Consider the following 72,089-nt stretch of genomic DNA (forward strand, 5'->3'; position numbering starts at 1 on the left):
GAGTATAATTAATTTCAAGTCCTCCATCTGAGACCTTAGGAGTTCATGATATAGTTGGCAAGACACAATATAAAAGGAAAGAGGCAAAAAATGCCAGATTTTTATGTGCATAGGCTTTTTGCCCATGTGATATTTGCCTCAGGCCACATGGAGAGTCAGCATCAATGGCAGGGTCTGAGTCTGGGACCCCCAGGTATGTTGATCTAAACCTTCTGCTTATAGCTGCATCCTACAGGCTCAATTGAAAGGGCTTTTCAAAGCTTGCCACTGTGAACCCAACACAAGTCTGAAAAAGAATCAGTTAGTTACCAGCAGTGACCGCACTCTGACCCTTATTTCAAATGCATGTAGCATTAAACATTAACCAGGCAAAGGACTAAAACCTTGCAAGGGGCCTGTCCAAAGCACGAATCAGCAATAGCATGCAGTGTGGTAGGGACAGACATGCAAACTGCCAAAGATACTCTCGTCTGATCTATTCTCTGGCATTCAGCTTTCACTTAAAACTCTTTAAATAGACATAACCTACTTCTCTGTCTTTCCTTGCCTCAGATTGCTACAGAAGGCAAAAGCAACTACCTAGCAAAATACAAGGAAAACAATAGATTTCAGCAGGACAGTTTTCACTGTGAATATCATTGACAGCATCATTTAAAATGCAAAGGTGAAAGGAATTTATTATTTATTTATTTTTTTTTCTGTCGGAAATCCTGGTAACACACTCTCTTTGTTCCAGTTGAATGAGGCCAGAAAATCCTTGCCTGACTTCTTTATGTACAAACATATAACATCCTTGTTCCTGGCTCATGGGAGGCACCTCATAATGCCAGCTGTCAACTCGTTTGTGACACATAACCGTAGTTGAAAAGTGGTTGAACTGCTGGTGTTGTAATGCACACATTGTTCAAGATCATCTAACAGCATTAGCCTGTGGGAAGAGGATGGCTTCAGGGTTCTAATTAAAAGAAATCATAGGTAATCAAATCAAGTGCTTCCTATTTTTATTTTATTTAATAAAGAAGGAATGACACAGATAGTATTTCCCCCCGTCTTGCCTATTCAGTAATGGTGGAGGGAGCAATGAACCCTTCAAAGCTCTGCAACAGCCGTAAATGAGTCCCAAATTGATTGCCATCCCCAAGCCCCTTCTCTGAAGGCTTAATGGTATTTTCACGTGGGATCCAAAGCAGGCAGTCTTCAAGGAAAGTTACTGCATCTGGTGAAAAAAATAAAGTTGACATTTTTTGACAAGACCCTTAAGTATGCCTCTCCCAGGAGGGCTGTAACATAGAAGAGGCTGAGCAGGTGGTAATAATCAGCATTACATACATTTGAGCATTTTCTATAACATGGATTACCGTGGAATTCCTTCCTCCCCCTCCTCTCCTTGGGGAGACTTGTACAAATTGCAAGCATTTTCAAGGTCCTTTGATAAGCATTTCTATCACCAGTTTCACAGCTGTAGCTGGATTGTTTAAAACATATGAAACAGCCCCACCCGCCCTCTGAGTAGGATAGGATAAGATAGGATAGGATAGGATAGGATAGGATAGGATAGGATAGGATAGGATAGGATAGGATAGGATAGGATAGGATAGGGCTTTCTCTCCCTTTTTTTTCAGATCCAGTTAAGCCTTTTTTCAAATATTATCTAAAAGTATTCTACCAATGGGGTTCTGATGGTGCTTAAGCAGCAAGAAACCATTGTTTATCTGCTTTGGAGTGAAGAGTAGATGCACAGCCACATCTCAGAGAAAGTCAGTAAGGAAATCTAAAGGTAACTAAGCAAAGATTAATGTGTTCCTATGAGGCCAATATCAGCTTTAAAGCCTTTGCCCCAGTTCTCCTATTGCCTTCATGAGAAAGAAGTAAATAATAAAACAGTTTCAAGGCTAAGGAAGAAATCCCATAGAGAAGTAAGATGTGATGATCTTCCTCCCATTTGTGCAGCCTCATACAAGGTCTCCACTACATGCTCTTGGGAGCTCAGCTCCACATGGTGAGAAATGGTCTCTGTTATGAAGACCTTGCAATTTAAGATGAGGTAATGACACAATCATGTGTGTGACATTAGAGTTGACACTAATAAATGTTTTTATAATTAGAGTTGGGTGATATGTTTTCACTGAACAATGAATTGACAAAAATGCAGTTTACGGAGGTTACTGAAGCAATTAAGAAATAGTGAGTAGTTTCTGCCACAAAAAGAGAAAAAAAAAATGGACAGTGGAAATAGGAGACAGAGGAAGGCTCTTGAGGATAATGTCTCATTTCTATTCATAAATTTTAATAATCTTCTTAATTTTACATTTCTGAACTTTATCTTTGTTTTAATATATTGGTTTTATAGTTTCTGAATTTATTCAGAATTTATTTATTTATTGAGAGCAGCCCTGATGAGAAGGACCTGGTGGTGTTGGTTGATAAGAAGCTCAATTTGAGCCAGCAATGTTCTCTTGCAGCCCAGAAAGCCAACCATATCCTGGGCTGCATCAAAAGCAGCGTGGAAGAGGGAGTTGATTCTCCCCTTCTACTCTGCTCTTGTGAGACCCCACCTGAAGTACTGCATTCAGCTCTGGGGCTCCCAGCAGCAGACAGACATGGACATATTAGAAAGAGTCCAGAGGAGGGCCACAAAGACGAATAAGAGGGACGGAGCACCTCTCCTGTGAAGAGAGGCTGAGAGAGTTGCCATTGTTCAGCCTGGAGAAGAGAAGGCTCTAAGAAGACTTTATAGCAGCCTGCCAGGGGGGTTAGAATTAGATGGTCTTTAAGGTCTCTTCCAACCCAAACAATTCTATGATTCCATGAATTTAATTTTATTTTATTTTTTCCAGAGGAAGGGTATAAGTTTGCTAGGAAAAGAAAGCACTGTCCAAAGTGTTTGGATCAAAATTTTTTTCTGAGTCAATCTAAAGCAATTATTTTTGTTTCTACATAAAAATCCACTGCTGTGTCTTCTTGGGATTCTTTATACACTCTCTAAGTCTTGGATTTTTTCTTAAAAAAAAAAAAAAAAGAAAAACAAAAAACAAAACAAAAAAAAAAACACCTTACAATAGGAATATACTAAATGTACACTTCTTCCTCAATTATATAGTGTATCTGCATCTTCACAATTATTTTATGAATTTATGTAGCACTAGTCTTTAACACTTGAGCAGTTTCACTGAAAGGGACTTTCTATTCTATACAAATATTTACATTACTCTGATGAAATCAGACTTAATATGTGTATGTTCGCTAAAGAATATAAGGGATTCTAAGGGATTCTTTGTATTTCTTTTTTTTTTTTCAGAATAGCTCTAATTATTTTTTTAGGTAGTTATGGATACTAAATTTGTTTGTTTTATTATTGTTATTAACAACACAGATATTTTAGATGCTTCATAGGTAAAAATCATAGACCATAATTTTTCTTTCTTCACAAATATGCTTACCCTCTAATGAGTATTTCTGTCAGCTGTCTCCTGGTTTCAGACATGATCATTTTATTTTGTGTTTTTATTAATTCTTTTTTTGCCAGAAAACTGCAACATGTTTTCGTTTTACTTAAATTCTAGAAGGGCTTCAACAGAGGTAAGCCTAAATAAAACCATAGTGTGCTCTCCTGGGGTCTCCTCTGATTGGGTTACCTTCATGTCTCAGCACACTGAGGGCTTTATTTCCAAAGCACACAAGCAACTTCCCCTGAAGCCAGAGAAAATAAATGATAATTTTACTGGTTCACTTTTATCACTTGTGTTGCAATTATGTCTAACAGCACGCTTAAGACCAGTTTATTAGGACAATATATTCTTACATAAAGCAAGTTAATATCTGGTTTTGCTTTAAAAGATCATTTTGCTAATGATATTTGAATTGCTTCATGGAAACATTAGGGATGTGTCCAAAGACTGTGTGTGTAGGAGAAAGAGGCCAGAGATACTGTAATAATCTTGGGATATGTACAGGATTGTCTGCCTGTGTTTCCATATCTCTGTAAATTCTTTGTGAATTTGTGGACTAGCATAAAGAGGAGAAAACTGGGGTATCAATGTGGCCTCAATAAAAAAAAACATTTCCAGTGAACTTAGAAAGATCTTGCCAACAGAAGCCAGAGTAAAATCTCAACCACTGTAGTTGTCAAGTATACCTTTAATATAAAAAATGCCCTGCAATGGTCCTATGTCTCTTAGTCCTCATATTTCCCTTGAGTGAGCTGTATCTACTGTGTGTAAGCTACCAACTGTTACACTTGGGGATACCCTCTTGTGCAATGCCATTTTTCAGGGATCTGAATGAAAAGTGCAGCTCACTCAACCCTACGGGTCCCATGGTTGGGTTTGGGACACCAGAGCTGTTTGACCAGTTCAAAGATGTCATCCCTCAGCTGATCTCAGACAAAGCCTTGAAAGCTAGAGGCTCCACACACAAGTCTAAAATTGGAAGTCATTTGATAAATATGGAGTTAATAAACATATTGATAAATAAGGAGTCTGAACCTTATTTCAGGTGCTTGTGTGTTGACACAGTAATAGAGCAATCCTGAATGAATTTTTTACTCTCACAGAAACGAATTATGACCTTCTCATGTGACAAGGGATGTCAACTTTCTCTTGATAAAGTAAAATAATAAAACCAATGACTTTCATCTGATACCTGCAGTCATATAAATGCACATGGGAGAGCAGACTGTAAAATGAGAGCTGTCATTTGAGGTAGCTGAGGTCTGATTTGCATACAGCCATGTAAAACATACTAAATAAAACATGGGTGCAAAACCAGTATTTGCCCACTAAGGGAAAAAATAAAAGACTGGTTTCTCAGACATGTTTGCTGGGGAGAGAAAAACCTGTTACCAATAACTAAGCCTGTTATATGACTCTGAAACTTGCTGATTCTGAACTCAACATAAGGAACACACTAGTCTGATTTATGGATCAGTGCCCTATTTTGTGAATGTTTTTCAAGTTCCCATTAAGAGAACTAATATTACTATCCCCACACAAGCTGGTCATTGTAACAAAACCTGGATAAGGAACTCCAATAGCATTAGTAGCTGTATACAGCAATCTTAAGGAGTTTCTAGCTTCTAGGGTCAGTAGTGCCTCTGGCTAATGAAGCCATAATTAGTTAAGCCAATTACTTGAAGAGGTCATCAGACTCTCTTCCTTCTACTTCCTTTTACCTTGCTTGGCAAGCTGCCTCCTATTAGGCCTCTTGTTGCTGCCTGGTTTCATCAGAAGCCTCTGCACGGCCACAGCAGGATGCAAGTCTCTGACTTCCATTCACACACACAGTTCCTGTTTCTAACAGAGGGGTTGTGAGATCTTGGACCTCAAAGGGAAAATACAGGGCAATTTCACAACTGAGGAAAGGGCAACTGAAAACATGGTCTGAATTATCATGTCACTCCAAAACGCTGACTTTGGTTGCCATCAGTTCATTAATACAGCAGCACCTAGCAATAAAGAAGGTTCTTCTATGCTTACATGAATACACCCACAATGCATATAGCTTAACACACAGCTGTCATTGTTTCTGACTTCACTGCACACACCACCAGACGTCAGCCAGACTCCAGTGCTTAATTAACTTCCGATCAACAGATCTACCAATTTTATATCGTAACTTTACTCTAGAGGATTGTGATGAAACATGCTCCTGTCCTAAAAGAAATTTCCTAGAGTCTAGCTAAGGTCAGTGCTGGTAATGAATAAGAAATATGTCAAACTCAGTGCTCCACTGCCACCCACATCTAATGGATTGCAAAGATAGGTCTCCATAACGTTTTGAACTGAGATCACACCAAAAAGGTTTGAAATGGTATGAGTTCAACAATATGGCTCTCACAGTCCACATAGGGTAAATGAATCCAGCATGGATTTCATATTTATATGTAGAATCAAACAATAAAATGTATGAGGCATTTAATATGATATTGTTATGGCACCTTTAAAAGGCATTGGTTTTACACTAGTTTCATCTCCACTAGTCCAAATTTGGGCTCTCTAGGTCAAGGTGAATTTCTACAAGAAAAGGGTAGCTCATATAGGAGAGTTTCATTTCCAGGAGTGCCTGCCATAAACTGGCTTTTGGATCTGACTTCTCATTTTACAATTAGGAAACTAGATTTCATATTCTTTTATAATGTTAGCAATTAGTCTTTGCAGTGCGCAAGAGCCTATTCTGGACAAATAACGATCCAAATTCCTTATGAAAAGATGAAAGGAAGATGTGAGTTTGCCATGGAAAATATACCAACTAACCACGTGCTGGTTGCATCCTCCCCATCTTTTATTCTATGGGATACATCACTTGACCAAAGTTGAAAAGATATACTGATATACCATTCATGCAGAGCAAACAGTTTATGCTCCCAGTTTGCCATTGGCACAGACTCTCCTTTTCTTTCTAGCGAAATAGCTGTCACCCACAGAAATGCTGATTTGTAATTGCAAAATGCATGGTCTAAATGCCATTCGTAAGCCTCTGGTGACTCATAAGTTCTAGACACTTTCAGACCATTGCCCTGAGCCAAATGGGAGGCCCAGATTCCTTTAATGTTAAGTGTGATTGAAGAGAGCCTTTACCCTGTTACTGGAGCTGCTAAAACCAATTGCACTAGATGCAATATTAGGCATGTTTAAAACATTTCAGGAAGAGATTAGTTAAATGGTATGCTGGGCCTTTTCCTCCAGCTGGGCTCACAAGCAGTGATAGCAAATCCAGACTTTTCACTGACGTTGGTAATTAGGTCTGCCTCACTCCCAGGAGATTAATTCTCTGCAGAACAGATTATTACAGTCCAGCTCCTGTATCCATGGGCAGACTCAGTCAGCAGGCTGATTTCAATTAGAGAAGTTAAGTGCTATTGACTTCTCCCATGTACAAGAAGAGATAGGTGTAGGAGGTAGAGTGAGAAAACAAACCAGATTATTGAGTTAATCTTACACTTACAAATATGAGAAAGAACCTTAAATTATCTCTTAAAAGAACAGGTGAAGATACATTGCATTATTTCATTGCAATCAGCTAAACGTTTATTAATGATGTTTTTGTAAAGGAGGAAAAAAAAAGTGTATTTGTTCTATTTTTGTTTCATATGAGATGAAAAAACACAAATGTTTTGCATTAGCAATTAAAGTCTTGTCTACCTTAAAAGACTCTGTGGCAATGGAGAACTAATGAAGTTATAACCTCCTAAGAGGCAGAGAGCTGAGGTCATGATTTAATGGTACAGGAGCTCAGGCAGCATTAATGCTTTTCCATGGATCTGTTTCCCTTCTCCTGGAGACACATTCTCACACTGTTAGTACAAAACACTGCACTTCATTTATGAGAGAAAATAGTCCCTGTTTTGAAGCATGTGGCCAAAGAGAGGCTTTGGCCTCCTCAGTGTACCTCAGAGTTAGGTAAAATGTCATTGTATTTGTCAATGTTCAACATTTTTATCAATGATCTGGATGCAGGAGTGAAATGCAGTCTTAGCAATTTTGTCGATGACACCAAACTGGGAGGTGCTGTTGACTCCCTTGAGGAACAATAGGCCTTGCAGAGGGATCTAGACAGACTGGAGCATTGGCTGATCATTAATGGCATGAAGTTCAACAAAGAAAAATGCCGGGTTCTGCACCTGGGACAGAGTGATGCCAGACACAGGTACAGACTGGGAGACGAGTGGCTGGAGAGCAGTCCTACAGAAAGGGATCTGGGGGTGCTGGTCAAAAGCAGGCTCAACATGAGCCAGCAGTGTGCCCTGCAGCCAAGAGGGCAAACTGCATTTTGGGATGCATTAAACACAGCAGAGCCAGCCAATCAAAAGAGGTGATTCTCCCACTAAATTTAGTACAGGTGCGGCTCACCTTGAACATTGTGTGTCATTCTGGTCTCTACAATATTAAGTTACTTGAAAGCATCCAGAGGAGGGCAACAAATCTAGTAAAAGTGCTAGAAGGCTGTGAGGAGAGGCTGAGGATATTTGGGTTGTCTAGTCTGGAGAAGAGAAGGCTGAGAGGTGACCTTGCTGCTCTCTACAACTCCTGAGGAGGGGAAATGCAGAGGGAGGTGCCGGTCTCTTCTTCCTAGAAACCAGTGATGGGATGCATTGCAATGGCACAAAACTCTGCCAGGAGAGGTTCAGATTGGATATTAGGAAAAAATTCTTTACTGTGAAGGTGGTCAAACACTGGAAGAGGCTTTCTGGTGAGGTTGTTGATGCTCTATGTCTGTTAGTGTTCAAAAAGCATTTGGACAATGTCCTTAATAAAATGCATTCATTTTTGGTTAGCCCTGAAGTGGTAAGACAGGTGCACTTGATGATCTTTGAAGGTCCCTTCCAACTGAACTATTCTACCTCTACCTCTACCTCTATCTCTACTTCTAATTCCAATTTACTGTCCATGGGAGTCACACTGAAAGCAGGAATACTCCACGGGGAAACCATGCATGTTTATGACTATGTATCTGTTTCTTTGGTCACTACCTTCTTAATATGTCTTTAGTGATGATTTAAAATGAACACATAATCAATAACTGAGTGAAGCACCTGTGCATGAGCGATCAGCGATCACTTCATAGAGTGCTTGCAGGAGATCTGTTTTCTACTTTGTCTGAATCCTGTTGAAAAAGAATACAGATTCATTTTGCTTTCACAGTGATAAGCAAAATGGTGGTGGTGCTGCCCCCTTTGCACATACTGAGAACACTCACAGATTCCCGTGAGGTGATGAATTCCATTGCACTTCTTACAACACCTATTCAGGAGTTAAAAACGTTCTCAGAGGAGTTCATGCAGTCTATATATCAGAGACAGCAAGGACAGATGTAGAGGAGGGTTTGAGGATATTTAGTGCACACCGTTTCACTTTGCTGCACTGGCAGAAAAGCCAAATGTTTTCTGTTTGGTGACAGCAGGAGCTGCTGAGCAGGTGGAGAAAGATGTGCAGGTGGGAAGATCACACAGGTTTCAAGAGCTATTTCACATCTGTGTGTTCAAGGCCCCTCTTTCATCATGGCATTTATCTCTTCTTTTGAGCACCCTAGCTGCAGGAGGCTTTTTGTAGCTCAAGAGTGGTGCTCAAATAATAATAACCATTTTCTTCTTCAAAGTTACATGCAAGCAACAATTACTTCAGTCTTACTAGAGTCCTGTAAAGTGGGTAAGCTCCTTCTGTACTGTTGTTTGCAAAAGATAAAGGAATAGACACAGAGATGTTCAGTTACCTCAAGACATGCATCCAAATACTAGCAGAGACAGCCATGGTTACAGCTTGGAAAAGCACAGTTAACATCCACATAATGTGCTGCATCACGGCAGTGAGCTCAGAAAGTTAACCAGTGGATGGGTCTGTGAGGTTTCTTGGAGAGGGAAAAGCATAGGGAGGTTGTAAACTCGGTCCTGAGATGTCCTGGTGCTCAGCTCCAAAGACAGGTCTAGAACCCCTCTCTCCTACTTGAAACGTAAAAAAGCTAAGACAAAGGTGGGTGTTCACTGGAAGGCTATACTTTGAAGTCCTAATGCACAGCTTGGCTCACAACTAGACATTACTATAGCACAGCTACAGGAGCTGCAGTGAATTGGAGTGCTTGGAGATGGTTCTTCTGAAGTTAGTGCCTACAACTTGCTTAAATAGTACTTTTGTTACCTAAATGACAATTTTGTCCTCTACAGTTTTACCCAGTCATTTTCGTAGTTCAACATTTGTTTGCATTCAGAATTTCACAATTCACTTATCCTACTGCAGTAATGGCAGGTGGTGCTCAGACATGAACCAAGTGAAGCCAGTTCTTCCCAGGTGATTTGAGGTACCTGGTGAATGAAGGATCTGAAATTCTCCAGAAATTGGTACTGATAGATCCAGTTTGATTTCAGTTTAAAGTGGTGAAAAATCAAATTATTTCTACTTTTTCCAAATTGATTTACCTACTATTGACAAAGCTGCAAACCTCTCAAAAGTTCTTTTCAACATGTGTGCAAATCTCTTGCTGCCACTGGAGATTTCAATGTGTTCAGCTTCTGGACAGAATAATGCTTAAGCCACTGCATAGGTTGGGAGTTTTCAAGTCTTATAATTACCAAAACTTAAAAGTAAAATTATTTTTGATAGTGTACCACTTTCAAAAGACTCCCTTTTTCTTTAGGTAAAATAAAAAATAAAATAAAATAAAATAAAATAAAATAAAATAATAAAATAAAATAAAATAAAATAAAATAAAACAAAACAAAACTAGGAAAGCTGTGTCTGATAGATGAAATAAACTAAGTTATTTAAGTTCAGTAATTGAGCTACTAAAAGTCTCTTGTATATATGTGTACATCAACAAAGCCTGGCTAAACATCCCTCTTATTAGGGAAAATAGCCACTGTTTCCAGGTAAAAATAATACTGTGCCATGATATTTTTATTTCCAATAACAATAACAAGAATTTATTTCTTTCCTAATGTAAGAAGGAAGTAGGTAGGTCTAATGTATTATTAAGTCTTTACAAAGTGATACAAAATTGCTTTCCAATCCCTTGAGATTTCCTCAGAAATCCCTTTGGCCAGTCACCTGAGTACCCTAGGAAAAATTTCCTAAGGCCTGTGTAGGAGGTACCCACCTCATGTAACTGCCTAGCTAGTTCTTCAATATCATAATCAGAATTTAGGAGAAAAGGGCTTAAGTCTTCTTATCTCCATCTGACAGTCATTTTCCCTCTGTACTCAGTACCATACCAGTATTTTCCATGGCCTTCGTCTTACAATAATGAATCATAGAATACTGCCCTACATTCCTTTAGAGTTGGATCTAATTTCTGTATTTGCTTTTCTGATTTATTTTTCTGTCATATTTGTGCTGCTCTTTTTTACTTGGTCTCAGAAATTTGATGCCATCTCCATTTTTCCCTGTTTGGTTCTGGAGGTCCAGGTCTTTGAAGAATGTTTTAACCAAGTTAGAATATCTCTAGATTCTGTACTTTTCCTCCTTATACTAGAAACAGACAACATTTGTACACTGATTTCTGTGTCACAAACCCAAGTCTGATTCCAATCTCACAAATGTAGGTAACATCATCACAAAGTCATACAAGCTTCGCTTTCTGCATGTCTCTTTAAAATGCCTCAAGCTTAACAGGCAATAACGATGATATACTCACTGCTACTGACTTATTGGAGTTACAAGAACTACAGAAGATAATTAAAATTGTCAGGTATAATAACTGCTGAACATTTACCCAATTCATAAATTGTTATTTGCTATTCCAATTATTCCTAGTGATCAGTATGATTGCAGTCACACCCTGTGCTAAGTAAATCTGCTAAAAATATAAATTTCTGTCCCAAGGAGTTTCCCAGTATACTTTGTCAAAAGCAGAAATGTATGTTCTGACAGAAATTCCAAAATTCAATATATATATTTTTTATAAATTAAAGCTGAAATCTAAAATACAATTGCAAATACTTCTAAGAACCTAATTCAGAAAACTTTTTTTTCATATTATTCATCTACTTAAATTTCAAATATTCAGTATAATGAAATAGCTATCTTTCTATCGAAGCTTGTGCTTTAATGTCAGAATGAAATTGAAAGTATATAAAATACAATAAGCATAGTATGTGGATGTATCGAAAACAAACAGCCACTTTATTAAGACAAAAAAAAAAAAAAAAGGACAAAAAAAAAGCTAATTGTTTTTAATATTTGTTTCTCCTTAAAATTAATAAAACTAGTATTGACCAGCTATTTTCCTTTGTTTTGATCAAAGTGTATTTTCCTACTGTGGTCAGTCAAAAAATTTCACTCCAGCTCTTTACATTCTTATACAGCTGATGATATTAAATAGGCAGGACTGACTCATCAAACATAATCAGTCATATGTAAACAGCCAATTAAAAGTGACTATTACAGTACTTCTTTGGGACTGTTTGTCCTGCTCAGCGGACACATGCACCCATACTCTTCTTTCATAGCTGTGGACCTCACATGTCCTCGCACACTAACTTCTTCCTGGTGCTGACAAAAAATAATGAATATACAGGTTATATATGAATAATTTTACTTTAAAGCTAATAGAAAATGTATTTGGTTATCTGGTTAGAACTACTGCTGCCTTACATTATCATGGTTACTTGGTATTCAGTGGTCTGTGATTTTTGTTTCATGTTAAAAATGAATCTTTGGTATCATGTAAACACATAAAAAGCTCTAATTTGTAATAAACATCTATCAGCTCTCCCACTTTCTCACCTTCCCACTCCTTTCTGTCCTATGAGCTCCATGCAAATGGGGTTATTTTTTCTTCAAAGACACACATTGGAAAAGGAAATCCAGGAGGTTTTAAATCCAACTAATAATTTGAGCAGCGTAACTCATGATCTTTATATCACAAGCTGGCAATATTGATAGACTCTTGTGCGTGTCATGAACCTTACAAGTCCTTCCTGTTTCCTTCAATTCATGGTGGGCTTTTTCTGTTTTTGTTCATCCAATTGTGGCATTGAGATTTGCTTGGATTTGTGGTCAAAACTCACTTGATTTCCAGAAAACAAAACAAAACAAACACTATTGGGTGGGAGTGTAAAACCTCTCTTCTTCTTCATGTATATGATAGATTTTTTCTTGAGTGGTTGGTTATACTGGGTGCCTGTGCCCACGTGCTGGCCAGGGCCTACAGGGCCTCTGTGGCAGAGGCCTTGGCTGCACCATGCTGGACACAGCTGGTTCCAGCTGGCTCCAGCAGCCCCATGGCAGGGCTCAGGTAAGCCCAGCACCAAAGCTGGCAGGCACCTCAGGGAAAACAGATTTCCGAAAGGGCAGAGCGGGCACAGGCTGAGGAGGAGGCCTAGGGCTGAGGGAGAAGCAGCAGAGGGCCCAGGCCCCAGGAGGAGGAGGGCAGGAGGGGCTCCAGGCCCACAGGCAGCAGGGATTCCCCGGCAGCCCTGCTGAGCCCCCGCTGGAGCAGATCTCCACCCTGCAGCCCGGGGAGGGCCCACGCCACAGCAGGGGGACATTTCCTGAGGGAGCTGCTGACTGTGGGGAGCCCCCGTGGGAGCAGGGTGTTCCTGAAGGGCTGCAGCCTGGGGCAGGGCCCCCGCTGGAGCAGGGCCACGGGTGAAGGGGAAGGGGCAGCTGAGAGAGGCTGTGGGGGCTGAGCGCAGCCCCCATCCCATCCCATCCCATCCCATCCCATCCCATCCCATCCCATCCCATCCCATCCCATCCCATCCCATCCCATCCCTGTGCTGCTAAGGGAGAGGAGGTGGGAGTGAAGGGAGGATGTTGGATTTGGGAAAATGCAGGGGTGTTGTTTAATTTGTTTCTCGTTATCCAAACTTATTTTAATTGTCAAATACTTGCATTATTTTCTCCCAAAGATGAGTCTGTTTTGCCCTTGATGGTAACTGGTAAATTGTCTACCTCTCTATTTCTCTACCCATGAGTTTTTCCATCCAATTTTTTCCGTTCTGTTGTGTTGAGGAGGAGGAGTGATGGAGTGGATGGATGAGCAGATGCCAGCCAAAGTCAACCTGCCACATTGGTGTAGCATATTTTTTTATCCATTTTCAGGAGCATCCTCATTTTCTGTTAGTTCTAAGTCTCCTTACTGATTTTTCAAGGACTTCATTTGTGGCACATCTTTTAGATCATAAAGCTACTGGCTGAGAGCTGGAGCCTCTTCCTTTCCTAGTCAGTGAAGAGGAGGAGGATCCTCCAGAACTGATTTGTTGAAGTCAATGCAGAGTGCTTCAGATACTCTGAATTTCCTTCTAGAGGAAATGCTATCAGCATCTTCCTGTCAGGGAAAACAAATGACCTTCACAGCTTCCTCAACAAGCTGCTCCTGGCCGGCTCCTCACATCTTGAAAGTGTCATTGACATTACAGCAGAATGTATAATATCGGGCAAGTCTTGCAGCTCTGAAATCCTCTACTGTTTTCATGTATCTAGTTTTACCATTAATGCAGTAAGAAACTAATCAGTGTCCATCACAAAGGCTTGAAATCTCTGTTCTGTGTCTCTCTGTAATTGAGAACTTGCTTTCATTCAGTGTGGGAAGAAGTATGAAGATGATTTACTGATTTAGGAACTGGGTGGAGTAGGCCACAAAGGAATAAACAGAAAACATATGGTGTGAATTATTTGCAAAGGACACTAGAAAAAGGGAAAAATTGCTTATAGATCTCTATAGATAGATCAGGATATATAAGTATATAATGTGGAGTACCAGTGAAACAAAGCACAGATGATTAGGCCAAACCAAACATTCACATTAAACATTGCACTTGGCCTCATTTCAATACAGACAGCAGTAACAGCAGGGAGAGAAGACTTGCCAAAATTGCATCAGACACACATTAGGGAAAGAGGAAATGAGTTTACTTGAGCCAGCTGTGACATCAAAGGGGTTGGTCTTGAAATGGATTGTGGGAAAGGGTTCCCCCTTTGGTAAAGTTTGCAAAGTTCAGCCAACCCTTTATAAAAAGACCCAATTCTAAAGAGAACTTGACTTTTTTTTTTTTTTTTGACTTTATTTTTTTTTCTATCCCCAAAGAAAAGCAGCATTCTTAGTCAGTTAGAAGTGTGAGACTGGGGCCACTATAAGGAAGGAATAACCATAAGGGAAAGGGTGGAGAGAAGGTGTAAAGTTTTGTTCTGGAAGAAAAGGATTGAATCCTAGATTGAATATTTCTCTCACATATAAAAAGTGCCTTTAGTAACAAGTATTGCTCAGTGTTAAAATGATTGCAAAAAGTTTTCATTATGAATGGTATTACTGAGATGAATTAGGAAGGAGTAACTGTGAGAAAGTGGGTCAATAACTTTCCTGAACTGCAGCCAGTTTAATGGAAACTGTAGATAAAACTTAGAAAACAAAACAAGATGAGACAACTCTTGGCATCATTGAGATCAATGTCAAAAGTCACACTGACATCAGGCAGACAAGAACATCTTTCAGTCCCCCAACTGCTGTTCTCCCACCTACCTTACAACTCTGCTTTAATGCCTGTTGCAGATGTTCACATCTGTAATTGCTACCCAAAGATGTTCAGCTAAGGGAAGTCCCTGACTCAGTCCAACCTCACTGATAACAATAGTTGCAAGATCACTTCAGACAATACACCTGCCACACTTGTCTCTTTGGGACCCTTCATATCCAAAGTCACATGGAAAAAAAGCTGTATCCAAATACTGTTTTACCACAGGGCTTGTTTAATCTTTAATGCCACTTTAACAGCTTAATCTCTGATGTATTTCTGTTGACTATGTCCTGGAGACTGAAGTTGTAAAAGTAACTTATTTAATGGGATGTTTTCCTGTTTTTCAAAATGCTTTCTCTTGATTCTCCTAACATTAATTTGCAAGATGCTTATGTTGGGAAAAAAAAAAAAAAAAAAAAGCTATTCAGAAAAATTCATTGTACACTTTTGAAGAAAATTTTGGTAAATATTTATAATAGTAGTCTCTTTACATTCAAATAGATTTTTTTTTCCAAATATTTTCAAACACCCCCCCCCCCCTTTTTTTTTTTTTACCTTTAATCTGCCTAGCTGCATGGTAATTTAGCCTTACAGAGAGTGTGCAAGTATGTCCTAACAAGTGCGTGCACAAAATCAAAGTGGCTCAGAAGAGGGTGGTGATTTAGTGTTTCTCAGTATTAGGGATTTTTTGTATACTGGTAAACTAAAAAGATCCAAGGTATATTCTCTAGTGCTGAGTCTCTATCGCCTAAACTTCTGAACAGCTTTGACCTAGACCAGCAGGCATTTCCCTAAGCAGGTCTGGGTACAGCTGTGGTGGGAAACAATTCTAAGTGTGAAATTTGGTATTGCCTTCCCAGTGGCAGAAAATATTTGTAGGCACATTTACTGTAGCATACAGCAGTCTTAAGTTCCAATTTGGGATATTTTCAAGTATCTTTCCAGAGATCAGCAGGAAAACAAACCGTACCAAGATGTTTCACAGAAATGAGACCTTCAAAATTGCTAATGCTTTAAAAAGTCTCTACTGTGGTCTATGCTGTGTGAAGTCTTATAATACAACAGCCCCAACCCCTCTCAGATTGCTTTAATAAGGAAGACACTCACATGATATTTTAACTTCTAATCATCTTTCTTTCTTGGCTGATGATGTAGCATCTGAAGGAGGTCTTCCTTGCTGTGGTTCATGAGCATCTTAATTGTGTGGTGCTCTAAAGGACTGGCAGGTTACAGTTGTTTTTACTGAATGTTACCTCTCCTTTCTATTTTCTCTGCAGTAGTTGTAGTCACACTACCATCTTACAAGTCACTTGTATTTTTATCATAACCTAAGGTCTTAAACATCCCTAACCATAATGGATAGCTCAATTTAAGGAAAAAAAAAAGTCTATATCAGTTCTTTTTACAACCACTGGATCAGAAGGTCCATCTGCCTCCTCCTTTTACTTGAGATCTTCATATTATCTGGGATCACACACTGATATCTTTTCAGAGTAAAATAGCTCATGAAATAAATTTTGCTACCTCACAAAGGGCTTAATTCTGAAATATAATCAACATTTATAAAGTACTTTCAGATCTTCAGAGAGCAGCAGTTATAACACTATGCAAAAAAATAAAAAAATAAATAAATAAATTATTGTGACTAATATTGTAAAGCTCTCCTGTTGATGTTTTAGCAGTTAGATACAAAATTATTTCAGGTGCCTACCCAAGGACAGTAGCCAGCACTGGTAATTGAAAGTATTGAAAACATTATAATAAATATAAAGAGAGAGGATGACATGATATAAATCAAACACGCAATGTGAGGTTGAAATAACCAATTTATTTTCACTCTAGGGATATAGCCTTGTGTAATTGGCATTGATGGTTTCTCTGCACTTCATCACTTGTGAATATTGTGGTCATCCCTCAATCATAAAGATGAACTGACTTTTCCACATATGTACTAAGTTTAAAATAATTGCTAAACATTTTGTTTCTATTATTGTAGCTGTACTTTAGATTTGTGGTAATAATTTGATAAAAAATGCAATGAAATTGAATGCATGGAATATGGGGAAAACTTTAATTTGGGTTAAAGATTCCCTATTCCTCATCTAACTACACAATTTAAATAATTATCACCTTTGTCTTTTTTTTTTTCTTGTTAAATTGTAGTTGGCCCCTGTGAGAAACAAAATTTCTTGTGCCTTTTGGAGTGTCACAATAAACAAAAGGCAAATGCATGCTGGTATCCTCACATCTCATTCCTCAACTTCTGACTCAACAGTAGCGTCTGTGTAGTTCTCATATGTTAGGAGTTAATTCCTCCATCCCTATTTCCTAACAGGTCTTCCTTTTCATGACTCCTTTAGGCCAGAGCCTCTGGCACCAACATACGGTTGCAAAGACAGACAAAACAGTTGTTTCTTTGGGCATGACCTCGCTTTCTTAATACAGGTTGGAGAAACACTCATGAAGCTCTATGCCTTTCAGGCTTTCTCTAGTATTTATTTGTACAGAGACTTTTATTCTTGGTTTCGCATTTTTCTTGGAAAGCAGGACACTAAATTTCCCATATAAGATGCTAACATGAAAAAATTGCACCCAAAAGTGAACAGAAGGTGAAACTTATCTTCCTACGTAAAGACAACCAGAAAGCTTAGTGATGTGCTTTTTTTAAGAATCAAAGAGAGATTTTAAAAATACCCTACCACTAAGGACTGAACCTAAGATCTTAAGTCCTTTTCAAATTTTAAATATTCTTTCTTCTCTTTTTGTTCAAAAGTAGATGAAGTAAATTTGCCTTTGCTCTCAGTTGCATAATTAAGATATTTTTTCCACTTCATTTAGCAAGTCTGAAAGTCTGGAGTGTTCCTGAAGCAATTTAAATACAATGATGTCTATAAAATGTTATATTTCAGTGTTTTCCTCTAATCATCAGGTTTTTAGTTAGAACTTCAATCTCTTGCTGTGCAAATTGTGTCCCAGTAAAATTAAAACAAGCTGAATTTCAGCTTCACATGTTACTGTGTGTGATTCAGAGCTGCACCTGGTGAAATAGTCTAATACTTCAAATAAAAAAATGCAGATGTTGAATTGAAGCTCCTGTGCAAGTAAGTGTTAAGTCATCTTTCTCCTTTCTAAAGTCAACAGTCTTATGACTATTTTGTATAGTGTATAGGTCTCAATGTTGTAAAACCATCGTTGTCTCCTGGCCACACAACTAATGCCAGCGTGGTGAGACAGATCAACAGTGGGATTTACAACTAGTCATTTGAGCCTGCTGTTAAACCAGTGATCTGCAAGTCCAGAGAAAGTGGCAAAACTCTTCTCCAGTGTATAAAATCAGTGTCAGACCAAAAATTTTGTGTCTTTTCATTTGATAATTAGATTAGTACTACTACTGTGTTAGATTTTTGGCTTCATTATAAGGCTTGACTTTGCTTACATATTGATCCTAAAATTTCATGTTATGTTATGCCTGGCCATCCTGGAGATATTCACACTATCTAAGTTAAGGTATGTGATTCAAGCATGTAAACCAAATATCAGTTTTCCGGGTCCAGCCACTATTACTGCAAAGCAGAACCTTCCAGAAGATAGTGCCAGAAGCACTATTTTTTTTAAGAGCCCAAGCAAACTAGTCTAAAGGTTCTGTTTTATTATATTCAGAATGATGCCTTAGTTGACCAGAGGTTTGTGTTAGACTCTGTTGTAAATTATCTTGTATCTAGAAAGAAAGGAATATTTTTCTCCAAGTTCATTGTTTGTTTGTCACATTAACCCTGTAAAGGGTCCAGTGTGGAACTTACCTGACCATGGATTGGATCCATTGGTACAGATTTTTTCTGTCTTCTAAAGAAGATGTCATAAATAATCTCAAACCTACTTAGACAGAAAACCAGTCTTATTTGTCCACATCACAGGATGCAAAAGGAGTCAAAAGTGGAGAAGAAATTTACCTGGAAAATCCTATTGTGATCATCTGATCTGGTCCTCCTTTTAGCTTGGGATCTAACATTTTGGGGAGTTCATTTTTGTTTGAATTGATTTTTTTTTCACTGTGAATTCATTCATGTGTATACAGGGAGATAGATGAGGGAGTGTACTCTGCAACTTTCAGGTTTGCAGTATAACAAAAAAGATCAAACTGTATTCAGTGTCAATTCACCAAATATTTTTTTCTTTCTTCAATCAAATCAATAAAATATATATGATGAAGATGCTGTCCTTTTGCCATCTATGACCTTAGCAGTTGGAACACTTTCCCTGGATGTAGGTGAACCTAGTTCATTTCTTTCTACAACCTGAAGTAATTTCAGACTGTTAATAGACAAAGGATGGATATGTACTTTAACTTCCATTTTCCCAATATGTGCCTCAAACACCAGTGTAGTATGAGGTTAGAGGAGGGAGGCTGGCTCAGAACCAATGCTCACTGTTGTTAATAATATCCCTTCCACTTCGTGTGAATAATTAAGTCTTGATATGGGCTAGACATGGAGCCCAGATTCTCTGTTGCCTAGCTGAAGGTCCTATGCACCAAGTCTGAGCTACTCGTTGACTCAGCGCACCTCACCTCACCCCAGCTGTGAGGATAATTTGCCTGTCCTGGGGAACTTAATCTGTTAATGTTCAAACAGTCCCCTATATTGCCCTTAAAGCCAATGAGCAACGCAGGCCTCTCTGAAGAACCCAAAAGGAAGTTCAAAGTGAAAAAGCCACTGAGACTTTCCCAGAATATCCTAAAGATTTTATAGAGAGCCACAGACCCTCAGTCCACATCTTATCCTGGATGTTGGTCTACCCAAGTGAATAGCAAAACAACTGGATAATGGTCATTGTAATATGTTTTACTGTTTGCCGCTTAGAAATAAATGTTCAAAGTTGCAATTCAAAGTTCTGAACCTAGCCAGATTCCAGATAAGTTCTCAGCATGGAAAATAGGCTTTTACAATATAAAATGTACTCCTCTGCTCTTCTAGAAATGAAACCCAAGAGCTATAATTTGCCTGGAGTCTTTTTCCTTCATCCTGATTAATGCAATCTATAGGAAAAAGAATAAATAAATAAATAAATCATAACAATTAATGAGTTAACAGTGCTGAGGAAGTAAAAGTAATTTACTTGTATGCTATTTTAAAAAGTTTTAATTCATTTTTAACCCTGTAAGTACACCAAGGAAGCGAGATCCATTGGTTATTTTTCCTTACATTTGCTAGAGCCCTGTCACAGAGGGAACTCTGTCACAATGGGCCAGTATCTTTGTAGAAGAGAAATTTGTAGTGCTGCACTAGTAGTCCTTGAACTGTTTCTTTGTGAAAAAGCCTGCTAGCATTTCCTGATTAAGTTGGCTTCTTAAAAGATACTTAAGGCTAGACAATGAGCTCATTGTCAGCGTGCTTACTTATACCATGATTTTTGAAATTATTTTAATGTCTCTTGCCCAGGGTTAGTATTAATATTTATTCCGTCTCATACATAATGAAAATAACTTGGTAATGTAATACTATACATGTGTTGATTAAGATTTGGTTTCTGGAGTTACGTCTTTGTTTCTGACTAAAAGGTAGTTCAGCCAAAGAACACGCACAAGATCTACCCACAAACTTATTTTCTTTTCATTCGTACAATAAATAAAACCTCTATTTTTCTTTAAAGGAAATTGGGGGGTGGGAAATCTTTTTTCTTCTTTTTTAGCTTCTTAAGGGCAAAATAGAATAAAAATGTATTCATATCAGATGTGAAAGTCTTATTAGGAACATCTGTGCTAATCAATGTTTATAAAAATGTAAATAAATTACACAGGAAGGGAATATTAGAAAAGACAGTTCTTCGTTTTCTCACTCTTCAAGATATTTCATAAATAAGGACTGATCCTCCAAATCTGGAGTCATGTGAGTGATCTCTTTGAAGCTGATGGTTTCACTGAACTGATGTGAATAAATCGCTACTCATATGACTCACAACTTGGACGACCGAAGCTCTGATATAAATATTTTTTTCTGTCTTATGCATAGGGTTGAATAAATCAGCAAAAGTTTCTTTCCACTTTTTGAAGACTAAGAAATAAATTGTAGAAGAGTTCAAATCTGTCACCATTCCTGGTCTCAACTTAAGCCCAGCCCTATGGTTGCTCCTACTTCAGAGAGTAATAGAAGCTGGAAGGTTATCTAGCTGACTGGAATAAGAGAACAGAACATTTTGACTCTCTTTCCACTTGACCCCAAGCATCACATGTATTAAATGACACCCAAAAGCCAGCATGGTGAAATCAGGTCCACCTTAATAGGAAATCCCTTTGTGCCAACGTTGTTATCTAGCCCTTGCTGGGTAGCCATTTTGCAAGTATAGCTAACCTCTCCCATCTAAAATTTAGTTGTGGTTAAAAACAACTATGCAGTTACAATCTTCAGAAGAGCTGGGAAATCACTCACCTAAAGGGGTGTTTTTTATCTCTCCACTAACAGTGAACACCTTCTTCTTCATTAGCCTTCACTAGCCAAGAACAATTTGATCCCAGGATGTATAGCACGTGACAAAACATTCCTACACTCTGTTATTCCTTGGACAATTTTACTAGCCTTGAATGAGGTGGATAAAAAAATTATCATATACCCTGTAAGATCTCACAAAATAACATGATATGGACTGACAATTCAGAAAGTTTAGCTTATGTCAACTGACAAAGTACTTACAGAGATGTAGCTAATATTATTCTGCAAATGCAAGGCATATGTATTCAAATAACATTGCATTTGGATTTGGGACAGTATTTCTATCACTTGCCTTCTACCTTGGTTATTTCTGATGTGGATGGTCACAGGGCACTGATAAACCTATGTATGGACCAGCTGGTGAGTTTACCAGTAAAAGACTGATCTGTCAGAGGAAAAATACACATTCTCTGTAAATGCCAAAGTTCACCCACTAACACCATTAAAAGGCATTCCATTTTAGATTCCCTTAACATTTAGAAGTATTTCAAGTCTGTAGTAATTTTTTTAGACATGCCAAGAACTGCAATGAAATTTGAAAAAAAAAATATATACTTATTTACACTTGTTCTCCTACAGATCATGCTACTTGACCTCTGACGATTTTCTTTTTTTTTTTTTTTTAATTTTAAGGATGTTCAGCCATATTATTTTACCAAATTCAGCCAAATTAATGTTACACAATCAAAAATTTATAGAAAGGAAATTTCATACAGAAATATTCTACTATTCAGTGGTAGTGTGGTTATAGAAAGCCAAGAAAAGTACATTTTCATTCAAACACTGTCCTTTGGTATTACTGTTGTTCATTTCTTAGGTTTGTTCACAGGATACATCTTCAGGTTATTGAGATCAGCTGGTATTGCCTGTTTTTTGACATCCATTTTCACAGCAGAGCAAAACAACCTTCTGCTGGTGATGAAAGTGCCAGTACTGATTCTTAGTACCATTCAGAGATGTACAAACCATGTGTGTCTCTAATAGTGGTATACATTCAGCATTTAATTGAAGACTCTGAATTGTAGAGGTTTATTCTGACTAAACTTTTCCTTTTTGTTTATAAAGCCAAAGAAGATGGGGAAAGTTTTGTTGATTGTATCTAAGGATAAGACTCTAGTATGTTGAAATGAATCAGCCTCTAGTAGCACCTTCTCTCATCACTCTGAATTCCTCATGATGACAGTTTTGTGAAAAAGTCCATATACGTACCAAACCCTGGAGCTGGTATTCGGATGGGACTGGAGACAAGGATATAAAAAGTCTTCCGAATGCTAGGGTAGGTTGTTGCCAGCTCTGCTGTGATTTCACTGGATACTTGTCCAGGTTTGGATGGCTTATCTTGGGATTCCCTACTTCAAAACAGGCTGTCAGATATTCCTGAAGTTAGCACACAAAGTTAGTTGTGACTTTTGAAAAATTGGCCACAACCCTTACATCCCACACTTTCTGCTGCAGTTATTAATGGTGTCCATTTCTGAGGAAAAATAAAAAAAAAATAAAAATGTATTTGAACTTCCTCTTCTCCTGGCTTTTGACTGCCTGTCATCACCAGCTCTTACTTTTGAGCTTAACTACACAGCCACTATCAATTTTATCTGTTTTACTGCCCTTACATCGTCACTCCAGTTTCCACCTCCACTTGGGGAGTGCTGAAGAAAACAATTGGACAGTACTTAGATCACAAGAGCGCTTAGCCTTGAGGTTGATGGTACTTTGTAATCACAGTCAATTCACACTTCAGATTCTTATTCTACTCATGTCCTTCACCTTTGCAGAGAAGAATTTAGCCTGGGTTGTGTTTGTAAATGAGGTATGAACACCAGAAGCTTGATAGTCACAACTGTAAAATCAATTTTATTTACTGGCAAGTAACGATCAGCTTTTATTTATGAAGCTGTATTGAGGATTGTTGAGCCTTCTTAGAATATAAAAGAAACTATAGTTGGTTACAGTCCCACTCTGGAGCTTCCAGCCAAGAAAGTTTCAAGCCATGTGATTTGCCTGCACTATTTGTCGAATATGTTTCCATGCCTCCTAGAAACAAATAATCTTGACGCAGTGGAAACATAAGGACTACTCTATATACAAAAAGGAGAAAAGCTGCCTCAGCCAGCTTCATCTGAGCTGTAAACCTTTTCAATAGATTGGCTTTGTGGCATGCAGAAAACATAGGGCCTGCACTGTAAATGGGGCCAAAACTCACTCTTCTTAATCCCTCTGCTGCCAATGTAGAGAGACTCAGTCTCCTTCACTCCATGGCCTGAGTCCAGGGGATCACATGCTGGGAAGCTGTGAGGTGTTTTGCCCAGTGCTTCTACTTCTTTCCTTTAAAATAAAAAAATAAAAACTGTGGTTTGTGCTTAGCAGCTTGAAACCCTCCAGTAACCTAGTAAAAAAGAAATCCTTTTTAACAAGTCTAGCACTTTATCAAGTGAGTTAACAAGAGGAAGAAAAAGATCTTCGTCCCACAGATTTGTCTTCCCCAGGGACAGAGAGCATGTGAGGGACCAGCTGGCTCCAGGGCCTTTGCCTGGACACCTATGGGAACGAGTAGGACAAGGGCTTCTCTCCACTCCTGTGTCTGAGGAAAAAAACATCATCAGCTGCACAGTCAAGTCTCCCCTAGATCCCCTGGTAAAAGTCTGACATAAATCAAGTGCTTTACTGTGGCAAGGAGCCCAAGACTTCTGGGAAGTGCACTCAAACAGCTGTTGTGCCAGGGAACTCAGCAACACTTTAGAAATGGATGGTGAGCAAGCTATAATTAGGATGTCGAGCTACCCGTCGTTGTTTGCTCAGAAATCCTTTGGAAACCTTGGACAATAAAAAGAGAGTCACAGTGTACTTTCTGTTCAGGGGCAGAGCACTCCCACAAATCTCCTTCAAGTGTGAGCTAATGATTACTTTCTCATCTGGCCCTTTGTTTTAGTTGTCTTGCTCCACTTTGCCCTTTCCACCAGGCCCCCTCCTTTTGCTATTTACACAGACTTTAGATAATTTTCCTACAAGACAGAGTTATTCAGAAACAAACTTCCTACTCTCCCTAGTGCACTGTCTGTCTAAACATAGTCCGCTTCCCTGCAGCAGGACATCAGAGTCTTCTGATATGTTTCTTGCATGTGCTTTGGGTTGTTGTTTTATCCCTTATATTCTCTTTTTTTTCCTTTTTTTTTTTTTTCTGCTTTCTTATTGGATGTCTGCAGCTCCTATTAATCAAATCTCAGAGGAAAGACTTAATATGCAAAAACTGTCACCATGAACCTTTAGCCAGGTGAATCTTTTTCTGCCAGTAATACCCTCTTCCCAATGAAAAACAAAACAAAACAAAAGTCTGTAAAGAAAGAAGTGCTCATCACTAGTGAGGTAAATTCATCCACAGGTACCCTAATCCATTCCAAAATTTCTTCCACTGCTTTTCAATGGCTTTTTATAAAGCAGAATGCCGTAGCTCTGCTCCATGGGCTTTCAAGGAAGGCATTCTGGCAAAGAGGCCTGGCAAAGCCAAGCAGCATGATCCCCTTGTCCACATCACACATGTCAGAAGGCAGAGAAGCCAGAATGATAATTCATCTACAAGAGCGCCTGGAGCAGTATTATCCACACAATGTGTAAAATTTGAGATGGCACCTCTGAGTCTCAACCCTCTCAGCCACACCATGCCCTCGTGGTGGCCTTGGGAAAAGCAAGGCTGACTCTCCTGGGCTCTGCTCTCCATTCAGAGTGGTCCCAGCCATCAGCCCTACAAGAGCAAAATTCAGCTTTACCTTCACCAAGAAGCTTTATGCTAGCTCTTGAGAGAAGTTAGCAGTGGAGAGCCAGGGCTTGGATTTACAAAGCATTAGCTGCACTTTGGTGCTGCTGCTCCCATCATACACATCACACTACTAGCATCCCCAAAAGGAAGGGCTCCTTGGAGGAATATTCAAAGTACCAAAGGAAGGTTCCTATTTTGAATCATTTTCTGTGGGAGCCTGACTCTTTCCTTTGAATACAGTGGAGTCTTAGAGGCAAAGATGCAGTAAAAGTTGTAGGAACATACTTGCAGAAAAGTATCATACCCTTTTAATGTGTGCCATTAATTTCAGCAGGGCTACTTGCAAGAAGAGCCCAACCAGATTCTAGCCATAATACTTTACACAATTTTGATAGCTCAGTAAGATTTAGGTAGTCGTTATAAACATCTTTAAGCTAGCAATAGCCAGCAAGTCTGGTTGTGTGTGTGAGGAAGCAATTTCAGTGTGTGACCTTTACCTGCTACTCCCAAGGATATGGTGAGTTTGTATCCATTTCAAAGACCAGATAATTATTAGATGGTTCTCTACGAGTAATTCTATAATAAAACCTTTGGGTTTATAGTCTAGGGGCATGACTGAGGAGATTAGAAAGTAGTAATTCACACTCTTGATACCTGAGATTGATCTTGAAATGAGCAGCTGTTTCTCCCCCAAATTAGACACTTTACATATATATCATACTGCTAGATTTACCCTTAATGGTGCTATCTTCACATGTGCTCTAAAGAAATCATGTCATCCATGTTGCAGCTAGAACTATAGAGAAAAAATAAATGCACACAAATGAGGCATTTATCATGTCCGTCTTTCATAATGCCAAATCAAAACCCACAATGCACAGTTCACAAAATCACTGTGTTAGAAAAGAGTGAAGAAACCTTCTAATCCATCAGTTTGACTATGTGAGTTTGTTTCTGACTGTGTGTTTGGTAGTGCTCTGATACCGTCTAGACTTACATTCCATACAGAATGAAAAGATTGTGCAGAACTAAGACTATTTTCTGAATGTATTTGTCTATATGTGCCAAAAACATGATTTCTAGTGTTTATCCCACTGGTCTTCATAGTGAAAACAATTTCTTTGTATGATGAGAGCACGATAAGGCAACAATTTTGAATAAGCAGAAAGGTTTGGATATTCAGGTTTCTTATTTTATGTTCCACTGTGAATACTTTGCAGTATTCTTTGCAGATGCTTCTCTGACCTGTGTCCTGGAGGCAACTTAGAATATGAGTTTATTGCATATTTCAGACAGGAAAGAACAACATCTGCTTACATTAAAGATCCATACTACTGAGTGCTGAGGGAGATTCATCTCTGGCATCTGTGGTCTTACGTAGGATGACAATGTCCATTGAATCTGAGAATTTAAGTTGTCATGAAATAGCTAAAAATACTTTTAAAGTAATGTTACAAGAAGCAAGTCCCTTGTGATCCTTGTTCAAGCTATTAGCATGTTAAAAGCATTTACTGCATGTTAATTTTAATAAATTCTTTTCCACTTCTGAGCCTCTCAATTTCTTTTTTTTTTTTTTAATGTACAAGATTTGTACTTGTCTATCATAGTGCAAAAGTATTGAGAGCAAAGTGTAAAAATCAATGTTTCTGTGAATATAAAGATGATTCATAGTTGAACTGGGATGAAAAACATATTTCAACTGTTTTTCAACTATTAAATACCATTCCAGACTCAGATTGGCTTCACAATTGCATATGATTAACTAATTATATATGATGAAGCTGCTTATATATTTGGTTCTATAAGACTGGGTTTTAGCACTCTTGGGCATTGAACAAGATGTAATTCAGTGCTGACACCAGAAATGGGAATTCTTGTATCCCTTATATGCCATGCCAAATGTTTGAGACTGACCAAACTTGCAAACTGAGATATCCCAGCCTATTAGCTGTGGTTTTAATGGTAATCCTTGAGGAACAAAAGCTCAGTGAAAGAAAACAACACACTGGTGTCAGTGTATTTCCAAGGACTGGTAAGAAATAAGTCATCTGAAACATTATTTTATTCGTGTTGTCATAAAGATTAAGAGCAAATCAGAAGAGCTGAGGCAGCAGTTTCCATTAATAATAACTAGTCAGAAGGAATAAAAATAGAGACCACAGGGACTGCTTAAAATATTCACTTACACAGAATTGTGCAAGTGAATTTCATTTGTGTGTAACTGCAACAGAGGACCCAGGTTTTGTCCACTCTGAAAGACATTTTTCTCTTTTTTCTTAAGAGTATATTCTCATCTATGGCAGGGAAGAGCTATGAGGTGTTTTCATAACTGACAGCAAGGATAAGAGAGTGATAGCACATATTTTCAGTTGTCATCCTAGATTTCTGCTTTTCTTCTGAACAGTTTCCACTCTAGAATCCAATTGCTTTAGCTTTTTGCTTGGCTGAAAAACACTGCTCAGCTTGTCTAGTGTTAAAGTGGGTTTAATTAAGGATTAATTGAATAGATAAAAATCTGATGTATTTACACAGGCAATGATCACAGTACCAAACCTGAGTGTGCTTTGTGATCTGGGATTCGAAGCCCAAGTGTTTGTGTCTCTGATGATAACTTGCATGTCCTATAAGAGGATGTAAAAGCATGTCCTGTAAGAGGATGTTCTGCTCAGTGACTAAAAGCTTGAGGAGAGAGTCAATAGAGATGGAGCTACCCTAGAGCTTGCTCCCTTGCTGAACTTCCTGACGGGAGGACAAGCAAGGAGGCCGAAGAGGAGTAGTAAATACCTGTCATCCTCTGCTTAACTGGGAATAGGGTTTACCTGCTAAAATTAACAAACATTCAGGATCAAGCCATCAGTTTCACTGCCCTGCAATGAAATACCCCAGGTATACCCCCAGTTAATATTTCTGCACTGAAGCACATGAGCAGTGTTGCTAGTCTCCACAAGAATTGCCATTTTACTCTACTCATAGTCAGCATTTGAAAGAAAAAGAATAGAAAACCCCTGTGGAAGATGCACATATTTATTACATTTTTGGCTGAAAGTGTTTCAGAGAACTGAAAGAAAAAACTGCGTTTGCGTCATGCTCAACAGCCATTTGTTTGCTATGAAATGAAGCCATCACATTTCAAAAGCTCAGATCGTGATTCAAGACCGTGATGTTGAGAGCAAAATGACTTCCTCAGTGGGCTCTGACCTGCAGTTACTGGCAAATTAATGAGTAAAAAAAAAAAAAAAAAAAGAAAACAACCAACATTTAGGGTCCAAACCCCAGAGATACAGCTGTCTCTCATAACCTCCAGGAAGCCAGGTATGACCATCAGTGCCTTATGCTTATTTGCTTATTTAAACAGCATTGCGCCGTCTGTGTGTGAGGGCCATCACCCTCAAAGCCACATGTACTTCAGTGCCATTGCAAAGAACAGATCTGGGGCTTACCATGACCAAGGACAAGTTCAGAGGCATGCTCTGAAGTTAGCGGATACGTTCCCTGATTGCAAATCTTCATTACTTTTTAAGTGAGCCAATATACTGTTAAGCAAAATGGCATTAGCACTAATGAAATAAGATAATTACACTAATGGCATGACCGGTGATGATAAGTTCACATTGTACAAGTTGTAATGAGGCTTCTGGATCAATAAGCAGCTCTTTGACTGGTCACATCAGGCACACAGAGTATAACATTTGTGAGAAAAGCCTTTAGAAAATGCACATAGTTAACTCCGAAGATGCTGGAACAATTCTCCTTAAAAGTCCATTTTTTTCTCTCTGGTTACACTTATCTGTCTTATTATGTTTCATTAAACAAAGCAGGATGGAAAATGGTCCTATTGATGGGAACTTTCCCAAATGGTAGGATATATTTCAGTGCTCTTCCATCATTATATTTCTTGAAAAAAAAAAAAAAAGAAAAGAAAGAAAAAAAAAAAAAGAAAGCTAAATTGTATTTCACTGACACATCAGATTAAGTAAACAAAGCATTTCTCTGTGCCTCTGCCAACTGTCACTGCTGTTGGGCAGGAAAATGAGGAAAAAGATAGTGTAATCTTTTGTCTGCCTATTTCCCTTGGTGGTAATTTTTTTCTGTTCTTACTGTAGACAAATTCTGGACAGTCCATTGAACTATGTTCTCTTTCTGCAGGAGAAAGACAAGAAACAAATAAATATCAAAAGCAACTGGTTAGAAAGTAGTTCTGCAGCTGTGCCTGCTCCTACAGCAGAATACCACAGTGTACACACTATGCCAAGCTCTACATTGCACCCTGGCAGCAGCACAAAGGGGATATAAAGCCAACCAACTTCTCTTCCTGGGATTTTACCTGGATGTTCTTGATGAGGAGGTGAATGCCTGCGGAGTCCGAATTAGAGGGAGAAAATGGATGTGGCAGAAGACAAAGCTATCTGAGCCCGGGAACTGTCTGTACAGATCAAGATGCCCCAACATCAGTCAGGAAAAGAAGTCTCCAGGCTGACTTAACTGCAGTTCTTGATGGTCTTGGGATACACCTGTTGATGAAGCAACATAAATTCTCGTGGCAAATAACTCATGAAACTTGAGGGCATTCACAGGACTTACTTAGGCTCTATTTCCATCCCCCAAACACAACAAAGTATAGGGCACAACTTACTATCACAGTAAAGATTTTCTTATTTCTTACTGAATACTTCACTATATCATAGAACCATTAAGGTTGGAAAAGACCTTCAAAATCATCTGGTTCAACCATCATCCTACTACCAGTGTCACCCACTAAACCATGTCCCTAAGCACAATGCAGAAAAATTTACAACCTTCTGCCTGAAGAAGGTGTTAATAAAAATAATGCTCCAGACACTGTGTCAGAGTCTCTTGAAATGCCTGAGAGGCAGGAGCAAAATATAAATGACAACTTTATTTAATAATAAACAACACTAAAATATGTTCAAGTAATGTTTTGGTTGATTTTCAAGCCTTTATTTGCTATTGTTGACCTAGGTTAGAAGATGATTGCTTAATTACTGTCCCACTGGGCCCATCTCAGAAATGAGATGTGTATCTCATAAGCCTATCCCTCAGAGTTATGTTTTAAATAAGTTCCATGTCAGCTAGGAGATTTAGATGTATAAAGTATGCTGCATAAGAGCTTACAAAATGAATCTGGTAAATAATTGGAATTTCCATTTTTCTGAAGAAATTCTTTCGACATTACATGTATTTTCATTCAGTTTCAAAATATTTTACTGACAGAGTGTTTTTGAGTTTTAATTGCACAATATTTAAAATTTAGGATTTTATTCAAGTTCAATATTATTGATATTCATCTTATTTATTATAACATCGTTACAGGAAATTTATATTTAATGATGATTGTTCAAAGGGGAAACAAAATTTGTTCCCATGTCCCTTTTGTTTATGTTCTGTGTGTGGAGTTTGCTGCAATTTAATAAAAAGGAGGAAGTTTGATCAAGTAGAATGAATATTAAAACATAAGTAGCAATTTCTTAGTGATTCTGAAGTAAAGTTAAAATAATATAAACTGTCATTACAATAAGCGGTTGTAATTAAATGACATAAAATAAAATGAAATTCCCAGGTGAAACTAACAATGTCCAGAAAAAGTAAGATTTTTCCCAAACAATTCTGAGTTTAATTTTACAGGTTTTCCCAGAGGACTTTTCACTGAGATTGAAGTGTTTTGAAAAAAGTATCCATTTCAACAAAAGATATTATTCAATGCAGGAGAAGATTTCATCCCCACTGCTATTTGGAGGCACAAACAAAACCTTGTAAAAAGCCTGCAGTATAAGATGTATAGTGTAGTATAGTTCTGACAAGCTGTTTTTCTCTTCTTTGGACCAGGGAAATCACAGAGAGTTGTGAGATATAAATAAATATAAATAAATAAAATAAAAATAAAATAAAATAAAATAAAATAAAATATGAAACCTCCCTCCTAAATTCACGCTTGGTAATCATCAGGATATTTGTCTGAGTAAGGACTCCAAAACCAGCCACTTCACAGTTGTCTCAGTTGCTGTTTCTGCTGCTGCCACCACTCAGCAGAAGAGCTGAAGCTTTGGTATATGTTATAACCTGTGTCATCACCAGGAAACTCCTTTTAACACCAATAAACACAAAAGTGGCATTTAAATTTGGTAGTAACAGTATGGCAAAATAGACTTTCTTCAAGTGCAAATGCAAGCTGTAAACACCCTTTTTGTTCTTGAAAAAAGACATAAGCAGGTTTACCTGAGGCATAAGAGGTAAAGCCTGACAAGCTGTAATGGGTAACAAATGTTTCTCAGCCAAAAAGATCCTCCACTTGGACAAAATATTAAGAGGAGTTTTGGACTTTTCTTCCTAAGGTCTGTATAATGAGTCTGGATGATATTCAAGATGAAAGCACCGTACAGAAAGATAAGCTCTTCATGTATCTGAAATACTAAATTGGTACAGGAGTTTGTAGATAGATAGAGGAGGTGATTGATTAGTCCTTTTTGACTGATTAATGTCAACCAAAACAATTGTTTTTGTTTTTTTTTTTAGTCTAAAGAGAGGACCCGGAACCAATTGCTTAACTTCTGAGCTAAGCATTAGCCATATCTAGCATAGCTTAGCTAATAGCCAATTATGGACCTTTAAAGATAAGCATTAGCTTAGCTTTTTTTTTTTTTTTAATATATACATTGATATTTCTTTTAGGAACTTCCCTTCAAAATTATATGGCCTAAAGACTTTCTAAATTAGAGACCATATGTCTCTTTGTTTTTCATAGTTCTTGGGTGATTTTTTTTCTATGAATCAAATTGAATTTTGAACCAGTTTGTGACTTAGTCATCCAGAATCTAGTTTGCCATCTAGATCTGTCATCCAGAATATCATTACAAAGACATTCAACATTTGACTTATATTCTCTGTATACAAGAAAAAAAGGGATTTTTGTCTTAAATGGGCAACCCAAACATTTCATTTTTAATCCCCGAGACATTTTTAACTGTTCTTTGTTAAAAGCTATTTCATAGACAGCCTGATGCCAATACCAATTCCCTTATATACAAAACAAAAACAAACAATAATCTATGAATTAGACACATCTTAAGTATTTTTTTCTTAGATTAGACTTTAAAGAAATTTTAAAACACATCTACTATTTCAATTATAACCTGTTTTCACAGTGGAAGCCTAATTCCGGAGATGGGAATGTGAAGCTCCATAATTCTTGGTAAAGTAATTTTTGATTTGAGAAAAAGTCTATTCATGTCTCAAGTGGGGAAACCAGAGTTAGCCTTGATTGAAGGGCACTAAGCTAATCACATTCTACAGTTATTGAGGACAGTTAAAACATCATTTATAAAGTAATGATTGTTCAAATTATCTTATTGAATCCATTTGCCAATCCCTAAGCATTTTTTTTTATTGCTGATCAGAGGAAATATCCTTGCTATTGGCAACAACTTGTCTATGAAATAGATTTTAGCAAGAAGCAGTAAAAAATCTATACTAATCTACCAGCTTTGCTTTGCTTTTCGTCCATATATTTTGCTTAAAAAATAAATTAATTAAACTTCAGCCTCTACAAAATAATCATTTTTGTTTGAATCCTGAAATCATATAATTTTGAAGTGTTTGATCTTTTTCATTTTTTGTTAAATGTTGTCAGATAAACAGATTAATGTTTATGACACTGGGAACATGAAGCTTAAAAAACATCCTCTTGTGAAATACACACAGATTAACCCAACCCAACTGGTTACCATGCTACTAAATCAGTTGCTTCTATTCCCATGGTAACAAGAGGAGTTACACCTAGCAGTGCTTCTCGCTCTGGATGAGCTGGAGACAGACTCTTGCAGAGTAGCAGGTTTAACCTCCTTGTATTTTAAATGTTACCCGTTTCCTTTATTCACTTGCAAGGCTGTTTCTTTTTTTTTTTTCTGACAGACTAGAAAGATTTTCCTGTGATGGCAGATCATTGTAGAGAGAGGATGGTGGGAAGAGAGTTACTGGTTCTTTTGGTTTTACCTCAAGTTTTTTCTACAAAACTTTTGGCCATCACCAACAGATAAAATCTACCCGTCACATGAGTTTTGCTCTCCTGCCCCATGCTGTGGCTTCTTCCTTCCCCATGAATTCTGACTCCCTCCCACCACTGGCCTGGCCATTTCTCCACCCAAAGAAAGGACAGTATCCACAGAGGTCTTCCTTCAAATCCTCTCCCAGCTGTGCAGGAACTTGTTAAATTTGACTAACAAAGACTATGGTTGATATCTAAATTATGACTACATGGTGCTTAGTGTAGAAGCCAGGAACTGCCACTGCAAAAATGCAGAGTCCCTAGTCTTAAAGAAAGAACATTGATCACTTGTATTTGGGTTGGTATCTTCTGTCTTACAGAAGAGCAAGGTACAGCAAGCAAGGTATATAAAAACTTGTGAACATACATTTGCATGATAGCCAAGAGTGAGCGCTATTGAAGCAGGCAACACAGATTTTGAAAAAGCTTGTGTTTCTGTGGAGCTTGAATTCCAGTAATAAGTTATCAGATGTAATTAGCTCAGTGAGAGAGAGACACGAGTGTCCCATCTAGTTACACTCAACAGCAGAAACAACAGCAGGAACTGAAGTCCTAGTTAGCATGTATATATATACATATATATTAAACCCTATGTTCTCTATGGACTGCAGTCATGTATTTTCAAATGTGAATGTTATCTAATTTTGCCTAATTGGGGAAAACAATACAATTGTGCTAAGTAATCTCTATATCAATTATGCATGTATGTTACTTCTGTCACTTGATTTCACAAGCCTCTCTGAAAAGCAAGCATCAGCAGCTGACCCATGGAAAAAAAAAATAAAATAAAAAATAAATGAATTTGTAAATAGGTGAGAAATATGACTCACAGCTCCAGGGAAACAATCTGAAAAATGCAGAAAGAAACAAAGAAAATAAAGGATGTCAAAGTTATCTTGAGCGATAGAGCTGGAAAATTACAGGGAATGCCAAATCTCAAGAAGCAGCTGAAGACTAAAACCTGTCAGCATAATGGAGACATTGGGTGCTGGGGATTTCAAAGCCACCTAAGAGATTTAAATGTATGGCAACATGAGATTATTCTGACTTTTGCCAAGGGTTACAGAGCTGTGCTTTGAAAAGCAGCAGGGACTCATGAGAGTATATTACTTTACCATTTAGTCTCAACAGGCAGTTTGCAAGATCCCTCAAACTTTCCCGTGAGTGATCATCACGTTTTAGTGAATGGTACTTAGTGGAATAGCTGGAGGCTAATTTTTAAACCCCTCTGTGTCATGGTGAATTGCACTGCTTGTAACTGGCAATAAGATAATATACAGAGCTGAGGCAGGACCAGTATATGTGGATTAGTGAGACTTAAGGTGACTTTATGTATATTGCATCATTCTAGTTTTCTTCAGTATTAGTGGTGTCAGTAGTTCATTTTCAGTTTGCTTTGATCTGTTTGGACTCAAGGTAACCCTGTGTGGTAACACTAACTAAGCACAGCATAGGATAGAGTTTTTTATGAGCTAGGAAGCCAGACACACACGATACACTTTATCCCATAATAATAGCAAAGAACAAAGAAATAGTCACTTTTGTTCTAAGGATGAACAAGGAAGAACAAAGGATACAGTTTGTAGCCCTCAGGTCTGCGCCCTTCTTTTTTTTTTACTCTATGTGAAATTGTGAAATCTTTTTTTTTTTTTTTAAGTATTTTAGATATGCAGAAATAATAAGTGGCTCTTGTGAGAGGTAATATTTCTGGAAATCTAGAGAAACAGCCAGTAGCTGCTGGGTAATTTATGTTCATTTGCTTCAAAATTTTGTAATCAGAAGCTTCTGAAGACCCGAACCTGGTCTTTTGGTGGTATTTGCAGAGTTCCACCTGATGTGTTACTCTGGTCCGCAAAGTTGTCATCCCAGACTTATTTTTATTGCTGTTTTTATGTCTCCACCATGCAACATTATTTTGATCTATTTTACAGGCCATAAAAAAACATGAAAAGGTTTTGCATGTGCAAATTCCTTTGAAATCATGGAAGCTGAACTCGCAGGGTGGTGCATACTGTGCTGTATCCTCAGTCCTGAGCATGTTTGGCATTGTTCTGCAGTCCTGGATAGCTGCATTGCCTCCACTCCATGTGGAGATGCATTTTTAATTCTTTGATGCCAGCAAAATGATACAAGTTTGCCTTGTTTCCCTGAAGCAATTGTATAGAACAGATAGATTTGATGTTAACATTAAAATTAAATTAAACAGAGTTTGTGACTTAAAACAGACAATTCACACCTCACCCATTGAGCCAGCCTCACTTCACAAAGACTGTATGAGATTTAAAAAAATAAAAAATAAATCAACAAAATACAGTAAAATAACAGTCTAGCCAAGCTGTTGATCCAGGCTTTGTGCATAAAATGGAAAGGCTTATATATATATATATATATATATATATATATATACTTTGATGTAACAGCTTTAATGTGAAAATATGGAGAGGAAAGACCTAATTTGTTGATTTAGAAAAGTAACGCCACTCATTAATCAGAGCACTGAAGAGAGAAAACATAAAGTGACTTGAGTTGGCTTTTATCACACAGGCCTGATGATAAAATACCCAATTCTACTGGAAGCCCCGCCATCCTGGTTTCACTGAATACACAGTAATTCAATCATGACTAGGAATAATTTATTTGTAACAAGGAAGGCTTCTGTTTCTCCATAATAAGTTGATTATATCTTGTCAGAGGAACCTTAAACCCCTCAAATGTCAAATGAATTATATCAAATATATTATTTTCATAGTGGCTGGATATGAGTAACCGATGAAACAGAGCTCTCTATTTTCATTTTGCACACTGAATGATAAAATGCTGCTTGTAAAATGGAGTCTGTGACACAAATTCATGCAAGTGCTTAATTTCCTACTTTTAAAAAGTCTGTTTCATATGTATGATCTATTAATTTACTCAAAATAGTGAGTCATAATTTGCTGGGGCAATTGGACACCAGAACATTCTTCTATAAAATATTTATGCTTTTTTATATTTTATTTTTTTTAACATCTAAGTAAAAGTAACCCCTGTTCATGACACATGGTCTAATAGTGCACTTATCCTCAAATTAGATTTGAGATAACATTTGATCCCATTTGTCTCTAAAAGCACTTCCTGGAAAAAGGAGTGCAGTAGAGGGTCTGCTGCAGGGCCTGAGGGTAGGAGATAGCTACAGGAGTTGCCGGGTATCTGTACCCCAGAAAAATAGATGTGTGGGTGACCCACGGGGATTAGCTTTACCTCGCAGCCCAGACCAAGGCTTTATAATGCCTGCCTGCGCAGATACACAGCATTTGCCTATGGCTAGGCCTCCTGGGCCTGTCTTGCTGCTCAATCTCACTGAAACAATCAGAATAGAGGAAAGGGAAAGGAATATGTTTTCTTGTGGGCAGAACTGGAAGAAGAATAATGAAATGACAACAATCAGATTGAATACTGTCTTCAGCAGCTGCCAGTAGATTATTAAAACAGATCCCAAACAGTTTTGGAAGCATGCAGTCCTTGCTTACTATTACATGAAACACCACACTTTGCCAATACTTTTGGTGTATCAGAGACAATCTTCTATGAACTGGACTGGGTCTGAATGTCAGAAAGAAGGAAGAGACTGCCATATACATAGGAAATAACTTCCCCTATAGTGTTGGAGAAGACAAGAGAGAAATGGTAGCTCATACCAATGCATGCAGCAGCACTCCTAGCTAGTAGTTCATGGGAACCAGCATTTTGCTCTTTCATCATTGTTACATGTGAGAGGAAAACATTTGCACTCTTTTTAAGTAGAAAAACCCAGCACTTGTTCAGTATAGATTTTAACATTTAGCTCTTCCATAGAAAGTGAGTTCTATGGACAAACAGAAATTACAAGCTCTCTTTATGATTTTGGGAGTAGTATCTCCCAAATGGGATCCATCTCTGCCTAAATTCTGTGCCTTTGTGCTGAAATAAATAAAGAAATAAATAAAAAATAATAAAAAAAAATTGTTACTAGCCTCTAGGGGGAGGGGGAGTGGGGGAACAATAGGGCTGTGAAAATTACAGATAAAGAGCTGAAATTTTCTTCTCTTTTACCTCCAATAATAATCTGAGGAGTCTCCAGAACTGACAGAAACTCAGAGATGGGGAAATAGCAGAACCAAGCAGGGCAAGGTAAGAGAAGTAAGGACTTTGTTGAGAAGTAAGGACGTTGTTGGAACTGACTCTGTGATGAATTATGCTTTTGACATATCACCGCTGTGAGCTTAGCAATGGGATTTTCCAAAGACAGCTGGGCAGCAGAAGGTAGCATCAAAGATGCTTCTGGTTCTTATTACAGATGACTGCAACAAAACAGAATAAATCCAGGTAAAAATTCACCCAGTACCAGCAAAGCAGAAGTCAACGTAACTGTCTCTGATGGTGATCCAGGCAACATTTCTAGAGACTAAAGACAGATTCTGAATACTTGGACCATGTTGAGAGCTCCAAAACTGTGAGATGAATGTTTCAAAGGGAGAAAGGAAGCAAATGGGTTTTGCTTCTTGGAAATCTACACCCTAGGACAGGGAAATGAAATAACGTCTGAGAGTGCCATGGTTTTCTTTTCCCAAATCCCAAGGACCTTCTGATTTATAAAGTATTTCCTTGTTTTATACAGAATTCCTGTCCTTATGGCTAAAGAAATACCACTTCCTAAGAGAACCTGAGGGAGGTATTTCATTTCCTTATGGGATTTTTTGGGTGTGACGCTCAAGCTAACAGTATTTCTTTGTTTTATGGAAAAATGTAGGTGTCTTGAATTTAGCCATTGTTGCTTTGTATGATACTTCGACAGAAGAGTATATATTTGGGTGTGCAGTTAATCAGTAGAAACTTTCCCATCTTATTTATGTGAACACACTACAATAGGTCTAAACTTTAAGTTTAAAAATGTTGTCATCAATGGTGGTATATAGTGGGTTGCACCTTCCACCAAGTAGTATGGTGTTCAGTAGCCTTCTCCCACATCCAGTCTTAGGAAGCAATGCAAGGTGATGTGAAGTTTATTGCTCAGCTCTTTCCCTGCTCCTCCCCATTCATTTTGGTGGGGTATGTGGGCAGACCCCAGAACTGAAGCAAGAAGGTGTCTCACTTCTTCGATTCTGGTTCATTTTCAGACTTTCTTACTTGGTCACAGAATCAAATATAGGGACTAATTTCTAAGCCAAGTAATACATTTGTGAACCAAGAACATTTTCTGATAGGTAGTCTAAGGCAAGGTAATCACAGCTGTAAAGAAAGAACAAAATTTTCTCCAGTGCATACTAATAGCACTGAAGGAAAAAAAAAATGAACAAGAAAACACATATATATTTAAAAATTGCTATTTCTGGTCAAAAAAACAGACCTAAAGCCAAGTGGCCAGACCTCCTCGGAGCAAAGTTGTTATTTTGTTCCCATTAGGAGTAAGGAGATGAAAAAAAAAATATTTTAACTTATTTCTGTTAACAAAACTGCTGTATTAGCAGTGTAATCATAATTTCTCTCAGTGAATGGAAATATTCTGGAATTTCCCAGAAGTTTAATATTTTTAAGAGAAAGATCTAGAATGATGTTGTATTTGAAAACTTTCTAAGGACAGCATCATTGCTTTTCTCATATTTGATACCCCTTATATGTTACCACACCGCTTTCTCAATTTACAGATTACAGCTTTACTCCAATGTGTTGCAAAAAATATTTTAGACTGTTTTCCCAATGTATTTCTCACTTATGTTGTTCCATAAGATCAAACTACCTATCCCAAGAGACTGCAGTTTTGAATGTATCTAATATTTTTTTATTACTCCTGTTGACTTGAATCCTTCATTAAGAGAAACAAGAAGTCAGAGTAAGTGTGAAGACTTCTGTGAGAGCTGCTCTGTTGCCTATACCCTGAAAAAAAAGGGGGCCTCCCGCTTCTAGAGTCAGCTCTTCAGGAAACCTAGACGCCACTACATTTTAACTGTCTAGATCTAACTGAACTGTGGTTATAGTCAAGTATTTAACAGCATTTCACACTTCTACTGTCATCTGGATTACATAACAATGTGCTGATTTTATAAACAGCAACTACTCATTTTTGTGGTTGAGTTTTACTGGATGCACAAGAGAAACATCTGACTAAATAAAGCTGGAGACAGGAAAATTGAATGCAGAGGAAGGGCAGGCATTCCTAGGCACATGTAAAACCAAATGGTGCCAGGATTTGCAGACTGCAGTGCCACCACGCAAAGCCCCCTCACACATTTCCCGCCGGGAGACCATAAGAACTCACTTTCTTGTGGTGTTGAAAGTGCTTTTGCTTGGCACGTGCTCTTAAAAACCCTGCAAATGCCACTTATACTATTAAGTGCATAGGGGGGAGGGTATTTAACTATTCAACTGCAGGAGGTTAGCGATGCCAAAAAGCATTAAAAATCAAAAGAACCCACATGTATAAACACAAATGTTGGAAGTGTAATAAAACTAGTGAGGCAGACATTCATGCAGAGTAAATCAGATGGCTCTGCTGGCTCCAGCAAAGTTATGTCAGCCTATGCTAACATGGGCTCTGTTCTGGTAAATACCTCCAAAATAGACACCTGTATCTGTGCTCTACTTGAGATCTGCTGAAACAATTCTCTCTAAGCTATTGCTTTAAAAGTGGTGTGTGTTACCTTGTGTGATTGCTGTTAGAGCTTCAGCATGGTGCAGCAGCATGGAAACTCAGGGAGACCTTTTCGTACTCTCTTTATACTATAATTAAGGACTTCTATTCCTATGTCATTGTCCTGTGGAGATGGCATGGAGATGCCTCTGATGGATATAGGTCAGCTGAAAAGATGTTAGAGAGTATTTATAAACTCAGCTCCTACTAAGACGTTATGAACTACCATTTTCTGCAGAATCCTTGAGTGCCATGTGAGCATAAATAATCAGAATTTAAAAGAACATTTGGAGACTGTACTTAAAAAGTCTTTGGTACAGGTGAACTATTCCTTTTCAACCTGATAAAAGTCACTATTTTAATTCCTAGGGATTAGACTGTACCTCCTTAAGGCTAATCCTTAAAGACATGGAAAGCCCCTAAAACAGTTTTTAACAGCACTGATAGTGGTTCAGAGCTGATGAACTGGAAGGCACAGACAGACTGTTCCCATTCATGGAACTTAGAGCATATGGGAGTCATTCAGCATATGCATGTCCATACCTGTGCATGTGCATACCCATACTTGATGATAATACTCCAGCTGAGCCAGTTCCTCATTCACTTGCATGTAAACTGGCAAATAGAATCTCACGCACCACAACAGTAAATCAAGAGGTCTGCGAGAGACATCAGTGTGGAGGTGTCTACAATGTAGGTATCCGTATCTGAGAAAATAATCTTGGCTTCCTTTGTAGTTAGCAGAGGGTCTGCCTCTAGTTAATGGAGTTATCTCGTCTTAAATAGACGTTGATATGGGGTCAAATGAATGCCAATCAGCCTCTGTGGCTGTATTGATTGCGTCTTAATGAGCCTTAGCAGGAGCCAAGCAGGTAGCCCAGAACTAACTCAAATGCAAATGCCCATACTCTAGGCACCTAGGGAAGGCTGAAATGAATCTCAGCCAAATAAGGAGAATTTAACTCCATGTAATTTAGAACAAAAAACAAGCAAACAAACAAACAAACAAACACCTTTCTGTCCTATAGGCTCAAAGTTCAGTCAAGTGTGGAATCAAGGTGAAATTTCTGCTATGTACTAGCGCAGTAATAGGTAGTCTATGCATCATTTTGGCTCCATCTCTGGCTTCCATTTCCCATTACTTGACTTCCATATCAGGATGCAATCCTGGGGATACAGATACATATACAGATAGATACAGATACTTAATTGTCCATTCCTTTCCTTCATTCATTGCAATGCTTGACTTTAACTCACACTGTAAAAATTAAAGCCACTGATTCAGTTTTGAAGTGTCAGTAAAGACAATATTAACCAGGCTTTCTTTCCAGAAGCACAGAGGTGATTCAAAGACGGTGCTTCTTTTGAGGTTCAAGAATGTGAGCTCCAAGAGCTCACTCTGGACTGGGGAACTTAGAATTGGATCCTGTATTTCTGTGTGGGAAAACCATTACACATCAGTTCATTCCTTTGTGGGCCAGTGGCTTAGAAGATGCCTTAAGGACAGTATCCCAGTGACACAGTAAGTCTTGTGTGAATCTTTACCGCTTACTGGATGTTGTTTATCTCTAAAGCTGGATTTAAGCTGCTACACCCAGGGACCAAAATTCTTAAGCTGAACGGAGAGCTTACTACTGAGGATTTTCTTTTCCTTGTTTGTTTGTGACTCACTGCCAGACAACATAGAAATGTTGAGTAATCTCAGGAAAGCTAGTAGGAAATGTGCTGCTAGGAGAACTTTCAACAAAGTAGGAGAGGATTTTTTCAACAGAAATAAACATTTCTCTTTTTTGGTTTTGTTTTTGTTTTAAACAGTGCATGGCTGAGTTTATGGAAAGCACTCAAGTCTATGATAAATACATGCAGGAGACTTCCACTTGCTGTCAATAGATTTCTTTTTGTTACAGCTGTCTGCAGCTCTTATTCTTAAAAAAACAATTTCTTTTGTTGCCAAAATTTCTGGCTGTGAGAGAAGGTTCCACCTTGTTACAGTAATTTAAAAACACCTGTTGTCATATATTTTCATATGGCAGTTACACTGGAACTAATCCCCACATAATCTTCTTAATACAAGATACTATGGGCTTACTCTACTGATAGGGGTGTTGTATTTCATGCCTCACTACATTTAGAACTTTATTTTACTTCTGATACTTTCGTATTATGTCTAAATGCATCTTTCCTTGGCATGTTTGCAAGTGTTTTCCATCAATTTTAGAGAAGAAAATTAAGCACTGCAACTTTTTTTTTTCTTTTAAATAATTATTATTCCACCCAAATGATTATCACTAATCTCTGGGCTTCCCTTTGACCCAGCCTTTGTAAGCAGCACGCTGCTCCCCACTTGTTCTCAATGGCAAGATGAATAGTTGTATGTTCAAAGGATCATATTTGCACCGTTTCAAGGATAAAGAAAAGCACTTAGACACATGCTTGATTTTAAAGCAAGGGTCCATATACCCAACACTTGATTTTAAAGGAAGTGGTTATTATCAGCCACCTTCAGTCTTATGTAAAAGCAAGTAAACAATGGGATAACAGACTTTAATTTAGAAAACAATTTCCAGTGTGTCACTTTTTCCTGTACTATTAATGTGCTATTATCACATTAGTAATTAAAGTTGTTTATTCAAAATCCTTTTGCCTTCCTTCCTGACTGAAAGTCATCAGCTATTTGAACTCTCATAGGCATCATTTTATTTTTATTTTACCGTGCTTTTATCATGTACAACTTTATTTTTGCTTCATGGTGTTTTGCGGGTTTTAACCACTAATTTAATCTCTTTTTGAATATTTAAATATATTTATCATTTTTTTTATTTATTTAAAGGTCATGAATATTTCCTACCTGTGCATGGTCTGACTGCAGAGGGCTAGCTGGTTTAGAAATATGTGCATATTCTAGAGAACATAAATACGTTAAAAAACAATTCTTTGGTTTAAAGAACGATAAAGTGGAAGAACTAGTAATTATCAGTTAGGAAATACCATCATTATGGATGAATATACAACTTCACTTAAGCCATGTTGTGCACATATTTTATCAAATAGCCTTTAATTACATAATGACAGATTTTTATTTTTTTTCCCAGTGCCCTCTTAACTATGCAAAAGCAATGATATTCAATGAATCCACGTCTTGTATTTTCTCACTTTGAACTCACTGATCAGTATCTGTTTTCATGCTTTGTTTAGCACATCATCTTTGAACACTGCTCCAAGTATATCTTGTCTGGCTTTTATCTGGTTTCTTTCCAGACATCAAAAGACCGTATTTTTGTGAGGCCTGTTAGAAGTAGTATCCCAAATTGCGGATTGAGATCCTTTGAACAGCACCTAGACTAAATACTAAATGGAACAATGCTTCTAACATTTCTTCATTGAGCAGCCGTTTGGAGAAGAGTTGTAATTCTCCTTCTACAGATAGAAAAAGTGATAATAATCATCATGATTTTCCATCCTCCTGCTGTCCAGCTATATTTTTATACCCCGATCTGTACCAGTCCCTGCAAACCAGTTTCAATTTCAGATATCTTCCAGGAGTATTCATTTCATTCACACACAAGATCATATCTGTGATCCAGACATGAATCTTATCCATAATCCAACTTCAGACTGGGATGGCACAACAGAGGACATCATCATCCATCTTATTCAGCATCTCACCTAGTTTCCTTGAAAGGAAAACCTATAGACTAATAGACAGTGTGAGGTACTCAGATCAGACTTCTGATCTGGACAGTAAGGGAAGCTGGACCACATTGTTGAACTATTCATCATTTCAGCTTTTTTTCTTGACAGTCTTATTCTAAGTTAACAGCCTTTTGAAGAGACCTACTGTTTCTTCAAATAAATGTCAGGACTACTCTGTTAATTTATCTCAAGGTCTCCTGGATCATTTACCTAGCAGGAAGCAGCACTGCAGGTTTCTGCACAGCTGGAAACAGTGGTGACACACTGCAGAACCTCAAGGTCAATAAAAAGAACAGTAAAATGGATAAGCTGGTCATAGCAAAAACAAACAAAATTTGTTCATTGGCCAAATTGAGACTAGAAGCCAATGCCTGTACTTATACATCCAGAGGTATTACTTGCACCAGTATGCTGCCTTCATTTCCTTGTTGGTCTGGCTTGCATCCCACCTGAAGCTGAAAGAAGATATTTCCCCCTGTCACAGTCCAGATACCAGACCAGGAGGGAGGATCACTGCTCTCAGTGCTGATGCATGCTGACGAAGGATTCTGGAACTGAAGTTGCGGAGAGAGATGTACTCAGCTCCCACTGCGACAGCTTGGTGTGAGTTCAGTGAGGAGAGAGGCTTTGGAAGGTCACCTGCCCAAAATAAAATTCAGAGCATCTGTTAACTAAGATTTTTCATTTATTTATAGCCTAGCTGCTTATGCTGGGATTTTCAACATGACAGCAGCAAGAGGTGTTTCACTAACAAAGCTCACAAATGCCAAATTTGAAATACTACTTCAGAACATTGTTACAATAATACATACTTCAATAAGGACAAAGCTGCTTATTTTTACCCTTATCTTTTTCTTGGAAACATCTCAACCTCTTTTTGCTGAAACTTATAAGTAAATCCCTCTCAGATTTACTCAAAAGAAGAGTGATCTGAAACAAAGAATTATCCTAGGATCTTAAATAAATAGCTTACCTTTGGCAAAGCAAAACTGATGAAATCAGAGATTTATGGTATGAAATATCAGGCAAACCCATCTATGTGTTTCCAAGCAGCTAGTCCTTTACACCCCATAAAATGCATGCAATACATACAGTTGAACACCCCTTATAAAACACACACACAAACATACATGCTCACACTTATACATTGATACGTAAGTTTAAATTGGTAATTTTCTTCCATGTTTTCTGACTTTCACAGTGCAGAAGATAGAGTTTCCAGCATTGTATGAAATGCTGCAAACAGATGCCTCACATCGAGGTGTGTATGTGGCTCTCATTCATTTCACAGCAATGCTGTGCAGGAAGGGAATGCTTGCTGGCAGCATTACTTGAAAGCCTCTGCTCCCCTGGAAGGACAGCTCAGAGCCATGAATGTCATTTCGGCAAATGGTCACAAAAAATGGCCTTGCCTTCTGTAAATGTCCATGTATTCACTACTGATCTAATTTTACACAAGCTGCAATACTTCAACCTCTTATTTTCACTGGAAATTACAGTCTTTGCAACAAAACAGTCCCATTTTGGACCAGTCCACCAAAACCAGTACCACTTACCACCCTTCCCACCTTCACATGTCAAAAACAATGAAATTCAGAGTTGGGAATGGCACTACTACTTTGAATCTAAAGAACACCAAGCACCATATATGATCTTAGTTCAACATTTGTGACTTTATCACTGACCTCTTGCCTGTGCTACATTGCAAAGCACTGCAGCTACATCTGTGCCTGGTCTGTCCCTCCTGTCCTCTAGCTTTCTTCAGAACAGCTCTTACAAGCAAAGGGAGACTCAGCCAGATGAACTCCTTAACTCTAGAATAGGGATGCACTCAGGATTTTGAGACTTAGCGCAAACACAGATTCTGGTAAATTAAGTGAACTCAAGAGTTTCACACTGTAGCATGTTCACTCTGTTGATTTTTTCATATATGTGTGCTCTCTGCTCTGTTGATGTCATGGCTTTCCTAGTTAATTTCCATGCTCATGCAAACCTTGAATTTACTTAGAATTAGCTACTGTTTATTTTATTGATAAATGAACATTCAGGTAGAGCTCTCCATTGGTCTTCCAGGACTTCATTACTGTTTTTTCCCTCCTTCTCAATAACTTTTTTTTCCTGCATAACTAGATGGACTTCAGCTCTGCACGGTAACCAAGGTATTAAATTTGCAGGACAGCAATGCCTTGGGGTTTTGCAGTTTGGTTTTGTTTCTGTATAGCATGTTTTATAGGGAGCTATTTACTCTGGCTGTAAAGTCTAAGCCATTGGTGATTTAGAGCTATAACAATATTGATGCAGATGAGCCTCTGTGGAGATATTTGATGACATTATGTAAATGTAATCAATGGGCTCAATAAAGCATAACAGCAATAAAATACTTTTCACATTATATATAAATAAACACACATGGATACATGTATGTGCTTCCTACATAATTACTGTAACTATGCCTATTTATACTACTGATCTTCCAGCTCTCTATATGCCAACTCCACAGTGTCTGTTTATACAGCCTTATTGAATCCATAGCATCTAGCTAACTAATTACTATCTTCACTTATGCTAGAAAACAATGAATCTTCTGGAGGAAGGAGAAAGAAGTTGAAATTAGGTCAACTCAAACTTGTTTAATGCTGCAGTTCAAAAATTTTAAGTGTTTCTTTTTAAACAAGAAACATTTTAGTGTTGTTTTTCTTTGTGTGTGTGTGATATTATCTGGATTTTCACTTCAGTAGAGGAAGATGAGTTTCTAGTCTTCAAAAAGGGGGAGAAAAATAATAAAAATAATAAAATATTGCTGTTTTTTGTTGTTGTTTGATTGATTGATGGTGGTTTTGAGGTTTTTGTTTGTTTGTTTGTTTGATTGATTTTGCTAGATTATTATGACATTAACTTTCTAATCTAAAATTTCTGCAATTATGAGTTAGACCTGTATTGTCAGAAAGTAAAATATCTGGGCACATGAAGGAGAAAGAAAGAATGAAGAAGCTATGATAGAAGAGTGCTTACCCAAATTTAGATACCTGTAATCTGAACAGGCTTCTGGGGAGTATATATACATTCAAATGTTTATGTGTAAATCATGATCTCACAGTACTAAACTAGATCTTTGAACAGTACCTCAGGAAAGACTCCAGTCCTTCATGTTCCTTGCTGTGAATTATTTAAGTTTCAATTTTATGCGGTATGTCACTTCATCTTTCTGCTTACTTTTACATTGGGGCTGATTCATAAGTTGGGTCTCAGTGTGATCATAACTATAAGATTACACAGTGTGTATTATATTATGAAAATATTTCTCTAAACATATGGTGTCATATGATTCCTATTATGAAGGTCATGAAAGGATGACAGCCACTTAATGCTACTCCTGGGACAGCAATGGAAGAAAACTAGCTTACTGATTAAGGAACTAAAGAAAACATATGAAAAGCATTTGGAAAAATGCTGATATTTCCACATTTACTTCCATAGTGCTTCAGGATATATTTTTCATAATGTAGAACAAAAACAAGGTCACTCCATCATCAAATAGATTCAAGGAATGATGACTTCCATTGGGACAACTCTTCTTATCTGATGCAAGAGCTCATGAATGAATTCACAGGGTTTCCAAGTGCTAGGTGATTAGTGAGGCTGTACAGCCAATCACAGTCTGGCCTAATTTAAATTTATTGCACAAAATAAAACAGGTCCTAGGAAGAGGGGGTGATCCCTTGCTCACATTAAAGACACTCAGTTGGAAATTGGGAACTTGTTCAAAAGTTCACTTGTCTGCTCTGAAACTGCCATAGGGTATGTCCAGGATGTCTTACATTTCTCTTTGAACAAACACTGTATCTTGGCACAATTTTTATTACAACCGTTTGGCATGTGTCCAGGTCTTTGTCTTTGGGATATCTGAGTTCAAATACAATCTCTTATTTTTCTGTAGGCATTTTATAATAGACAGTAGAAAGAGATAATAGTTGACAACTTAGATTAAATTTTAGCTGGGCTGAGTGGGTCTCTAAAGATAATTATCTCTTTCTGATAGCTATTTAGTGAAGTGGTGTTGATTATATTCATAACTTAGCTGTCTCATTTAGGTGTTTAATGTTCTCAACTATGAATTTCACCTTTCCTCTTTAAATGTGTAATTCTCCCTTTCCCTGACACAGATGCTAAAACCGATCAATGTAAAAATGATCATAAAACAGAAGATAGATGCTGTTGTTTCTGTATTGGTATCAGAGCAGAGGAGCAGAGAAGCTCCTCTATATACCTATTATTGTGGGGAACACAACTGAATGAACACTGGAAATTATTTTGATATAAGAACTGACAAAGAAAAAAAAAAAGAACAATTCAAAGCAAAAAAAATAATTGACTTCTAACTAAATAGAAGAGAGTGTACTGAAAAGGAGAAAGGTTGAACTGGAAGGAGGAAATTAGTTGAAGCACTGACATGGGAGAGTACATTTAGTCTGATAAAAGACAAGAAGCAACCTCCGACCGTATTTCAGTATCACTTGACTTCAAGTGCCACTAGGAACATAAACAAAGGAAAGTGTTAACTAAATTCACCTCCCTTTCCTCCAACCCCTGCAAGAAGTATTTGGGTCAAATTTCAGGCAAAGATCTGGAGAAACTTTTCCTCTCTACAGAATGGAGTTGCTTTTTCATAGCACAGGTTTGAATTTATGAAAGTTGCTAGTATTCATGATTACATCCCTCTTCTTTTCTTTTGGAGTTTAATTTTCATGTTGCCAGCATCTTGAAGCTTTATGTAAATCTCAAGGTAGAAGCTGCTTGACAAAAAGTTGGGTCCAGTGATTGTTCATCCTTAAAAAAAAAATAAAAAAGTTGAGAGAGAAAAGAAAGCCATACAAGTCTTTGAAACAGTTGGGGTCAAAGGAATTGTGCTTTCTTCTAATTGTCCCAATAAATTTTAAAGATGTTATTACTCTGTAGTGATTAAGAAATGGTAAAAAGAGATGCAATACTATAACATCAAGGCCATCAAGCTTAATAGTCCTTAACTGATTGTCACCCCGCCCCAACAAAAAATAGACATGCTGTTCTCTCCTTTCCCATCCCTCCTCCATTACCCTTCCCCCCTCACTCAAAGGCTTCTAAAAGCACCTCTAGCCAAGCCAAGGGGAATTTATACTTCCTGCAATAAAATCCAAAGAACAGAACAGCTGGCAGCTGAACTTAAGATCGCTAAAGCAAACATTGTGACATTGATGTGGGGAGGGATTTTGTTACTATTACAACACGGCATGACTGGTTCTGCAGGAAAAAGATGCAAGCAGAGCTTTTTTTCCAACCATGCAAACAAAAGACTTTAAAAAAAGAAAAGAAAATAAAAAAACACAGCAAAACAACAAAAGCAGCACTGTTTGCTCTAAAAATACCTAGAAGAAGGAGAGGGAAAAAAAATGCAATGGGCAAGATTCACAATTCTGGCTGCCTAAAATTTAGAGTTGAGAAGACTGAAATTACATGAAGATTGTTCCACAGAGAGGCTGTTAGAAATAGGCCAGACAGGATCATTATTAATTCATCTACTCTGACATGTACGAAATATGCAAATGAATACATTATATTATAAGAATCCTATACATATCATACTCAATTTCTCCCTGTTTTCTGCGATAACTTACAGTGATCTTCCAGAAGCCACTTGGTATTAATTTGAAGACTTCAGCAGACAGGCCATCACTATCCAAATTAGAGTAGTAATGGAGTAACAATAATTCATCAAAAGTTGGATCGATAACAATAGTTAGTGGATTTATAACAGTACCAACTGTATTAGTAAGAATTACTCCAATGTTATATGATTTTTTTGGTTATTATTTCACAACAGAATTTCTAAGACAGTAGATCTGAACTTGAGTATCCCTGTTTCCATAAGGCTCAAGGACAACCTGTAATGTTTGTTTAACTCCAAACCCAACAAGTGGGATTCCCAAGACAGTGAGTTAAGAGGTGTAGATTTCTGTCAGCTGTCCCCACCGAGGTTAGGCACCTAAATTAGTGGACTTTATATTAGATAGTTTATTAGATAACTATAGTCAGACTTTCTAAATAACTCTGCATTAAGAGCATTGATAGACTGCTGCTGACTTTTTCCCAAAATCTGACACTTTGTATTGTTTTCTTCAAAATATAGTGATGCTTTTGTCTGCAGGATCCTATCATAATGATGCTGGTATCCTTTAACATTGTGTAAGATTAAACAAACAATCTAAGTTATCTTATTTTTGGCATTTGCTATACTTCTATCCTGTGTGAAAAGCAACATTATCTTCAGCATAATTTGCACCGAGTTAAATCAGATTTTCTGGGTGGAATTAAAAGCTTGAGGTGATATTGCAAGACTGTACGTGCTAAAAAAAAATATATTAATGATATAGAAAATTACCAGCCAACCAAAAAGATATGGGGGGAAAAAAAAAAAAAAAAAAAGGAAAGAAAAAAGGGTTTTCTTGTTCTGTGCCTGAGAAAATGGGCTCAGGTTTGGGTTGATCAAAGATTTAATCAAAAGTGTCAACATCTCAAATGAAGAGAGATAAAAAGCATATGAAATATAGGTTGCTATTGTTTGGAATGCATTAAAAACAAACAAACAAAACAAAAAAAACTGAAGCAAAATTAAACAAACGAAAAAAGAATTCTTCCACACATTTCTTGTCTAAGGTCAATCTGTGTTTGTTCACATCTGTCCTGAAGTTACGCAGTTCTGGCTTAGAGAGAAAAGAAATGTTCTGCTTTGCATTCCAGCTATAATAACCTGCCTATTTACCCCCATCTTCAGTTAGCAATGCTCCACCCCGGTCACTGCACATTGCACAGTCCTCTTCCTGGTAGATATAGTACAGGACAAAGATAGTCTAAACTCTGAATTGTGCAAGGAAGGAGTGGTGTTAAATTAGTAGCCAAGGGAAAAAAATAATACCTCTACTTCCTACTTAGGTGGTGAATTAGCAGTCCCCACAACTCCAGATGCTGTTTTTGACACCCAGATGGTTCCTTGGTGGTTTTTACCTTTTCCGAACAGGTGTGAAATATCTGTTTGATGAAGAATTGCACTGGGTTTCATGGTTGAGTTTTCAGTTAAAGAAGAGAAACCCACTGGTGCTTTTTCACCTGAGAAGCTTTGTCAGGGACATTGACACAGCCCAGCTATTAACCACATTATCTTAAAGGTTTATTGTTTAAAATAGCTTTGTAAGTTTCAAAACAAATATGTGAGGCTGAAGCAAGGCCCTTCAAAGAACAATTCTCAGTCATACTTTAACTTAGACCTAGTTGAATACAATATAGTCCTGCAAGTGTCCACACTGAGAATGACACTTCCCATCACAGACCCTTCCACTTGTGTCTTTGAAACTGGAGTTTAGGCTCTGGTTTAATTTACCTATGATCTTCAAGATTGGCATTAATTTCAATGGAATTATGTGTATGCAAGAAGCTATCTACAGAGTTGACAGCTTTTCTGAACTGTAACATAAGACAGATATCCTGAAATGTTTAGCTTTGCAACTATCATACTAGCTGAGCACTTCTTTTGAATCCAGAATAATTTCATGATGCAAGTACACAAGAACACCTACACCATCTCATACCAAAGGTCAGTCTAGCCCCATTGTAGATCCCCATGGAAGAGCTAGGGAAAGCATTCAGGAATACTTTCCCAGAATACTCTCCCAGCTGCCAATAATTTGCAATTCAGTGATGTTCTAAAACAGACTTAGATTTTCTGTATTTAATAGCCCTCAATGGATTTTTCCTTCATGAAATGGTCTGGTTCCTTCCTGAACCCAGATAATCTCTAGCATCCCTCACATCCTGTGGGGAGCAGTCCTACAGCTTAACAACACGCTGTGTGAAGAGCTGTCTCTGGGCCTGCTTCCTGATAGTTTTACTGATGCCTTCATGCTGTTTTCCAAGAGGCAATGAAGAATCATTGCTTTTTCACTTTCCCTGAAATGTTTATGATTTTACAGACTTTTATCATACTGCTCTTCAGCTGTCCATTCTCTGGGCTGAAGAGTCATAATCCCTTAGTAGTTACTCAACAGGAGCTGTCCATACTTTTTGTCATCCATTTTCCAGGCTGGTCCTCTTGTGCTGCTGAAAATGTGATCTCATAGATTAGGTTTAAACTGTATGGCCAGAAGAGCTCTGTCTTCTACTAGGAACAGAAGAAAACATATACAAATCTTCCAAACTAAACCAGGGAAGAGGGAAGAGATGGGACCTTGCTATCATACTATGCCACAAAATAATCATAAGAATTTTTAATTTAAGACCCTGCTACTGAGATTGCAAAAAGTCACCTACTGTGTCTAGTACTATAACTATGCTATCTCAGGTTTTCATTCTGTCTGTATACGTGTTGTTTTCTACCTTATTCTTTGTGAGCTATTTGGAATATATGCAGTTCTTAACTGTCACAGACCAGTGTAAACTCCACCATAAATAGAAACATTCGTAACAACTAACAATCAACCATTTGATTGTTTCTCTGCATTCAGTGAAAGTTCTGTAGCCCAGGAATTTCATCCATTCCTGCTAGTCTGACCATGCTCTTTCCCTCCCAAATTGAGTCTAGCATTTTACACCGTCACTTCCCCTCATCATCATTCAGTCCAGCCAAACAATTTCCTGGTTACTTATAAATTGTAAAATAATGATTATTAAAGGTATCATTAAATTATTATTATTATTATTATTATTATTATTATTATTATTTTATTATTATTATATAGTATAAGTGTTATCCAAAGAATAGCAAGAAATTGCTTCTGATTTTACAAAAATGATGTTCCTTAAAAATATTGTCAGTTTTGATCAATTCCATGTTTTATGTTTAAAAACACCTAATGTCTTTCCATTAGCAGGTTGTGATCTTAAACCCATGCAGCTTTGAATAACTTAATTAGAAGATTTGCTTAAGCCTTCAAGGCTGAAGTATGACAGAGGCACCATGCAGTGTATAAGGACTGTTTGTGTGCTGGTAAGGAAACAACATCTAATGTAGGTCATTAGATCTCCGTCCGATCACACAAGCATGTGTACAAAACTCATCCTGTCCCTTGTGGATGTTGAGCACTAATCATAGAATCATAGAATATCCTGAGCTGGAAGAGACCCACAAGGATAACCGAGTCCTGGCTCCACACAGGACCACCCGAAAAATCAGATCAGTAATGCAGTAATGATACTGCATATATGGAAAGCTTACATGAATATATGTTTACCAGCTTTTGTACATAAGGCACAATTAGTACTTTTTGTACAGGCATTTAGAAGAGGTGGTTAGTTGTTAAGCAACTTCTGACTGTGTTTTAAAGGGTGTTTTTAACACACTTTTTAAAGGATGGAATTTTAACTGGCAGTCAAAAGAATTTCTTTAATATCATCCCTTTTATTTATTTATTTAAACTTATCTACCTAGTCATTCAAGTCTTAGTCATGACTGCTGTGAGGAGAATAAAAGGATGGTTCAGATCCCAAAGAGCTAAAAATCTAAATTAGAAGGCTGGAGATAGATGGATGCAGGCAATCAAACATACGAACTACCCCAGAACAACGTTTCTCCTCCTGATAGATAGTGAATATTGTATTAGTCCAAACTCCTTTGCAGAAATTCTTATATGCATTGCTGATATGACAGATTTTGGAGTTATGCTTTGGAGTGCTGGCTGCCATTAAAAACCCACAGGTCTTTCTTATCACCTAGTGTTGCCATGGAATAGCTGGAGGATAAATTAGTCCATGGAACCTGCTTTGGAAATTATCTATGGCAGAACACAGCTGCATTTTTAAAGTGAATGTGATGAACAGGGCTGAGCTATGTCTCTATGGCAGCCTGGGGTGCATTGTTTATCAGGGAAACACTGATGTTTCTTGAGGTGTGCTTAAGAGAGATTAAGTAAAGAACTGATTAAATATTGTATATAATTTTCTAGCAGAGATCCTTGAATTAGCCAGTGAGCTTTGCTGAATCACTTATCTAAAGATATAATCTTTTGCATTAAAATTTAGTAACACTCAACTGGTCCATGTTTTTGCATTCAGTAGACAATGAAAGATGATAAAATTCACCTAAGCAGGAGGACAGTTGGTTGAAGAATGATTAGCCACCAGAGTTTCTTAGCAGTGTGCCATTGTGTCCTACAGACACGTCCCATAAGGAAATGGAGCTGCATCAACCAGAAAAACCCTTGGGAGCTACCAGAACAATAATTTTTGATTTCATTTAGTATATGCAGGATAGTCCCACCTGGGGAGTGGTGGGGGTTTATGCTTCAGCTGGGTGAGTGAATGGCTTGAGAGGAAAGTATAGGGGCAACATCTCTTCATCACAAGCCTACTGCAATTTTTAGACAGCTATGTTCAGTACTGGGGAATGGGAATGGGGAAAGAGGTTAACTGAATTCTGAAGAGCCCTGCTCATGGATGCAGGCAGAAAAAGTTCCTATTTTTTTTTTGTTATACAATTACAGTTTATCTTACTAGACCTTTTTAGAAGTTTTCTTAGACCACGTACCATCTGAACTCAGGCTATAAGCTTTTCAAGTCAAGGGCAGTCTCTAATTAGGTACTCCCCCTTCTGGGCAAGGACCACTGAACAATATTTTAAGACAGGTGATAAATTAAAAATTGCAGAGGAAGCTGATTCTTGCATAAGCTGATTTGCAGCCATTTCATCTGGGTTATCTCTGCATAAATTTCTTAGTGAGAAAGTTAAGATTTTATCCCTCATAATGTCTTCCCGTTTCAATACGCAAGGAACCCATTAATGGAGATTATGTACTTCCAGTGGAGGCCCGTATCTCCATTAATATAAATGGCCTCCAGGGAGCAACCAGACACCACACAGGTAGTCTTGTGTAACAGAGGGAGAAATGTTAAAAGAGAATTAAACCCTTGTAGATAGTCTGGTCACATGGATTTGTTTCACTTCCCACTGCATTAGGGGCCTCACAGGATAGTTCATTAGGGGCTTACAGGATGGCTGCTTGTGGTGGGAAAGGAAGGAAAATACCTTTGGGAATGCAATCGTACACATTCAGGGATCACTGGATTAGTATCAAGCTAGGAACCATTGTATCTATAGTTATTTTCATTGGCATAGTTTTATTGTTATTCACCTTTGAGAAAAAAATAATGACTGCATTTTTTTTCCTGAACATTATCTTCAGCATTTTTAAACCAAAGCCTGTGGAAAACAGTGAACATTGATTTCACTGAATTTGAAGGTGGGGCCAGCAGTCTGTGGAACCCAACAACAAAAGAAGAGGCACATGTTGTCTTCTGCTGCTCCTGTGCTCAGGTAGAGATCTCACAGATGTTATGCTACATAGACAGGCCAAGGCATGGCAGGAGGGGAGGCTGCCCTGAGGTTAGCAATGACTATAACCAATTTAAGCTAATGCACTGTAGCCTAAGTCTGAGAGCTCATCCTTGGTTTCTGGTATAATCCACATGCCAACAGTTGTTAGACTTTCATTGTATTTAAGATGACAATTGACTTTGCCAACCACAGTGCCCAAATCCTAGTTTCATGATTCCCTCCTGGAGGCAAAATTAGAGTCCCAGGACAGAGCTAACAGCCAGGCTTAGCTGATATGCACAGAGCTTTGCACCCTCCTCCCATGTGCACATAACAGTAATGGTGACTGGGCTGGGCTCATGTGCCCACCATATGTTGGCACTAGAGCAAGCTGCAGTTGTGGCAGAATATTCACTGCCAAAACAGATGTCCCTGTCTCCTCTGAGAGGATTTGGTCCACAGGTAAGAGCCAACCTGCAGGCTTTCAGCTAGCCTCCCTGACTCAGACCTTTCAAAAAGCTCCAACTAAATAAATAGTTGCTATATAATAAAATAAAAGCTCTGACCTACGGTTATGTACAGAAAGACATTATCTTCCAGGCTCACTTGAAATTTAAGAATATAATACAGAAAGATAAACCTGTTTCTGACACAAAGACCAGGAAAATGCATGAGCACTTTTAATGAACAAGAAGATATAAAATAGTCCCTTCTGACCAGAAAACAAAAAATAAAGGAGTGGGAAACAAACTTTTTTTCCCTTAAAGTCTGCAGTTTCTAACCTGCTGGGAAGGAGGAAATGCTCTAAATTCTTCCCTGGTTAAAGTGTTGCAGCAGAAGGGGAAGATCCTGACCAAAGGGACATCGAGGGTCCTGCATTTGACATTTATGAGTGGGAGGCAGCATTACCAGATGTTCATAATAGTGCAGCTTCCAAACTGAGTTCCATGAAGCCAAATATCCCATTTCATTTGGTTTTCTGTTTCCTCTATTGACTGAGCTACAGCAGGATCTACCAAGAGTATAATCCCATGCTGCAGGGGGCTGGGGCTCAGCAGCTAAGAGGGCTTTTCCCTCTCTGAGTTAATCCTCAAACTTTTATGAGACAAAGTGCAGGAGACCTCAAGCTGGGGATGGATGTATTTCCACATATGACCTATGTGCAAGCCCATGTCAGTCCAGTGCAGCCCTCATTAGGAGAAAATCAGCTCAGGTACTAAATCAAGTCAGAACAATCTTTTTCTTGGCTTCTGCCTGTTATCTGGAGTGGGACATCGGGAAGGACTGGACTTCAACCACTCTACTCTATGCAGTGCTTTCTTGACGAGTGTCTGTAGCTGCACGTCATCCTTGTCTGTGCAGCAGCTTGGAGACACCAGTGCTCTTCAGACTTTGTGTAAGGAGCAAAGACATTCAATTTCTGGATGTGAGTCCAGAGATCTGTCCCCTAAATGTCAAGAGTTGCAGCACATTATGTCTGGGCTCCTAAATTTCTTTTCAAATCTGACCTGAAGCAACTCCGAGATCTGAACAGTGGTCTTATTCAGCAGCAAGACAGATGGCTTCAGTTTCTTTTCCTACCTGATGTATAAGGAATCTATTAAAACACTTGGAATGACTTTCCATCATGTGGAAGCAAGGAAATAATTTTGCAAATGCAATTCTACACCCTTAAAAGCTGGAGTAGGCTCACACACAGATCCCACCATTCCCTCTGTTTTTCTCTCCCTTGCATGGAGAGTTGAACACCACATAGAGCCTTCACCGGACTAGCTGCCCTGAGGCTACTACCATCCCAAATTCATTTATTATACAGTCTGTTGCAATAAAGTGTGTGCCTGTATGTGCATACACATATGTATGACATAGTGTGCTTGAAAACATCTTCCTTTGTGTATTATTAGTCCCTAGCTCATAGGATCTAAAATATCTTTTCTGCCTCTTTAAGCAGACACTGTTCTGTTTCCTTTTTTTTTTTTTCTAACAGCTGTGGGCTGCATCCTGCCAGCTGTTTGGTAGATGTCTGAATCAGCTGTGAGGGCTGCATGTCGGCTGGAACTGGAACAGGGCCTCTTGGCTTAGCCTCAAATGTCCTCACATATCTTGGTTAGAGCTACTCCTAAACAAGCCTTGCATTAGCTCTCAAGATGAAGTTTTGAAGTGAATTAATCATCTCCATGGGAAAACTAGGAAGGGAAAAGGATCACTACGGTGATGGATAGCTCAGAAAGCAAGTTTGGGTTGTGTGCATATATGTCACCACAGATGGATTTTTTACATCTGTGCAACAAATGTTATTTATTTCAGGTAGGAATCCTGCTTTGTCAAAAGCCAGAAAAAACAGATTGGTGGAGATTTACTGTCAAACTTTCAAAACTAGTGAAATGGGCTTGGTATTGATATCTTAAACCTCTTTAAATCACCTTTAATTTATTGCATACAGTCTTTGCAAAGCAAGGTTCCAAACCGGTCAGAGAATGGAGAAGAAGACTAGCCAAGGCAGAAGGCAAGGTGGTGTCCTTCCAACTTTAACCTGTCAATGAGTATAAAATCCAGGGCAGAGCTGTAATTTCTGAAAGCACAGGTAAAACAGGCCAACCCCATGCTCCCCATGATATTTTGGGACTAGAGCACTGTGGGATTCACCAGGTACCAATAACAAGTATGTCATTGCACAGGTAACCTGGAAAGCTAAACTTGAGTGCAAGCCAGGATGATGATGGGTTTCTGATGACAGTTTAAATCCCAGCATTCTTAATAACTTTGCTGTTTTGCCAATACATCCGCTTAAAGTTCTTGTCCTAGGGCTGCAAACTGACTCTCAAGGCCTCCCCAGGAGTTTAAAGTATCAGCTGTCAACTCTCCAGCTGTCAAAACATATCACTTCACCACTGACAGCTTCTTTGATGCAGTTTAGAAAACGTCAGTGCAAAACTTTGTGGCATGTTGGAAAATGGCAATGCATAGACTGCAAAACCTATGCTGAATATTATATGACCATCAGTAAACAAGGACTGGCTTCCTCACAGTTAGACTAAATTGTTCATCATATTATTCCCATCCATGAAGAGGTAGGAGTCACTGCCTCCCATCTAAGAACTGGCAGGTTCCTGCAGGTGGCAGGCCCTCCCACACAGATGTGACAGTGCTTTTCCCGTCCTGATCTGGGGTTTTCAATATGAAGGGATGAGACCTGGGAGCTCCCAGCCTCATTTGTGTGCACTCTGTGCTGATGGGGTGCACAGGCAGGGCTTCTCTGAGGACCTGCATCTGAGAGTTATCACCTGCTAAAGCCTGTCCGTGCTGTTGTCACCCACATCGATGAGCCAAGCTGGACAGGCATGCCAACTCGTTCTTTCCCCTTCTTCTTCGCTGTGCAAGGCAGATGTGGCATGAGGCCCCTTTCTGCCAGGGGCAGCATTTTGCATGGACAAAGCAGGGTGGGGCACGTGTCTTCACAACTGGATGGAGATGAGAGGGGTGGTTAGCAGAAGGCAAAAGAGGAGAAAAATCTCTCTGTTCATTTATGCTTTACATCTGTCTTTCTTCAAGCTCTTCTAGGCAGGGACTGTTTTTCCCTCTGTGCTTGTGCAGTGCTTAAGACCACAGCCATGACATACTATCACAATAGAGGATTAAATGTAAAGCTTGAATATGGTACATATTGAACAAGCCTGTGTTCCTGCAGAAATCACCAGTGAATGTATGTGCAGAAAGATCTGTGTGAACTTGGTAAGTATTATGCAAGCAAAAAAGGACCTACAGAGAACTCTGCCTTGGTGGAAAGCAGGATAGTAGCAGAGCCCACGCATGAGGCCAGAAGGAAAACAAAGAGGCTCTGAGAGTTAAATAAAGCCCATTGTTTTCCCTCCATCAGAAGATTTTTTTTTTCTTTTCTATTTGTTTCTAGTGGCAGGCACACAAATGTGCGAGGCTCTTCTCAGCCTCAGTCTTGTTGCAGACAAAGCCATTGGACAGAGATGAAGGGAATGGTGATGCCTCACAAGCAAGGCCAGTGGCAACTCCTGACTTCCCAGTAGGACAAGTTTTAAATCTAGAGGTTATGTATTTACACGTGTGGTTGCACATATGACATATGAGTGTCTGCTGGAGCAGAGCCAGCCAAGTGCAAGAATGCAACAAGGAAACATGAAGAGGATGATGCTTTTAATCCTGGGAAACTTTCTGTTGTTTTGATTTTCTCAGCCCTGAGCCCTTCCAGCTAGCATTTATCCACTTATCTTCTGCCTCACAAAATGAGCTCTGACCGAGTTCTTCAAAAAACAATTTTCTACCACCAGAGCCTAACTTTGATCTGGAGGCTCTGCAAAGCACTTGCCCAGACAAAAGTACATTCAAGGATGTCCACACTTGTTCGTGCCTTAAAATTCTGGTTATTTCATACATCAGCTATATTTCTCCATCTCTCACAGATGGAGATCTCCATCTCTTCTTTCTCAGAGCTGGCACTCTCCGCTCCTCGGTGTGCAGAGCACAGCTGAACCAGTGATATGGTGACTTTCTGATTTTAATGCCTGGACACTGCTGCCATTTCTGCCTTTACTGACTATCACGGCTTTTCTGCCAGCTCAAAAGGGACAGTTATAGCATGCTTTCTCCCCCTCCTTTCCACACCACATATGTGAGTATTGTTACTCAGAGTTTTGAAATTTCATGCTAGGTCAGTGCATGTCAGGAACAGGGCTCCATGAGCTTTTCAAACAGCAACAAGGACAGTCTTGTGCTTGCAATTGAACAGTTTGAATGGAGAGACAAAAAACATCACAGTGAAAATGCACATCCTGACTGTGGATAGGATATTTTACTGTATGTCAGCTCCTCCCAGTAGACAAACACCAACTTTCACTGAATGAAACAGAAGATAAGTATTTAAAGACAGCTAAGGTGGGAGGCCTAATCCTTCAACTGTTTCTTCCAAGTCTCCATAAGTGTTCCCACTCCTGTGGCTTTTAGAACTTTTCCTTCAAGACTAGTCAACAACCTGATGTGTCAGGTGTTCTTTCAATGTCTCCTGTTACCTTCACAAACCACAAAAAGGGAGTATTTTTTCTCCTTTTCCACTTGCACACCCACTCCAGTCACACATTTTTGTCTTATATCTATTAGAGGCTAGCAATGACACTCTTGTTAAGTGATGGTTTACATGGCTTCATACATAAATCAGTGGAGTTAAAGAATCACATAATTAATCCGTGTCATGTCTCTGAAATCATTTTTTTGCCACTGATAACTCTTCCTTGAATTGCTGTTTCTTAATACCTCCCTTAATAAGGTGACCATTACCCAGAAAAAAAAAAAATTCCTAATAAAAAAAGCACCAAAACTGGAATGGTTCAAGATATAGTCACCTTTATAGGTCTTCATACCTGCTACTTTATGACTGCTTCACATCCTGTTTTGTTTGCCCACCCTCTTGTTTGCACTCCTGTTGTCACCCTGACTCTCGATTTCAAGATCTATCCCAAGTTTGTTTCTTTGCCAGTTCTGGGATCGCTTTCCACTGTATTTTCCAAGACTTCAAGTGGCACAGTCAGCTCAGCAGCTGGACCTCTACGTGCACTTTCATTTAGACGTGTTTTTCCAACTGTTTTGAATCAAAGAACAACACCTTTTGCAGGAAGTCTTAGGCCAATTTTATGCCCCAGTTGTGTGTCATTTAAAAGCAAACAAGGAACAGGCTAAACACTCAAAGTGTTCTTATGTCTCCCATTTTGTTGGCAGCTGTGGGAATAGAGTGTTTGTTTCATTTATACATTTTGGCAGTCATTTCATGGGTTGTTGTGTTGTGGCTTGTGTGTCACCACTGGTCAGTGAGCTACTAACCAAATATATTGATCTAAATCAGACTTCCATGAATTCATATTTTCATCTGCTTTTCTCTTCTAGAACTATTCTTAAATGAACCACAGAGTTACTTTTATCTCTTTTAATTTTAGAGTGCATCAAAAGGTTTGATATTTTAAGATAACCATTATCAATAAGGGTGATAAGATTACATAAATAAAATCTTTGTGACTCAGATGTGTCAGAAGAACTAATAAGGCTCCAACAACAGGCCAGCTGTGTGAGGACACAGCTATAAAAAGAAATATTTCCTAACTGGCACAATCTACTTAGATGAAATTCTTGAGTTGAAAAAAGCATCTTGGGTTGAAAAAACACTTTTGTCCCTTTGAGAAAAACACTATAATAAGTGAGCCAAAAGATTTTCACAGGTATTGGCTCACAAAAATCTGTACCTTGGAAATAATCAAAATATGCTTGAAATATTTATTTGACTGAAAACATATGAGCGGTCCAATCCCACATGGACTTAGGCAAGTGCCCATCTCTCTTACCAAAGCAGTCTCTGTTCAGACAGTTTTCTTTCCCACAGAAACTAATGGCACAGACTGCTCTCCACCCAAATGGAATCCTGTCCTGGCCATAGATGAAAGAGCAGAGATCAGTGGGCTCCTGCTGACCAACCCTGATGGAGGTGCTGGGTCCCTAGACTACTTGCACTAGGTGGAACAGATCACTTGGCTGGGTAGGAACCAGCAGGGCTCTCCCTGGACAGGTCAACTAGACAGCAGGCGGCACACAACAGCTCAGGAGGAGAAAGTCCAAGCTAGAGTTTGTTATATCTTTCCTAAAAGAACTCAACTCTGAGGTAAGAGTGACACTGAGTTGATACAGATGAGTAGCTTGCCTTCTGGAAGGAGGTAGGGTTTGGTTTTTATCCTCTTAAACAAATGCATAAAGGACAATGGGGCTGCAGATCAGCTGGAAGAGGGGCACAATTACTTGCAGGACATCCCATCGCAATAACAGAAGACATGTTTCAGTGGATGATCAACAAGAAGCTGCCTCCCAGGCTGCAGCTAATCCTTCATAGCTCAAGAAAATCTTCCTTGTTTATATTTACCTTAACCAAATGCTTTCTGCTTATCAGTGGGAGAACAAACCCTGAGGCTTCAGCTGGTCTCCTGCTAAAGACTGCACACTGTGCTGTGGTGGGGGATCCGAGCACAGACTACGAGGCTGTCAGAAAAGCCAAGCCAGAGTAGTGGGGGATCAAAGAGTCTGGGACTCTTCTGGGAGCACCCTACTCAACAGATCCTGCTGACTGCATGCAAAAAGTGGCCTAGAATCAGGGAAAGGCCTCAGCAGGAGGGGGGTGAAGACTTGCCTTTCCCTCCTCTATAAACTATAGTAACACTTCATGGGTCTTTGATCTCACTACAAGGGATGGAAGTGAGGGAAGTACTGGGAGGACTCTTTGTTCCTCTTAACACTATCTCAGTTCTTCATCTGAGATGCAGCAACAAGTTTAATTCAAAGAAGATTCATATGAACTCCATGTGTGTTCCTAGCCCCAGAATCAAGGATATTCTCTGATGAAGATAAATTACAAAACGTTACTGAAAAAGAGAGTGAAGTTACTCTGCTGTTAGCAAAGTTATAACATGATACTCTTAATAATTTTAATAGCCTTATATTCCTTCCCCAAAGTGCTGTCTTCAGTGCAGAGGACAGACAGGATTGCCTTATTCTTTAGACAGTTCCTCCTGATGTGGTGGGAGTGATGTCAGTGTAACGTCATGAAGAGTAATAATGAAGGTTTAAGAAAAAAAAAAAAAAAAATCAGAGTTGTGACCACAGCTGCTCTACAGCTCCTCACCCACTGCAGAAATTCAGCTGAGGAAAGGGAGGAGGGGGTTTTGCTGCATTTTGCCAAGCCTGCAATCAACATCATGAAATCAAAATGATACCAATTTCAAAAAAAAAAATAATAATAAAAAAAAATGGATGTAGTTAAATCTGAACAGCAAAGTTCCTGTTTCTGTTCCTATTTGTTTCTGTGTGAACTTTGTAACATACACAAAGAGGACCAGATATTGAACCCAACAGTTGCATTCGCATGCGCATGTCATGGAACCCGGTTTCCTCTTCACATACTTCTGCAGCTAAGGCAAAATTTAATAGGGCATGCCATGGTCTTGTTCATGTTCCATGTCCACTGTGCCAGACATCACTGTGAGCCAACCATGAGATGCATCTTGTGGAGGGTATAATGGAATCAGAGGATGACGGCTGTTGGAGAAGAGATACCTAGCAGCATTTCATGGCTCATACAAGACTTATACTGCAAACTAGTGCTGTGGCCATCTGATCTTATGTTGCTATTTCACACCTAGGAAATACATCTGAATGCATGACGTGCACGTATACACTGAAAACACATCCAAACAATAGGCTCACCTGCTGACTACCTTGTCTAACTTCAAGGAGTATTCCTGGTGAAAGTCAGTCTGGACATTTGCAGTTGTTTGCAGAACTTGACAGGGAGCAGTGGTTTAATAAGTTCCTAGCTTTGCAAGGTGCCCCTAATCCCATGTGATCTTCTCAGCTTCAGGTATTCAAAACATGGCAAAAAGGGCTTGGTATGATTCAGTTCAACAGCTGATGTTCCCTAAAATTTGAAAAGGGTTGATTCCTGTCTAAAACAATAGTATAATCCAGATAAATCTTATTCCAGTTCTTTCATTCAAACACTGGAACTTTAGAAGATAAATATGCTACTTGTTTTAATGAAATCTTTGGAGCTGTGATTCCAGATGTGTCCTTTGATTCAGAGAGATAAAGGAGGAATATTCATGCTATCAGACCTCAGGCATCTAAGATCCTCAGAAGAATGTTTAAATTTATGTTGACCACAGCATCAACCTCAGCTCCAGAAGTATAATTAGCCAGTGTGAATCCCATTACATGTAAATGGCCTTAAGCTAATGGAAATTTGCAACACATGAAGAACATAAATGAAATGGAGATATACTTATGCAATGTGGGTCTAACTGCAAATCAACTTTTTGCTCTTCGTGAGAGGCTACTTGGCTAATAATGACAGTGAGCTCACAGGCATGGGACTTTGCTTATCAAGAGAGTAATAGTTGATGACGTGGGGGAAGTGTGCCTAATTTTAACAGTCGCCATAATTTTCCATGGAGAGAAAGTAAGAAGCCAGCTACTTCCCACTGATATTGATAGGAAATCATTTTATTAGGATATTGCAGGATCACTCTCCTTCCCCTTTTCCCTAACCATACAGCACATACTGTAACTTGCTGGTACAGAATCATAGAAACATTCAGGTTGGAAAAGACCTCTAAAATCATCTAGTCCAACCTTTAAGATCATCTAGTCCAATCTTTAGAGGCATATACTTGGAATCACTGAAAGACCCACAGCCAACAGCTGGTGTCTTTAGAATCTCTTATTCCCTTTGCTACCTTTGCTGAACTAGAGCTTTCTGGAATAGTATGAATTAATTCCCAAAAGTTGTGAATCCTGAATAACTCATTTATTCATGTGCCTGTAAAAGGCATTAAAATTTAAGAGTCTGAAGTAAAAATGAGTGTAATTGCACCTGTTTTTAGATTCCTTTCCATTCCAGTGTACCATTTCATTTTTACTGCCATTTAAATGGCACACTGTTTAATTGAAAGCTCTGAATTGCTGATTGCTGTTACAATGTGACTTCTCAGTGGGAAAAAAAATACACCCTTTGTAAATTATGTGGAAATGAAGTGGTATCTTCACTATGAACAATCTCAGATACGGATGTGGAAAGCCAGAATTAGAGCTGTGATAGTGTCCATAATTTCTGGCTTAATGAAGATTTATATGGCTGATTTTAGTGAGCAAACTGTGTGAACCCCATGAGAGCTCTGACATGTATGAGGACATACAGCACACGTTTCACCAGGACTCTTCCCTTGCTGGGTTAATTAGCAATTAGTAACCTTAGACATTTGTTGATTTATTTAACCATAACATTGGCAATTGAATATGGCAAATTTCTCCAGAAAGGTAATTAAACATAAATCAGATATTAGATAACTTGAGAAATCTGCAAACTATAGAAATTATGAATCCAACCAAAGGTATGCTGGTCATACCACATGGGTAATGTTCTCCATACATAGCACAACATCAGGCACTTCTGTGAAAGGTGCTATACTCTGTAGCAATAAGGCAGCTTTTCCTCAGCAAGAGCAGGAAGAAGAAGATGAGGCCAGATGAGGAATTCCATACTGTCAGGGAAACATCCGTGATCAGTTAAATGGTGAGTTTATACACTGATCTCAGGATTGCATCTCCAGAGGGTTTGAAGTCGATGAGAAAGGCTTTCCCAACTATTAAGCGATCTGTAGATCAGGCTGCTTTCTACGGGATATCAGCTGCAGTGAGAATTTCACATGCTTTGGAATCAACCAGAAAGGGATGGTGAAGCATAAGACTCAAAGACTACTCTTTTAATAGGCAATATCCAGTAGAGACAACTTGGATGAAATACAAGCTTTCTGTGGTCAGGATTCCATGTAAACTCTTGTTATTAATATGAAGTAATGGAGCTAGTTGGGTTGTTTTTTCACTTCATTCCTGATCCAAAACTGGCCAAGTTTTACAAAACCAATAGATACCTGAGCTAAGTTTCAAGCTGGCTCTAATTATTCCATGGTTTTGATGATTCCTTCATCCTTGCTAGATTTATGACTGGGGAAAAAAAAGAAAAAAAAAAAGAAAAAAAAAGTTCAATGCATATTAATTATTATGGCTTTTCTTTGGCTTTCTTTTTTTCTTCTTTCCTTTTTTTTTTTTATATATATATTTAGAAATATTAAGTTCACCTGAATGCAAGCCTGATGTAGACGTTCATCAGGGTTGTTATTTCTTGATACTATCTCTAGGAAAGAAAACCAATGATATTTTCACATAGCTCTAGTTTCCAGCCACTGTTACATTCTAATGATATTATCAATAACCATATAGATAGAAGGGACGTTTCCTACCACACTAAATACAATAGCTTGAAACATGAGAAGTGGTTTATGCATCCCTTTAACTGGTGGTTAACCTCATCAAATTACTGCACCTGCTATGTCTGTGAGAACTAAATACAGATGGTGTCAGCATCTGGCCAACTGAACCCAACCCTATGTTAATTTGAGCAGATGTAAGCAACCACATGGTTGGTTCCAGCATGACGTGATGTGACTGTGCTTCATCACAATATAGAGTGATTTGTCCCAAGGTGCAGAAAACAGGGCAAGATACAGCTAATTGCTTCTCCCTTCTTGCTGAATCCAGCCCTGCCAAATCCACAAAATCAAGGAGTAATTTAGGCTGGAAAGAACCTGTCCAGGAAGCTTCAGTATGGCCAGGAGTTTCCCTTCACCTCAGGGCCTCTTACAGTAGTTGAATTGTCAGGAGAGACAAGGAAAGGATAAAAGGTCTCAGGGGATGCCTTGGACTAGGCATCCCCTAATCAGAGGCACTGCACAAGCAGCATAAACCAACAGCCCTGTCCCCCAAGGGGCAGAGAACAAAGGCAACACTCAAAAGTGGGAGAACAAAGAAACTCTGGTCTTGAAACCTAGCAGTCAAGGAGAATTTTGAGAAGGAAAGTGAAGAAATGAAATAGCTCAGTAGATATGCCTATATGGGATGTTGCTTTTGTTCCTCTGTTTGGTTTGTTTGTTTGTTTTTTGTTTGTTTTCAGAAAAAGTATGAAGGAACTTGCTTGAAACCTGAGCAAAAAGGTGAAGTAGAACAGAATGAAACATCTTCACTTTATTTCCTTCCATCCCATACCCCAGAATGACACATAATGATTGCTTGAACAAGCACCTGAGAAAAGACCAAGCCAGTGAACAAGTCACTTCAAGGGACTTTAAGGAGTTTGTCCTGAACCTCTTGCATGGTCCCAAGAATATCTTGATTGTCATACACTGAGCACAAGACAGCCAGGAGAGGAGTGCAGAGCAAGACAGACCCTTATTTTGACCCTGCATGCAGTTCAGCTCTTATTGACTCCTCTGAGAGATGATCATATTAACATTACTCAAAGCCTGGAACAGAAGCCTCTTAATGAACATAAAGAATGCAGTCAGCCTGTCCCTCTTCCTCCAGTGCTGCATAATTTCTTATATTATTTTTTCAGGGTTTATTCAATTTTAAATGGCACAAAATGTAAAGTTATAAGATATCTAAAGTACCCTTAGTTCTATAGCAATAGTGTCAATGAACTAAGTAAATAAAATAGACTAATGTAGCAACTTGTGCTCACAAAATGTACAGACACATACGTAGACACATAATACCTTCTACCAGATGGTTAGAATTACATGTTTACTCTGCCTGTGAGATGTGCCCTTTTACGTATATGCAGATTATGTAGAGATATAGACATAAATTATACAGACACACAAGGACACATCACTAAGAAAATTCCGATTAAGGTCAACACAGCTGGTCGTGTGCTTACAGTGCACATGGTTTGTTGTTTTGTTTGTTGTTTGGTTTTGGTTGTTGTTGGTTTTTTTTTTTGGATTGCTTGTTTTGTTTGTTTGTTTGTTTGTTTTTCAGTTGGGGCTACTAAGTCATCTATGCATAACTTTCTTCCTCTTGCCATTTATACAATAGGGCGCATGTATAACATGGATGTGAATCCTTACTGCCCTTCCCCTCTTTTCTCATACAGAATCCCATGACCACACTGTTTCCAGATAAAAGATTACTCTACAGTATTTTAAGGTCTAACTTAAGAAGAGAGGATATACTTATACTGTATTTACGTCATCAGAGCAGGAAAATCCTCAGCATTATGTCTCAAATGGAAGAGCTGCAAATCACTGCAATGTACTTATAATGTGACAGCTAATAACAAGGATGTTTTTTCAGAGATTGCCACACATTGGTTGAGAGAATGTCTGAATAAGAAACGTGATGGGACTAGAGGACCTCTTGAGGTGCCTTCCAACATGAGATAACCTATGATTTATGATCCTTTGATTCTAGGAGGTAAACAGCTAAGCTGGGTGACCGCAGCATGAAGACAGAAGAATGAAGCCTTTCCTCACATATCTGTCCATTCACGTGGCTCCCACTATTTTCTTCACTCTCTTTTTCTGTCTCTCTGCAGAGTAACCTTGCAGATTTTCTTAAATGAGATTTCTCACATAGAAGATAATGTCTATGAGAAATGGAGTTTCATTACAAGTTTGTTGACATCCTGTTTCTGTTAGCTGCTCTGAAGCTGTGTCAGGGTCAGTTAAAGATATTCTACCTTCAGCAGTCAGTAATCAGGAACAGCGCCAAATCCTCAGCTGCTTTTTCCCCCTCCACATGTCCACATTTGGCATAGTGTTGGCATCATCAGGGCGGGGAGCAGCTCCAGTTTCTCTACACTACAGATGGCTGTGTGTCCTCCTTTCTCAACTGACACCTTACCAGTCACACCTATGTCTTATCTCGGTCCACAAATCTCAGCCACATAAGGTGGTTAGACCACAGTAGAAAAGGAAGTTTCTTAGTGTACAGCTGAGGGACAAAATCAGACATCCTGGAATGCTTCCAGACAGGCCATAAAGAAGAATAGTGTCACAGTCCTTTACATTTATGCTGTTTACCAGCAAAGTGAGAAAACACCCTGCTTTTGAACAGTTTGGTTAAAATTTTCAGGTATCTCTCAGACCATTAGGTAAAATACTCCTGTTAGTTTTAAAGACATTTTGGTATCACAGAGATTTCAAACTCAATTTTTGCCAAGCCTGAGGGCAGCCACATTTGTTGTTTTTTGTTGGTTGGCCTTTTTTTTTTTTTTTCCAGGGAATTCACTTCAGCAGTTATATTTCTGGTGCTCTACAGAGTGACCTGGTGGTCTGTGAAACCTCATCTGCATTGACAACTTCTATACCACTCTCTGTCCCCATGCATCTGAGGCCCAAGATGTTGAGCAATTTGAGAGCAGAGTTGGTGCCTCTCTTATTACCCAGTCATTACAGAGTACTTGTGTCAGAAGAAACATGATTTTTCACTCTTCCAAGGCAAAGCATGAACTTGATATCATGACTCAGCTCTAAGAGAATTCTTGAGTCACCCGACTATTATTTTCTCTTCCGGAGGCTGTGCAACTGTGTTTAATGTACAAAAATATGCGAGAGTCCACAAAGAGTAAGACAAAGACTTCCTAACAGCTGTGGTCTTTAACAGCTAAAGTGAGGCCCAGATTCTGCCAGGGTGAAGAGTAATTCTATACAGAATGGAACTCTTTCAGAAGGACTGTTATTTTCAAACATTCCCTTTGGACAAAGGGGTCTTGGCACTCAAGCCCTGCTCCAAATCAAGCATAGATTAGATTTGAAGCTCCCCTGTCCTCAAAGAGCTAAGTTAGCCTAGGTGAAGAAAAAGTTTCCTTTCTCTTACTTCTGGCAGCTATTTTGGGTAGACAGAGTTTAAGCTTACTCTGTTTCTTATTGTCTTTACAATCAGTTCAGCAGCTGGCTGAGGGAGCTGCATAGCATGCTGTCTATTCCCTTTCACACTCCTGTAGAGAGAACAAGTATATGAGCTGGCCTTCAATTCTCCTTTGTAAAACAGAAACACTACCAAACTGGTGCCTCTCATGGACTTTGAGAAAAAAGATAGTGATGTGACTTTATACTATAGTAATGAAGTCTGTATAACGATCTAGAAAATGAGGAAATTTCCTGTATTTAACTGTACAGGGACTAAGTAATGTTAGCTGGTTAGATCCACAGCTTGTAAAATTCCAGACTACTCTACTTTAAGACAAGACAAATTTTAATTCACTGTAGATTAAGGTGTCTATGCTATACTGAAAGGAAAAATTGTTCTGCAAAGAAAAAGAAAGTAGCAAAAAGTACTTCCCATATAACACCTATTAAATGTTGCAGCAATCTTAGGCAAATATTGATTAATCTCAAAATAATCCAACATTATAATTTCAGTTCAATTCAACAATTGAGAATTTTCTGTTTCATTGACCCAATACGTAACTAAAATGTATCAAGGTCCCTTTTGCCAGAACTGGATTTTCTACAATGCAGTTATTTCCACACAAAATCCCTGGCCAGTCCTGCAAATAGGCTTAGGAAATCTCTGATATCCATCAGAAGAGAGAGCTCGGGTAGCTTAGTAGTAACCTTGGCAATATTAACTTCTTTCCAGACCAGTGTCTGGCATAAATCTGAGAAGCTTCTTGTAATTTTGGAAGAAATAAACCACAACGGAAGTTCCACCTGCAGATGAACTTGTCTATTACAAAACTTTTTTGCTGTGTGTCACATTAGGAAAAAATAATAGTAAAAATAGAAACTAAAACAACTGTTAGAAGTTGCATTTCAGTGCTTCCAGCAGCTGGTGTAGCAAGCAAGATAGTCAGGGATGGAAATATGTCATCAAAATAACGTTAACAGCTTTTGCTGGACTCTTCTTTTCCAGATGCCAGAGAGCTAAAAGACAGTTCTTAAATATTATAAAAGGAGAAAAAATGAGGTTGTCTATTTTTTATTTTTTTTTAATCAGTCAGCACAGCATTTGCTTTACAACAGTTTTGGCACAGTAATTGCCTAAACACAAGATAAAAAATTACTGTAATCAGAGCTTACATTATATTAAGTTTATGGCTCTAGAAAAATATCTAACTCGGGGTTTTGTTCAGAGCACAGAGAAATTCTGTCAGAACAGATGGGGAGGGATAGTAAAAGCTACGAGGAGATTATAAAAAACAATATTACTGACTTCTAATGTACTTTAAACTCCTGTCTTCTGCAGTTGCCACCTTTCCTCCATACTGTGAAATTTATCAATTTACAGTCCAATCTGGACAATGTACGCAATTCTATGTGATCCAGTAACATGGGTCAAAATGACAAAGCCTTTGAAAGAAACTTGTCAAGTGTGACTATCCTATGTAGTTGCTTTTAGGTACGCTAAGGTAGCACTTAGAGATGCATCTGCAATTATAAGTGTCTACACACAACATGATTATGGTCTCTGTAGACAGGGAAGATAGAAGAGAAGAAAATGAATAAAAAAGATCACATTCAAACCTCCTACTGAATGTGCCAGACTAGCAGCTGAAACTAATTCTCTCTTGACTGATTAGGGAGCAAAGGTCTGACAATGCTGAATAACAGACAACCACAGTAGTCCATTGTGGAGTGTACATGTCAAACTAGTAGCAGTAGTGTTGTTACACTCTTATAGTAGAAAGTTTATATGCAGCCTATATAGCCTGAAGCTCAGCTATGAAGTAGCCTCCTACAGATTTCAAAAGGAATAATAAATGCATTAGAAGTGCTGAGAAGTGACCAAAGTCTTAAAGGAAAACCCTAGCAGAACGGAAGTTGTATCACCTGTCCTCACGCAATGCTTTCGTCTGTGGCCACCCTTCTTCTTTAGAGATGATTAATGAAAATTTTAGTGATGAAAATATGTTACAGAACAAAGATATGTCATATGCCCTAAAGATTTATAATCTAAGGACCAGATCCTGCAGTTGATCAAGACTTTTTTTCATAGACTTTACTCCAGAAAGATTACAGTGATCGTCCTGTGTGACATTGCCCACACAGTACTCAGTCCAATAATTTATAACACATCTTTTGTATGTACTTCAGCACACCTTTTGGAAAGATGCATTCTTTACATCAGGTGTTCAAGAACTTACCTCAGAGCACCTCAGAGTGTCCCAGTGGTTGATAGCACCCTCAGTTCCACACAAAAGGTTCAGTTGTAAGTTTCTTTTTTATAAGGCCTCAGTTTTATAGTCTTGGTTATAAAGTGATATAATAATATCAGATAGTGACTTCCTTTTATAGCCAAAAAGCAAATTTTCTTTTCAAGACAGCTAGATGAGATGAAGCTTTTTCTCTTTGTAGACGCTTTCTCCATACCCTAAATACTCTTTAGACTTTTATGTTTTTGTTGTTTTTATTCTAAGCATGAAGAGCAGGGCTCATTTCACTTAATATATAGTTATCTAAAAGTAGGCATGAGATCTTATTCATATCACCTCTACACTCAGTAGATAAAAACATCTCAAGAGAGCATTTCCCCTCACTTCTGAATAGCTAGATAACCCCTTTGAGGTACTAATCTTTCCAGTGACTGTAGAAGGAACTTAGACAACAGATTTTGACAAGACATCACAATTTTTGGTCAAGACAAGCCTCTCCTTTAAGTGGTAACAGTATTCTAGTAGTAGCTAAAACACTGCTCTGGTACCTCATCTCCCAGTCCTGCCCAGAGGAGCAGATATTATTTCCCATAGAGATCATGGCTGGCCTTCATTTCCTAATAG

Source organism: Cygnus atratus, chromosome 2, assembly GCF_013377495.2.
Source record: "Cygnus atratus isolate AKBS03 ecotype Queensland, Australia chromosome 2, CAtr_DNAZoo_HiC_assembly, whole genome shotgun sequence".
NCBI lineage: Eukaryota > Metazoa > Chordata > Aves > Anseriformes > Anatidae > Cygnus > Cygnus atratus.